Here is a 72,089-nt window from a genome sequence, read left to right as displayed (position 1 = left end):
GGCGGCCCCAAACCCAGAGCAGCCAGCACTCAGAGGATGGGATGAGACACTGCAACACCTAGAGAGCTGCTGGTCCCGCTTGGACCATTGCCTCATTCCAGACTGTGGCCACCTGTGTCTGCTCAGAGTTTATCTCAAAATCAGCCTGTTCTTAATCTCAGTGTGGTCTCTGGTTTCTCCTTTCTAGATGTGGAGAGGCATTAGCCTATTACCTTGTCTTCTTGACTATAGGTAGAAAGACAATTATTTCCCAGTAAAAGGATTTCCCAAGGAAACGACAGACCTGCTTTTCTATGTTTGGCTTTTGGGTTTTTTTCCGTTCCCCTTTTACAACTCTTCCCCTCTCTCAGTCCATTCTCTATTTCAGCAGATGAAATCTGTTCCCATGTAAACCCTAAGGTTGTCTAGGTCTCAGAAAAAATACTCAAAACATATAATTTCTTCTGTGTCCTGTATAGTTTACAAGGGTCAGAGTTAGAAATTTTCAGACTTCGTACCCTATATTCAAAGACACATGAGTAGCTTGAGTCATTTCAGAGTTAACAAGATTCCTGTTAACATTTACTGAAATATGAACAAGTGTAGCTAAGGAGTAATTTCTTTCTACATTTCCCTATAACTCTGCTTCAATACTTTCTTAAAAATGAGGATTATGGTCCTTTGAGTTTAGTTTCCAGAAAATGGTGTTGAATGGTATTTCCCCCTTTACTCTTTTTAGTCAAACTTGTTTTTTTTCACTCTTTCTCTGTCTGCTTTGAGGTCCCTGCTCTCTCTCTGATACAGTCTCAATACATACATACATATATATATATATACACATATATATATGTATACATATATATGTATATAAACTGTTCTCCTCTAGATATGAGGAAGCACAGGCTGAGCAGCTGTTCATCAGTGTTTACAGCTATAAATTGACTGAAGATCCTTCTTACTCTCCTGTTTTGGAGAAGCAGTTCGGTGTCTTGGATCCTTCACCACAGGGTGACTCGATTCAAATCCCAGTTTAGCCACTTACGAAATTGGGGGAACTTGGGCATGTTATTTCACTTCTCTGCACCTCAGTTTCCTCAGATGTAAAACAGGGATAATAAAAGTGTCAACCCCATTGGAGAAAATATTTGCGAATGATGCCACTGACAAGGGCTGAATATTCAAAATATACAAACAGCTCATACAAGTCAGTAACAAAAACAACAAACAACCTTATCAAAAAATGGGCAGAAGACATTTCTCCAAAGAAGACATACAGATGGCCAAGAAGCACATGAAAAGATGCTCAACATCACTAATTCTTAGAGAAATGCAAATCAAAAGGACAATGAGGTCTCACCTCCCACCAGTTAGAATGGGCATCATCAGACAATCTACAAAGAACAAAGGCTGAAGAGGGTGTGGAGAAAAGGGAACACTCCTACACTGTTGGTGGGAATGTACATTGATGCAGCCACTGTGGAGAACAGTCTGGAGGTTTCTTAAACAACGAAAAATAGAGCTACAGCATGATCCAGCAATCCCACTCCTGGGCATATATCTGTACAAAACTATAATTCATAAAGAGACATGCACCTCAGTGTTCATAGCAGCACTATTTACAACAGCCAAGACACGGAAGCAACCTAAGTGGCCATCGGCAGATCAGTGGATAAAGAAGATGTGGTGTATATATATATACTACGGACTATTACTCAGCCATAAAAAAGAATGAAATAATGCCATTTGCAGCAACACGGATGGACCTAGAGATTATCATACTAAGTGAAGTTAAGTCAGACAGAGAAAGACAAATGTCATATGATATCACTTATATATGGAACCTAAAGTATGATACAAATGAACTTATTTACAAAACAAAAACAGACTCACAGACATAGAAAACAAACTTATGGTTACCAAAGGTGAAGGGGGGAGGCAGTATAAATTAGGAGTTTGGGATTAGCAGATTCAAGCTACTCTATACAATACAGATAAACAACAACGTCCTCCTGTATAGCACAGGGAACTATATCCCATATCTTGGAATAAACAATAAGAAAAACGGATATATATGTATAACTGAATCACTCTGCTGTACACCAGAAACATATTGTAAATCAACTAAAATTTTTAAAAAGCATCAACCCCATTGGGTTGCTGAGATTAAATGAGTTAATATTTTCTAAATACTTACAACAGTGCCTGGCACATATAGTACATATATTTGTAAGCCACCATTTATCATCATTACCATCATTATCACTCACTTACTTCTAAGTTCATTTGTGGTGTTTATGATTTGTTGATGAAAGGATTTCACATTTATACTTTGCCACTAGGGGGCTCTCTTGCATCTCGACCAACTGTGTCACTCTGCATATCAAGAAGGAGAAATCCTTCCTAGCTGCTTGGCTGCCAGTTGCTGCCAGGCTTCAGGGAGGGCAGATTGCTGTTTTCAGTGCCCCAAACTCAGGCCCAAGCCTGGAGGTGAGTTTTGCTGTGACAACCCTCTGTGGTAATTCCCCATTTGTCTCAATCAGCCTCCCCTTTAAGTCGGCCCCTAGAACAACTGTTTTGCTTATTCTTCCCTGACCCAGGTTGCCTGAGCCTCCCTCCTCTTCACATCCTGAACTACAGTCCACTCCTCAGAGGTGGGAAAGACTGAAAGGATGAAAAGCTAATCCTGATCCCACCCATCTTCTGGATGTTGGGACCTGAAAAGGAGAGGAATGGGTGGATTGGAAGGGGAGAACGGGCAACAGGGCTACTGATAACATAATAACGAAAATGTATGTCACCACGCACTTGATTTAGCAAAGACGTTCTCAAGCTTTGCTGCACCTTAGAGCCACCTGGGAGTTTTTAGAGCTCTCAATGCCCAGGCCACCTCCAGGACCAATTACATCAGTCTCAGGGGCAGGACCACGACATCCCAGGTATTGAAAGCCAGTGCAAGCACACCTTGCTACTCAAAATGTGGTCCCTGGACGGGCAGGTCAGTGTCATCTGACAGCTTGTTAGAAATGCACAATCCCAAGCTCTACCACAGACCTCCCGAATCAGAATCTGCATTTTAACAAGACCCCAGGTGACGAATAATATGCACATTGAATTTTGCGCAGCATTCTTCAGCATCCTATTTGTTACACGTGGCTGCACCTTGGAATCGCCTGGGACGCTGGAAAATAACACTGATGCCTCGATTTAACCAACTCACTCAGCCATACCCTCATGTAAGTACGGGACCAAGCACAACAAAAACATACCAAGCACAATAAAAACCCGAACAACAATGATTGAACCAACAACTATCGATCACACACACATATTTACATACCGGCTTTTGCGCAATGTGCTGTTTTGTCACAAACTGGTGTTTTTAGAGTACGGCTTGGCAAACTACAGACTGCAAGCCACGTCTGGCCCCCAAGGGTTTTGATAAACAAAGTTTTACTGGAACACTGCCGCACCCAATCAATTACCCATTGTCTGTGGCTACATACGCACTAGCACTACAACTGCAGAGTCAGCCATTGCAACAAAGACCGTGTGGCCTGCAAAGCCTAACACGTTACAGGAAATCTTTGCCAAGCCATGTTTTACAGTAATTTGCCGCAAGCCCTGAAGTCATCTCAAGCCATCAAATATTTTAAACTTTTCACCTGTCTTTATGCAGCTCTTTGTCTTTTCCCGTTTCCTTCCATTTTTGGGTCGCTTTCAATGAATATTCTAGAATGGCTTGGATGTTTATAATATTTTATACACATCCCTAACCCTCACACTCCCCAGAATTGTAGTTGTCACCTTCCAGACTGACATCTTTGCGAATTTCAGCACGTCAACCTGTCAACTTTCTTTGTGTCTTCAGTTTCCTGGGCTCCACATGTGGCTTTGTTAATTAAGGGCCAGCAGTCATCTCTCTTCTGGGAGCATCAGAGTGGGACTAGCCATTTTGATTCTCCATAATCACATATTCGTCACAGAAGCTGTTTAAAGTGTACTCATTTTTAAGTTACTGCAATCCATTCCAATCATTTTTCTTACTGTGAGGCATTTAAGGTTCATTAATATGCAAAGCGACTGCCTTGCCTGAGGAGGAATAGACTCCTTCCCTTTCATCTGTATTTTAACGTTTATTTTTTGGTAACATTACTTTTGGTTTACAACATGTTATATCTGATATTAACTATGCCACATGCAACGAGGAGATTTATTCTCTTTTTCTTTTCTGTGCGCTAATTCCCTGGGCATGATTGTTTTTTCTCCCCAAAGTTTAATTCTTCTATAAAGTTGATGGAGAAGTAAAAGTTCCACCTTAAAATATGTTTTAGAACCGTAATTCAAGAAACAAACCTAAAAGAAAACATTCTAGGAGGGAGCATTCATGCAGCTTTTGACATTTTTAGCCAAATGGCCCAATTAAAATAGCCAAGAATTTTTAGCCAAATTCTTTCAACAAATTATCCTGGATTCTTGGAAGTTTTCTGCGCTATGCTTGGCACTAGGAATATAATATGACTAGGGCACAGTTCCTGCTCACAAGCGTGGTGGAAAAGATGCACACACAGAGAGATACCACCCATCTATCTGAGTAAGAGCTAAAAGAGGAGGCTTACAAGGTGCCGTGTGAGTGCAGGAGAGGAAAGGGTAGAGTCTGGATCTTACCTGGGTCGAAGGCAACATCCGCTGTGGAGGTAACATGGAGTCTTCAGAGAGGAACTGGAGTTCTACAAGTGGAGAAGAGTGGAAAGGGTATTTTAGCTATGTTCATTTACTGCAGGGGAGCCAACAGAGTGGGAAAGGTTACAAATTCAGGAGTGGACTGGGATACAGTTAATGAGAGAAGACCCAGAGGAGACAGGGGAGAGGCAGTGGATTTACGTGACACAGGAGGAGGGAGAGAGTTTTCCCCTTTAAGGAACTCTCCCAAAACTCCTCTCTCAAAAGTAATCACTGGCTTACTAATATATATTTCCCCTCCAATTCAGCCACATCCATGGGCCAATCTTATTCTCTCTCTCTCTCTCTCTCTATATCTATCTATCTCCCCCCCTCCCAGACGCTTCCCTTGACTATGACACTTGCACAGCCATCTGTGAAACATCTCCTTCTGGATGTCGCCAGAAAACTCAGATTCCCCAAGTCCCCAGATGAACTCACTGCCCCTTCACTAAACTCCCCCTAGATTTGACACACCTTCTGGGAGTGTCACAAGTAAAACATTTCAGAGTCGACCCTAGACTTCTGGTCTTGCTCAGTCTGAACATCTCTTTCCTCTCCATTAGCTCTTCTCTTACCTGACACCCCCATCTTTTTCAGGCTCTAATCATCTATGATCTAACAATTTCCATAATCTCTGTACTTGTCAGGGTTCTTGGTGGCAAACCACAAAATGGGACCCTGGCTAATCAAAACAGAAAAGGCATTTTAGAAGGATGTCTGGTAGCCGATGGGGAAGCCCTAGAACTTTGCTCAGAAAATGGGAAGCATCATATGGAGCAGAGCCTTGTTTTCTTTTTTCTTTTTTTTAACATCTGTATTGGACTATAATTGCTTTACGTTGTTGTGTTAATTGCTGCTGCATAACAAAGTGAACCAGCTATATGTATACATATATCCCCATATCCCCTCCCTCTTTTTTTCTTTTTTAACATCTTTATTGGAGTATAATTGCTTTACAGTGGTGTGTTAGTTTCTCCTTTATAACAAAGTGAATCAGTTATACATATACATATATCCCCATATCTCTTCCCTCTTGCGTCTCCCTCACTCCCACCCTCCCTATCCCACCTCTCTAGGTGGACACAAAGCACCAAGGTGATCTCTCTGTGCTATGCGGCTGCTTCCCACTAGCTACCTATTTTACATTTGGTAGTGTATATATGTCCATGCCACTCTCTCACTTCGTCCCAGCTTGCCCTTCCCCCTCCCCGTGCCCTCAAGTCCATTCTCTACATCTGCGTCTTTATTGCTCTCCAGCCCCTAGGTTCTTCAGAACCATTTTTCTTTTTAAGATTCCATATATATGTGTTAGCATACAGTATTTGTTTTTCTCTTTCTGACTTATTTCACTCTGTATGACAGACTCTAGGTCCAACCACCTCACTACAAATAACTCAATTTCATTTCTTTTTATGGCTGAGTAATATTCCATTGTATACATGTGCCACATCTTCTTTATCCATTCATCTGTCGATGGACACTTAGGTTGCTTCCATGTCCTGGCTATTGTAAATAGAGCTGCAATGACTATTGTGGTACATGACTCTTTTGTTTTTTTTTTTTGCGGTACACAGGCCTCTCACTGTTGTGGCCTCTCCTGTTGCGGAGCACAGGCTCCGGACGCACAGCCCCAGCAGCCATGGCTCACGGGCCCAGCTGCTCAGCGGCATGTGGGATCCTCTGGACCAGGACACGAACCCGTGTCCCCTGCATCGGCAGGCGGACTCTCAACCACTGCGCCACCAGGGAAGCCCATGACTCTTTCTGAATTATGGTTTTCTCAGGGTATATGCCCAGTAGTGGGATTGCCGGTTATATGGTAGTTCTATTTTTAGTTTTTTAAGGAACCTCCATACTGTTCTCCATAGTGGCTGTACCAATTTACATTCCCACCAACAGAGTAGGAGGGTTCCCTTTTCTCCACACCCTCTCCAGCATTTATAATTGTTGATTTTTGATGATGGCCATTCTGACCCGTGTGAGGTGATACCTCGTTGTAGTTTTGATTTGCATTTCTCTAATGATTAGTGATGTTGAGCATCCTTTCATGTGTTTGTTGCCAATCTGGATATCTTCCTTGGAGAAATATCTAGTTAGGTCTTCTGCCCATTTTTGGATTGGGTTGTTTTTTTGATATTGAGCTGCATGAGCTGCTTGTATACTTTAGAGATTAACCCATTGTCAGTTGCTTCGTTTGCAAATATTTTCTCCCATTATGAGGGTTGTCTTTTCGCCTTGTTTTGGTTTCTTTTGCTGTGCAAAAGCTTTTAAGTTTCATTAGGTCCCATTTGTTTAGTTTTGTTTTTATTTCCATTTCTCTAGGAGGTGGGTCAAAAAGGATCCTGCTGTGATTTATATCATAGACGGTTCTGCCTATGTTTTCCTCTAGGAGTTTTAGAGTGTCTGGCCTTACATTTAGGTCTTTAATCCATTTGGACTTTATTTTTGTGTATGGTGTTAGGGAGTGTTCTGATTTCATTCTTTTACATGTAGCTGTCCAGTTTTCCCAGCACCACTTATTGAAGAGGCTGTCTTTCCTCCATTTTATATTCTTGCCTCCTTTGTCACAGATTAGTTGACCATAGGTGCATGGGTTTATCTCTGGGCTTTCTATCCTGTTCCACTGATCTATATTTCTGTTTCTGTGCCAGTGCCATATTGTCTTGATTACTGTAGCTTTGTAGTATAGTCTGAAGTCAGGGAGTCTGATTCCTCCAGCTCCGTTTTTTTCCCTCAAGACTGCTTTGGCTCTTCGGGGTCTTTTATGTCTCCATACAGATTTTAAGATTATTTGGTCTAGCTCTGTAAAAAAATGCCACTGGTAATTTGATAGGGATTGCACTGAATCTGTAGATTGCTTTGGGTAATACAGTCATTTTCACAATATTGATTCTTCCGATCCAAGAACATGGTATATCTCTCCATCTGTTTGTGTCATCTTTGATTTCTTTCATCAGTGTCTTATAGTTTTCTGAGTACAGGTCTTTTACCTCCTCTAGGTAGGTTCATTCCTAGGTTCATTCCTAGGTGTATTCTTTTTGTTGCAATGGTAAATGGGAGTGTTTCCAGTCTTGACATTTTTCACCAAACAGGAAGGGTGCACAGATGTTGAGCTGTCCAAAGGGATAAACATATCATCTAGTTTTTTCTAACCCTCCTTTTGTAGATGCTATTGGTGCTCTGCCCAGATCAATTTGACCAGCCAGGACAGCCAAACCCCCAGCTGCTTGTGCGTGCTGCAGCTGACAGCTTACATCTGTGACGTTCTCAGGAGTGCCCTTGGCTAACTGGGACGGCCAATGATAGAGGCAAAAGAGCCTGAACACTTTGCCCTGTCTCTGCAGTGAGATTTGTGCTCCAGAATCTGTCTTGTGTCAAGCCAAGGTTAGATTTTGCCTAAGATCACATCCTTGCTTGATTCCTTCTCCTGCCCTATTCGGCTTCCCTTACTTGTATACAGTTTTCCCCTGAGTATACTCCTTCAATAAACCCGTCTCGGGCTCTGTTTCCAGAACACTCAACCTAAAATCCACCCTTAAACACAGGCAATACAACTCCTACTTCATTTCTTTCAATCACACTTACCACTCTGTATGACAATTTTTTTATACACATGCACATTATACACATTCCTTAATAGGCTATAGAATCCTTGACGGCAGGGAGTATGTGGGGTCTTTTCCCCTCTCCTTAAGCACTAGCATACATGTAATAGGAACTTTAAAAAAAATGGTAAGCTGAACCTAACTGAACATAAAGCCCAGATCACAGTGGTTTAAAAAATGCATAGAAGTGAGAGAGACGAGACAATAAATGTAGTGCTAGGCTATTCTTTCCAATGTCGTTTCTAAATGTCTTTCTAAAGGTCGTGATTGGCGTACCTATTTTATCGCCCTACTAGATTGTGGATGATAGAGCAAAAACAAGTTTTTAGTAATTAGTCTCTGGCCAAAAGGATCTCATAACAAGACATAAAGTTTATGCAATCTGGTTAATTTCCCAAAGGGGTCAGAGATTTATTCTTTCTTTTCTAGTTTCATTATTACCTACTCAGGAAGGGCTCAGGTTTAAAATTTTGTGACTTAGCAATTTGTTCCATTCGAATGTCTGAACATAAGCCTGGATGGCCAGGACGAAGGATTTCACCCACTGTGTTCGCATATTTCCAACCTATATTCCTTATCGCTCACCCGTTATGCACAATTACTTCATATTTGGCATATGATTCCAGTTTTATTACCATGTTGGCTCAAGGGTAGGAGTCTGTGTGTGATGGACATGAGACAAAGTTTACTGAGCATTTATTATATATAGAATACTGTTTGATCAATTGTTGGGGGTTAGACGGTTGACAAGAAAGAACAGAAAGTGTCTCTATGCAGAAGGAGCTCAAGCTAGCTAGAATCAGGGCATCCACAGCGTAGGATCACATACAGAGGACCTCCATTAACCAGTTTCAAATTGGTTAATAATTAATGCTGAGCCTCTGAGATCCAAGAGGGTATAGCACAATGGGATGATAAGCAAGCACCATGTCAATCAAGAAAGAACGTTTTTTGGAGAGAAATTTTCAAGTGTGCGGATGAACCACATTTGAAAAGACACTTTCTATATTTGCAAATGAAGCAACTGACAAAAGATTAATCTCCAAAATACACAAGCAGCTCAATATCAAAAACACAAACAACCCAATCCAAAAATGGGTGGAAAACCTAAACAGACATTTCTCCAAAGAAGGCATAGAGATTGTCAGCAAACACATGAAAAGATGCTCAACATCACTAATCATTAGAGAAATGCAAATCAAAACCACAATGAGGTATCACCTCACACCAGTCCGAATGGCCATCACCAAAAAATCTACGAAACAATAAATGCTGGAGAGGGTGTGGAGAAAGGGGAACCCTCCTGCACTGTTGGTGGGAATGAAAATTGATACAGCCACTATGGAGAACAGTATGGAGGTTCCTTAAAAAACTAAAAATAGAACTACCGTATGACCCAGCAATGCCACTACTGGGCATATACCCTGAGAAAACCATAATTCAAAAAGAGATATGGACCACAATGTTCACTGCAGCACTATTTACAATGGCCAGGACATGGAAGCAACCTAAATGTCCATCGACAGATGAATGGATAAAGAAGATGTGGCACATGTATACAATGGAATATTACTCAGCCATAAAAAGAAACGAAATTGAGTTAATTTGTAGTGAGGTGGACGGATCTAGAGTCTGTCATACAGAGTGAAGTCAGTCAAAAAGAGAAAAACAAATACCATACGCTAAAGCATATATATGGAATCTAAAACAACGGTACTGATGAACGTAGTGGCAGGGCAGGAATAAAGATGCAGACGTAGAGAATGGACTTGAGGACACAGCAGAGGAAGGGGAAGCTGGGACGAAGTGAGAGAATAGCATGGACATATATACACTACCAAATGTAAAATGGATGGCTAGTGGGAAGCTGCTGCATAGCACAGGGAGATCAGTTCGGTGCTTTGTGACCACCTAGAGGGGTGGGATAGGGAGGGTGGGAGGGAGGCTCAAGAAGGAGGGGATATGGGGATACATGTATACATATAGCTGATTCACTCTGTTGTACAGCAGAAACTAACACAACATTGTAAAGCAATTATACTCCAATAAAGATGTGAAAAAATACATAACATAAAAATGGTTTTATCTTTGTACAAAACAAAAAAGTAAAATAAAATCAAAGACACTTTCTCAATACTCCTTTCTAGCCCATGCCCTCCTGCTCATTTTTACTCTAGAATTCTCAAGACATGATTCTGGACATGCTATAACCAAACACTGGGACAAACTGAGAGGGTGGTGATCAGTCTGGATTTCAGGCTGAGCTGCTGCCATTTGGTGAGAAGCCACTGGTCCAAGTTCTGACCCTCGTCTTTACAAATACATGGCTTGCTTTTTCTCAGTGAACCCAAATGTGAACAGTTCTACATGAGGGATCAGCAGGCTTTCTCTCTAAGGCGTAAATATTTTAGAATTTACAGACCTATGGTCTTAGTCACAGCTATCCAACTCTGTTACTGTAGTGTGAAAGCCACAAAGAATATGTAAATGAATGGGTGTCGCTGCAGTCCCAATAAAACTTTACTTATAGAACTAGCTGGCTGGTCAGATTTGACACACAGGTTGTAGTTTGCCAATCCCTGTTCTAGAAGATTGACTTACACCAACAGTATTTCCAAGAGTCACTCATCAGCCAGGTAAGACTCACATATGACCAGGACAGATTACCTCCCAAGAACGTCCTACCAGGAATTAGCCATTAATGTAACTCTACTACACATCAAAAGGCTGCTTAGTAAGCAGTGGGTCAGGCAAATTTTCTTGGTTTTTGTTCTTCCAGAAGTGACGCTGAGAAAACGGTTTAAATGCCAAGTATTTACTTGGCAGAAAATCCCTGGAAATACCAGTAACAAGTAGAAGTGTAAAAAGCAGGGAAGGGAAGGAAGCCAGTAAAATTTGCATCGATGACAAGGATCACTAAGGGCAACTTCCTGATAGAACAGGCCTCAGATTTATTCTACTCCTGAGGCAAGGGAGTGGGGATGTTTACCCAGTAACTCCATCGGCCATTGGGTGAGGGTTGCTTCTGGGAGGGCAGAGGGCAGACAGGGCTCCAGTGTCCAGACAGAGGATTCAGGCAAAGAGTGGCAGGTGCTGGCAGCTGGAAGTTGGGCAGCATGGATGGACATGGGAGATGTCAAGGCGATATGAGTGGGGCATCAACAGCATCTGCTACTCCTTTTTTCTCCCAAGTGATAGTCACAATAAGGTAATATGAATTAATGAGTAAATTTTCTACTATAGGAATTTTTCTGAATAAGTGGAACTGGCCCTGTAGAAACCAACCAACCTTCCTCTCCATGGTGTTGGATGCGTACTAATACATATTTTAAACAGCTAACCTCTTTTCTGAAGTACGCCTCATGAGGCAACCATACTTCATGGAATCCTAACATGGAACATGTTAGAATTGTCATGATGATAGCTTACTTTTGTTGGCTTATATTTTGTTCAATGGTTTCCTTTTTGAGAATTAAGGAAACATGGAGCTTCATACAGCTCAACAACAACAAAACAAACAACCCAATCCAAAAATGGGCAGAAGACCTAAGTAGACATTTCTCCAAAGAAGACATACAGATGGCCGAGAGCCTCATGAAAAGATGCTCAACATCACTAATTGTAAGAGAAATGCAAATCAAAACTACAGTGAGGTACCACCTCACACCAGTCAGAATGGCCATCATTAAAAAGTCTACAAATAACAAATGCTGAAGAGGGTGTGGAGAAAAGGGCACCCTCCTACACTGTTGGTGGGAATGTAAGTTGGTGCAGCCACTATGGAGAACAGTATGGAGGTTCCTCAGAAAACCAAAAATAGAATTACCACGTGATCCAGCAATCCCACTCCTGGGCATATATAATCAAAACTATAATGGAAAAAGATACATGCACCCCTATGTTCATAGCAACACTATTTACAATAGCCAAGACATGGAAACAACCTAAATTTCCATCGGCAGATGAATGGATAAAGAAGAGGTGGTACATATATACAATAGAATACTACTCAGCCATAAAAAAGAATGAAATAATGCCATTTGCAGCGTCATGGATGCAACTAGAGATTATCATACTAAGGGAAGTAAGTCAGGAAGAGAAAGACAAATACCATATGATATCACTTATATGTGGAATCTAAAGTAGGACACAAAGGAACCTATGTATGAAACAGAAACAGAATCTCGGATGTAGAAAACAGACTCGTGGTTGCCAAGGGGGAGGGGGTGGGGAAGGGATGGAGTGGGAGGCTGGGATTAGCAGATGTAAGCTTTTATATATAGGATGGATAAACAACGAGGTCCTACTGCATAGCACAGAGAACTATATTCAATATCCTATAATAAACCATAATGGAAAAGAATGTAAAGAAAAAGAATATATATGTATATATATATGTGTGTGTATATATATATATATATATAATGTAGAGCTGAATCACTTGGCTATACAGCAGAAATTAACACAACACTGTAAATCAACTATACTTCAATTTTAAAATATATATATATATATATATGTATATATATAAAGTAAAAAGGAAACATGGGGCTTGCTCACCAGAGGTGAGCTCAATACTTGTCCTGTTCTTGTTTGGCCTCTGTCTGTGGCAGTTCAGTACACTACGTGCTCTGTGCTGCCATGTTTATTGTAAGAGGAGACCAAAGGCTGGCCTATGGAAGAGGAGAAAGTGGACTAGCGGCGGAAGAAGAAAAGTGGGCAATGAGGCCAGGGGATGAAGACCGGAGAGAATCAGAAGCAGCGGGGTTTGGACAGAAGCAGGGCGAGCAATACTCACTGCAGCCTAGGGGAAAAGGAAGAGATAGAAACAGACCTTTTCTGACTCCTCCAACTGATCTGTTATTAGTCATAACAATAGTGGCAGTGATGGGAGGATTGGAGGGTATTCATTTTCTATATCCAGGATCTGTGCTTTTAGCTTCTCTCCGTTGCTCTTCACCAGAGACTGCATCTTCTTTCCTTTGCTTTGGCTGTTTGGCCTTGTAGTTCCGCCCAGAGGGACTGCTTCTGATCACCTGTAACCTGTTCCAGGGGGGACCCAGGAGAAACTCCACGGTAACGGCTGAATGCAACGATAGGAAGGATCACGGCTATCTTCTTTGGCAAGTCACGTCAACCCTTGGGGGTTGACTAACCAGGCAGAGTTACTCTGGAGCAACTATGGAAAACGAAGAGTGTGTCTCTACTCTCTGGGTCCACACCCCGGGTTTTGGAACACAAGCCCATTAGAGAAGGAACTCCACAATTCTGGCATATTCAGGGCAAAAGAATGTTTAAGCTGTTCCGCTGACTTTGTGAACCACTGCCACCCTCCTTGGAAGCCAACCAACAGCAGTATAAGCTGAGCAGTTGAGAGCATAGGTTTGGGCATCACGCAGACCTAAGGTAGACTGTGTCTCAGCTACTCAGTTCTGTTGCGTGGTCTATTCCTCCAGGCATACATGTCAATACCTCATCGAGGATCCTGTGAAGAATCCACTCGCACAAGGGCAGCTGAGGGCAATGTAGCCTTTCTTAAGATTCCACAGTGGAGATCAAGAAGGAATTGATATCATGCTACCCAAAGTAATCAACTTTAATATCTCTGACATTTATCTTCTCCCAAATCCCTTCTTAGCCTTCTTTGATACAATGGTTTTCTCTCTGTCCTTCCTCCATACAGTGCCCAGCGTCATTGGCTCCATTCTTGTCATCCTCACCCCTACTTATTTTCTCTTTCCTCTTGCTACGCAGAGTCCCCTCCAGATCTCTAGCTCGGCAACATAAAAAGTTCTCCAGTTAACAGGACCTTTTGAGAAGGCAAGTGGGATGACATGGTATTGGTTGCAAGAAGCAGAGGGAATTATTTCTTATGTCTCACGTTTGTGTAAAGGACCTTTCCTTAACTGGTATTTCTTTCTGTGTTTCCACTTCATCCCTTGAGAAAGAAACACATGGGAGCAACATAGCTAGCTTCTCTCTGCTCCCTTGTCCATTCCTCTTCAGGGATGAAGGAGTAACTTTTCTAATCAGAGACAGTAGGAAAAGGAACACAGTAGGTCTGTGTGGCAGCCCTGGAGGGATGCCACTCAGATCCCCCTTCAAGAAAGAACTTGACAGTGAGTTGCAACGAGTGAAGTTAGTTGACAGCCTCCAGATTTTGAAAGCCATGTTCTTCTTGGGCAGCCCAAACCAATGACTGAACATAGGAGAAGTTCCAAGGCCTGGCATTTCAGCCCAAGGTGGTACCCCTTTAATAGACAGTGCTTGCTGTGGAGCTCCCCAATGGGTTGGCAGACGTTCTGTCAAATGTGCATTGAGATCCCAGGCTCTCCTGCCCAATTGTGCTTTCTCCTTCTTTTATCTTTCAAAACTTTACCTCTCAATAAAAGTTTTGCACTCCTGTGTCTCAGAGTTGCCCTCTCAGAAGACCCAACTAACACAGTGTGGCTCTGTAGCTTTACCCCTTCTCTGTCCATCTGTCTGTCTGTCTCTCTCTCTCTCCTCCGCCACCCCAAAGATTCACCCTCTCTCACAAACTCCCTGTGGTAAGTTCCCCGGGAATGATTTCCCCCTGCAAGTGGGAGGCTGCATTCTCAGACATGCTGTCAGGAAGGGAGGCTCTGGGGGACTCATTATGGCCATATGTTCCATTTCATTGTACAATTCAATCTTAGAGTGACAAAGCTGATATTTTTCTCGCTTATCTGTTTGATTCTTGTGTCTTATGTCTCAACTGGTTTTTGGCTCAAGAGGGAAACAAAGAGCTTATTTATTTATTCCCTTGACTCCAGCATGAATAGAAAAAAAAATTCTTACCTGTAATTTGGAATACTTGCCATTAACACAACATTGTAAATCAACTGTACTTCAATTAAAAAATAATAATAATAGAAAAAAATGGCAGTGGGTAATTGTGGGCCACATTTGAAGTGCTGGTTTAGTTAATCCAAGTAACTAGTAGTTAATCTACTAAACAATTATTTGAGACCTATTATGTGTTCCAAACTGTTGAGACGGGAGGGGGGGATAAAATACTGTGCAGCCCTCACAAAGTACACTCTCGTTGGAAATAAGCATATAGAAATAGTAATGCCTATTAGTTGAATTGACCAAGGAAAACTAGGTTGGGAGAAGGGGATCAAACACCTTTCCCTAAAACTAGTTTTAGTCCAACAAGGAAAGGCAATCCAAATCTCTTCTTTACCTTGACAATATGCTATTGATCTTTCCCATTGAAAAAGGATGGAAAACCACCTCCATATATATACAGAAATGTCATCTGTAAGTCAGAAGTACAGTATTGAAATCAAGGGTAACATAAAAGGCCATAAACAAAGCGAAAAGACAACTCACAGATAGGGAGAAAATATTTGCAAATGAAACAAATGACATGGGATTCATCTCCAAAATTTACAAACAGCCCATGCAGCTCAATATCAAAAAAAACAAACAACCTAATCAAAAAATGGGCAGAAGACCTAAATAGACATTTCTTCAAAGAAACATACAGATGGCCAAAAAGCACATGAAAAGATGCTCAACATCTCTAATTATTAGAGAAATGCAAATCAAAACTACAAGGAGGTATCACCTCACACCAGTCAGAATGGCCATCATCAAAAAGTGTACAAACAATAAATGCTGGAGAGAGTATGGAGAAAAGGGAACCCTCCTACACTGTTGGTGGGAATGTAAATTGGTACAACCACTATGGAGAACAGTATGGAGGTTCCTTAAAAAACTAAATAGAGAACTACCATATGATCCAGCAATCCCACTCTGGGCATACATCCAGAGAAAACCATAATTTGAAAAGATACATGCATCCCAATGTTGACTGTAGCATTATTTACAATAGCCAAGACATGGAAGAAAGCTAAATGTCCACTGACAGAGGAATGGATAAAGAAGATGTGGTACATATGTACAATGGAATATTACTCAGCCATAAGAAAGAATGAAATAATGCCATTTGCAGCAACATGGATGGACCTAGAGACTGTCATACTGAGTGAAGTAAGTCAGACAGAGAAAGACAAATATTATATGATACCGCTTATATGTGGAACCTAAAAAAAAAATGGTACAAATAACTTATTTACAAAAGAGAAATAGAGTCACAGATGTAGAAGACAAACCTATGGTTACCAGCAGGGAGGGATAAATTGAGAGATTGGGATTGACATATACACACTACTATATATAGAACAGATAACTAATAAGCGTCTACTGTATAGCACAGGGAACTCTATTCAATACTCTATAATGACCTATACAGGAAAATAATCTTTAAAAAAAAAGGATAGGGCTTCCCTGGTGGCGCAAGTGGTTGAGAGTCCGCCTGCCGATGCAGGGGACACGTGTTCATGCCCCGGTCCGGGAAGATCCCACATGCCGCAGAGCGGCTGGGGCCGTGAGCCATGGCCGCTGAGCCTGCGCGTCCGGAGCCTGTGCTCCGCAACGGGAGAGGCCACAACAGTGAGGCCCGCGTACCACAAAAAAAAAAAAAAAAAAGGATATATGTGCAACTGATTCACTTTGCTGTACACCTGAAACTAACACAACATTGTGAATCAAATCAAATCAAGGAACATGTTCCATGGGAAAAAACCAAAAAAACCAACATACATTTCTCTTATAGTTCTGTAGGTCAGAAGTCTAACACAGGTCTCACTGGGCTAAAATTAAGGTGTAATCAGGACTTAATTCCTTCCGGAAGCTCCAGGGTAAAATCTGTTTCTTTGTCTTTTCCAGCTTCTAGAGACTTCCAACATTCCTTGGCTTGTATCCGTCTTCCTCACTCTTCAAAGTTAGCAATGCCCATCTCTATCACTATTCTTCCGTAGTTACATCTTCCTCTGACTATTGACTGGGAAAATCTCTCCTCTTTTACGAACCCATGTGAATAGATTTTGCCCACCCACGTAATTCATGACAATCTCCCCATTTCAAAGCTCTTAATTTAATCACACAGACTAATTCCCTTTTGGCATGTAAAGTAATATATTCACAAATTCCAGGGATTAGGGTGTAAATATCTTTGGGGGGACATTATTCTGCCTACCACATGCTACTTTTTTTTTCCTGTTTTAATTGAAATATAGTTGATATACAATATTACCTAAGTTGCAGGTGTACAATGTAGTGATTCCCAGTTTTTAAAGGTTATGCTCCATTTATAGTTGTTATAGAATATTGGTTATATTCCCTGTGTTTTACAATATATCCCTGTAGCTTATTTTATATATAATAAGTTGTGCCTCTTTTTTTTTTTTTTTTTTGCGGTACGCGGGCCTCTCACTGTTGTGGCCTCTTCCTTTGCGGAGCACAGGCTCCGGACGCGCAGGCTCAGCGGCCATGGCTCACGGGTCCAGCCACTGTGCGGCATGTGGGATCTTCCCAGACCAGGGCACAAACCCGTGTCCCCCGCATCGGCAGGCAGACTCTCAACCACGTGCGCCACCAGGGAAGCCCAGGTTGTGCCTGTTAATCCCCTACCCCTATATTGCCCCTCCTCCCTGCTCTCTCCCCAGTGGTAACCACTAATTTGTTCTCTATATGCATGAGTCTGTTTCTTTTTTTGTTATGTTCACTAGTTTGCTCTATTTTTTAGATTCCACATATAAGTGATACCATACAGTATTTGTCTTTCTCTGTCTGACTTATTTCACTTAGCATAATGCCCTCCAAGTCCATCCATGTTGTTGCAAATGGCAAAATTTCATTCTTTTTATGGCTGAGTAGTATTCCATTGTATATACATATACATATATATGTATGTGTGTATATATATATATACATATATACATTACATCTTCTTTATCCACTCATCTGTTGATGGGCACTTGGGTTGCTTCCACATCCTGGCTAATGTAAATAATGTTGCTATGAACATTGGGGTGCATGTATCTTTTCGAAGTAGTGTTTTTGTTTCTTTCCTATGTATACTCATAAGTGGAAGTGCGAGGTCATATGGTAGCTCCATTTTTAGTGTTTTGAGGAACCTCCATACTGTTTTCCATAGTGGTTGCACCAATTTACATTGCCACCAGCAGTGCACGAGGGTTCCCTTTTCTCCACACCCTCTCCAACATTTGTTACTTCTGTGCTTTTTGACGACAGCCATTCTGACAGATGTGAGGTGACAGCTCATTGTGGTTTTGATTTGCATTTCCCTGATGATTAGTGATGTTGAGCATCTTTTCATGTGCCTGTCTACCATCTCCACCGCAAGTTACTTTATAAAAGAAACAGACTGTACATGTTCTATAAAAAAAAAAAAAGAAATAAAGCCAAATAACTTGCACCTAGGAGGTACTTTTTTCTTTGTGTGTATAATACAGTGCCATGTTGCTCCTTGAAGTTTACTGGTTTTCATGGTAACTGAGTCTTAGAAACTACATAAAGGTAAAGTTCCTCTTTGACAAATTTTTATTAAACCATTTGCTAAGGTGAATTAGAACATGAAAATTGACTTTACCAGGCACCAATCTGCAATGGCTAATAGCCACTGTATGCATAACTGAGAGTAACAAAATTCTGGCTGCTGTTAGTATAACAGGTATGAAACTTGCATTTTGGGGGAGCTGCCTTAGGCAATTTTGCTGCAGTAAAGCTGTCTAGCAAGCAACCTCAAAATCTCATTCACAGGTCTACAGAATGACTTTTGCTGGAGTCAGCTGGTACCTGCTAGGTTTGGCTATGTATGGGTTGAGTTTAGTTGGGCTGGATTCATGTCTGTTCTACATGTCCCATTATTCTGCAATGTGCCCAGGACATGTTCTTCAAATGGTGGATGCAAGATACATAAGAGGCCAAGCCCAACCATGCAGGGACATTTACATCTTTTGGTCAAATTTGGCAAACCTTATGTCTTCTCACATACTACTGTCCAAAAAAGTTGACTTGGGACACCCAAAATCAGGGAGCAAGGAAGTATTTACCACCACCAGTGAAGTCATGATTAGGACGGGGAGGGAAGAAAGAATTGTGAGTAAATAATACAACCTACCACAAGGAAAGAGAGTACAACAGAGTTCCTGGAGTGGCATGGAGAAGGTGAATGGTAAGAGCCCAAGCTCACTCTATCTTGGGTCTCCAAACAGGTGGCAGACCGAGACTGACTTATGGTTTGGATGACTGCAATGAGTGACAGCAACAATAAAGTACTCACACTGGGCAATTATGCAATAAACACAGATGACAATTCAGACTTTAAAAGCCAACGACAGCTTAAAAAAAAAAAAAGCCAATGACAGCTTTTGCTCATGCCTCAAATCTAGTTTGAACAAATCAAGTGATTACAAAAAAAAAAAAAAAAAAAAGCATTTGAAAATGTGGGGTGTTGTTAGGCTTCCATCTAGTGGCCACCAAGAGCCACTGTTCAAGACGGATGAATAAAGCATGTTACAGGAAAAACAAAAGCGAAAACAAACAGTACATCTACTATGACTATGGCCGAAAAGTCAAATTTAACCTATGTTAAGGACAAAATATTTATAGGCTAGGAATTTGTTTCTCAAGGATTTCTTTCTTCTATGGTATACCTAGAACAGAGCCTCACATACAGAAATTAACAAGTAACTATTGATGAATTCAATTTTACCAGGTTCCTTTTCCCTTAAGGAGTATTAAGCCCCTTTTTCTGAATGCTTTCTTCATCTTATTATACTGCTGGGTGGTAGAAAAGAAGCCATCATTAACATGAAAATTTGCTTCCTTCAGTATTGCCAAATCATGAAAGTAATATTATTTCATGACAAATGAGCTGCGTAGTCACTACTCTGAATTTCATCTCCATTGCACAGCCTGATCTTTGGCTGACACACTGTTCCTTTGATTAAAAAAATAACCTTACTGAGATATAATTACATATCATATGATTCCAAGAAAAAGTATAATTTTACTTCTTTCTTTCCTATTTGAATGCCTTTTCTTTCTTTTTCTTGCCTAATATACCTGGCTAGAACCTCCACTACAATGTTGAATAGATGTGCTGAGAACAGACATTTTTGGCTTGTTCCAGACATTAGGGGAAATACTTAGTTTTTTACCTTTAAGTATGATGTTAATTGTGGGGGATTAGGAAGTTTCCTTTTCTTCTTAGTTGGTTTTGGTTTTGGTTTTGTTTTGTTTATAAAAGCGTGGTGGATTTTGTTAAATTCTTTTCCCCCATCTATTGAGATGTTGTTTTTGTCCTTTATACTATTAATATGATGCACTGCATTGACTGATTTTCATATGGTGAAACGGCCTTGCATTCCTATGGTAACGCCCACTTGATCATGGTATGTAATCATTTTTATATGTTGCTAAATTCAGTTTGCTAGTGTTCCGTTCAGAATTTTTGCAGCAATGTTTATTAATGTTATTTGTCTGTGATTTTCTTTTCTTGTGATGGCTTTGTCTGGTTCGGGTTCTGACACTATGCCACTTTAATTCTTCCACTTTCCTTAGGTTGTTCTGTTGCTAAATAAATATGATTTTTTCATCTTTCCCCAAATCACTTCACTTTCTGGATCTCTAGTTACTCACTGAAGGAAAGAGGAAGAGTAAAACTGAGAATAAAGGAAAGAGAGAGTGAAACTAAAGGAATAAAAGGTGAACATAATCTCAGCTCTGATGGGCATATATGATAATATCTAAGCAATCTTGACTTGTTAACTTAAATTCTGTGTCCTTATCACAGATCTTAAGACTGTCAACTTGAACTCTCCAGAACTCCCTGGACTGTGACTTTAGCCTATATACACTCAGACACACAAACACACTCTCTCTCTCTGACATGCACCAAACCACCATTATGACCACCACCATCACTACCACTCCTCTTTTAAATTTACATTCTATGTCGAATTTGGCCTGGGGAGAAACCATTACATCACCTCTAGAAAGCAGCAGCACATGTCTATTCTTCTTCATTTTTTATATGAATATGTAGATCCTCCCCAGTGAGAGGGCCAGGGCAGAGCCTAAGTAAAATTATGCTGTTAGCTCTCTTCTTACTCTGAACACTTTGACACAGGTAAAATAACATTAAAAGAAACATCAAGGAAAATCTAGAAAGGAGAAGTATCATTATTCAAGGGCAATCTTAGCATGAAGGTTGGATTTCCATTTTTTTCCCTAGGGGCAGGAAGTTAGAAAGATAACTGACAAGAAGGATATATGATTTTGAATTGGCTCTTTTTGTCCAGTCACTTGCTTCCAGGCATACAGGTACATGTCATTCAAAGGACCAAGCCTTGGGTAGTCACCTCAATTTACCTTGGCCCAAAGCCTAAAAGGAACCCTCAGTCTGTCCTAGGTCTTTGATTCAGTATCTTTTGTCACCATACGGTAGAAAGAGTTCTCACTGAGACTTCTATTTGAAATGACCAGCTCAACCACAGACCCTAAATATGGCCCACTGGCCTCTCCCTGGGGCCAATCCCCAATAACAGTAGACATGCTTCACCGTTGCTTTATTCAGAGTCCTCAACATCTTAGCTTTGTCCCAGGTTATAAAACACTTCCTGGCTTGCAACAAACTCTTCCTTCCCTCTGTTTGATTTAGATTTATTTTGTTCCTCATTCTTTCAGTTTCTTAAGGTTGGAAGTTAGATAATTTATTTGAGACTCCTTTTTTTTTTAAAATATAGGCATTTAGGGCTATACGTTTCCATCTAAGCACTGATTTAGCTCCATCTCACAAATGTTGTATGTTGTATTTTGCTTACATTCCATTCAAAATAATTTTAATGCCCCTTAATCTCTTCTTTGACCTTTGGATTGTTTAGAAGTGTACTTTACTATTAGTTTTCAAATATTTGGGGATTTATCAGACATCTTTCTGTTAATGATTTCTAGTTTAATTCCATCGTGGTCAGAGAACATATCTCACATGATTTGAATCTGTTAAAATTTATTGAGACCTGTTGTGTGGCCCAGAATACAGTCTGTCTTGGTAAATGCTCCACATGTACTCAAAAATAATATGCTTCTGAAGAATATGTTTCTAAAGATTCCTCTCTTATGTGTCTATGATTTTCTTAACATGAGTATTATTTCTTCTTTTTCTTCCTCTTTCTTCTCCTGATTATAACAAGTAATAACGCCATTGATTGACTAGAGAGAGAAAACTATGTGGGTTTTAAGCCATACAGATGCATTAACTTTTCAAAAAATAAGTATTTGTATTTTCAAAAAGTAAAAAGTGATAACTTACTCATAGTGGTGGACTAGACACAAAAACTACTATCTACACGTACACAAATGACAAAGGATATAGTTAGCAAACCAGAGATTGTGAGGAATGCTTGGAAGATAAAAACAGGAGATGCTTTCACAATGATAAAACCAGAGAATTTTAAATACCTGCAGTAGGCTACTGGGAGATCAAGATGGCAGAGTAGGAGGAGGCTGAGCTCACCTCCCCCCATGAACAGATGAAAAATACATCTACACGTGGAGTAATTCTCACTCAAAACAAACTGGAGACTGGCAGAAAGGCTCTTCTACAATGAAGGCTGGAAGAAAGATACACACAGTCAGGAAGGAAGGGAAGAGAAGCAATAGGATTGGGACCTGTGCCCTTAGTAGGGAACACAGAAGGGGGAGGATTACACGTGCTTGGAGGTCCTCCCTGGGGAGTGAGTGGTTCAAACCACATATTGGGCACCCCAGACCTAGGGTATGACACCAGGAAGATGAGTCCCCTTGGCTGGTTTGAGGACCAATAGTACTGGCAAGGGTGCTGTGAGAAACTTAGATTTCACTCATGTACACGTTTGCTTGCTGTCAAAACAAGGTGGAGGAAGCAGATTGAGACTGACTGGGACCGTGGCCAGTTCCCTGCAACCACCCCAGTGCATGCCCCAGTCCACACAAAGTGCCTGCTCTGGCCCATCTTGCTCCATGGTGCAGCACCCCACTAGGGCAAAGGCTGCCATTGCTGAAGAGAGTGCATAGTTGGGGGGTATGGAGCTGGCTCAGAACCAGCACTACATCTCAGTGGGGAAAGGGCAGCCACTGCTGGCATACAGGAGGCAGCAGATCAGGAACATCTGGAACTCAGACTGGTGTGCTGGGACCACCCTAGCAGAAGCCCAGCCCACACCAGGAACCCACTCTGGCCCCTCTTGATCCAGCACTGCTCCCTTCCAGGGCAAAACTGCCGATGCTGGGAGAAAGGATAGCATACACTTAGAGGGAACATAACTAGCTCAGAGCCGACTTTCTAGTCTTCTGCTCCAGCACCTTGGGACACAACCCCACCCCTAATAGGGTGGTGTTGGCCACTGAGCACGGCAGAAGCCCCACCTCATATCTGGCTCTGACTCGAGCTCCTCCATCTCCAGCCCCATTGCCCACCAAGGTGATAGTTGCCAGGAAACCCTGGGGGAAGATGTGACTTGTGCTCATTTCAGATTCAGCTATGCCACCAAAGCTACTGGGCACACACAAACTGCACAGGGATGCTCCCACACAACAACACTCCTTAAAGAATGGGATAGGTAACTGTTTCACTTAATTTCATAGAGACAAAATTAAACAAAATGAGAAGACAAAGGAATTTGTTTCACACAAAAGAACAAGGAAAAAAACTCTGAAAAAAATATTGAAACAGAAAAATAATTTACCATATAAAGAGTTCAAAGAATTAGTAATGAAAATGCTAACTGAACTACAGAAAAGAATATATGAAAAAAAAAGAATATATGAACACAGTGAGAATTTTAACAAGGAACTAGAAAATATAAAAAGAACCAGTCAGAGCCAAAGCATACAATAAGTGAAATGAAAAAAAACAAAAACAAAAAAAACAAAACTAGAAGGGATTAGCAGCAGACAAGGTGATATAGAAGAATGCATAAGTAATCTGAAAGATGAAATAATGGAAACCACTTAATCAGAACAAAAAAAAAATCAGGTTTAAAAAATGAGAACAATTGAAGGGACCTCTAGGACTACATCAAGTGTACTAACATTCTCATTATAGAGGTCCCAAAAGGAGAAGAGTAAAAAAAAGGGGGGGGGGTCAAAAATGAATTTGATAGAATTATGGATGAAAACTTCCCAGAACTGAAGAAGGAAACAGTTATCTAGGCATAGGAAGCACAGAGGGTCCCAAACAAGATGAAAGCAAAAAGACCTATACCAGGACACATCATAATTAAAATGGCAAAAGTTACACAGAAAGAATTCTAAAGTCAGCAAGAGAAAAACAGAGTCATATACAAAGGAACACCTATAATGCTATCAGCTGATCTTTCTGCAGAAACTTTGCAATCCAGACGGGAGAGACATGATATATTTAAAGTGATGAAAGGGAAAAACCTACAACGTAACATACTCTACCCAGCAAGATTATCATTCAGAATTGAAAGAGAGATAAAGAACTTCCCAGAGAAGCAAAAACTAAAAGAATTAATCAATACTAAACCTACCCTAAAAGAAATGTTAAAGAGTCTCCACTAGGTAGATAATCAAAGGCTACAACAAGAAGTAAGAATCTATAGAAAAGGAAAAAATCCCACTAGTAAAGGCAAATATATAGTAAAGGCTGCGGATCAACCACTTAAATATGCTAGTACAAATGTTAAAGGACAAAAAATTGAAAAATCAAATATAAATACAATAACCATTAAGGTATAAATACGAAGATGTAAAATATGACATCAAAAACACAAAATGTAGGGGAGGGGAGTTAACATACTGTCGATCTTTTAGAATGTGTTTGAATTTAAATAACTACGAGTTTAAAACAAGTAGATATAGTTACAGGTCAACATATCTGAACCCCAGGGTGACCACAAATCAAAAACCTACAACATATACACAAAAACTAGAGCGAAAGGTACACAAGCATGTCACTAAAGAAAACCATCCAACCACAAGGGAATAAACTAAAAGAAGAAAAGAACTGAGGATAACTATAAAAACAACCAGAAAACAAATAACAAAAGGGCAATAAGTACATACCTATCAAAAATCACTTTAAATATCAATGGACTTAAGGTTCCAATCAAAAGAAAAAGGGTGGATGACTGTATTAAAAAAAAAAAAAAACAAGACCATCTATATGCTGCCTACAAGAGACTCATTGCAGAGCTAAAGACAAACACAGGCTTAAAGTGAAGGCATGGAAAAAGATTTTTCATGCAAATGGAAATGACAAGAAAGTGGAGGTAGCAATACTCACATCAGACAAAAGAGACTTTAAAACAAAGTCTATAACAAAAGACAAAGAAGGGCACTATATAATGATAAAACGTCAATACTAGAAGAGGATATAACATTTGTTAATATATATGCACCTATTATAGGAGCGCCTAAATATATAAAGCAAGTATTATCAGACATAAAGGGAGAAATTGACAATAATACGATAATAGTAGGGAACATTAACACCCCACTTATATCAACGGACAGATCATCCAGACAGAAAATCAATACGGAAACAGTAGTCTTAAATGACATATTAGAAGAGTTGGGCTTAGATATCTATAAGACATTCTACTCAAAAGCCACAGAATATACATTCTTTTCAAGTATACATGGAACATTCTCCAGGATAGATCACATGCTAGGCCATAAAAAAAGCCTCAACAAATTTAAGGGAACAGAAATTATATCAAGCATTTTTCAGACCACAGTAGTATAAAACTAGAAATCAATTACAGGAAGAAAAATGGGAAAATACTAAAACAATGGGTTAATGAAGAAATCAAAGAGGACATCAGAAAATACCTCAAGACAAATGACAATGGAAACACAACTTTCCAAAATCTATGGGATGAGGGGACTTCTTTGGCAGTCCAGTGGTTAAGACTCCATGCTTCCAATGCAGGGCGTGTGGGTTAGATCCCTGGTTGGGGAACTAAGATCTCACATGCTGCGCAGTGCATGCCCCCCCAAAATAACAACAACAAAAATCTATGGGATGCAACGAAAACAGTTCTACAAGAGAAGTTTATAGTGATAGAGGCGTACCTCAAGAAACAAGAAAAATCTCAAAGAAACAACCTAACCTACCATCTATAGGAATTATAAAAATAAGAACAAAGCCCACAGTCCGTAGAAGGAAGGAAATAATAAATATCAGAGAGGAAATAGAGACTCAATACACAATAGACAAGATCAATAAAACCTCGAGCTGTTTTTTTTTAAAGATAAACAAAACTGATAAGTCTTTAGCCGTGTTCCTCAAGAAAAAAAAAGAGAGGACCCAAGTAAACAAAACAAAAAATGAAAGAGGAGAAATTATGACCGATACCACAAAGATACAAAAATCATAATACTATGAACAGTTATGTGCCAACAAATTGGGCAACCTAGAATAAATGGATAAACTTGTATAAATACACAATTTTCCAAGACTGAATCAGAAAGAAATAAACAATGTGAACAGACTGGTCACTAGTAGTAAACTTGAATTAGTAATCAGTGAACTATCAGAAAGGGAAAGCGAGAAAACAATCCCATTTAAAGTCACATCAAAAAATACACAGGAATAAACTTACCCAAGGAGGTGACAGACTTACACTCTGAAAACTATAAAAACACTGCTGAAGGAAACTGAAGATGATACAGAGAAATGGAAAAATATCCCATGTTCATGGATGGGAAGAATTAATAGTTAAAATGTCCATATCACCCAAAGCGATCTACAGATTTAATGCAATCCCTATCAAAATACCCATGACATTTTTCACAAAACTAGAACAAATAATCCTAAAATTCATATGGAACCACAAAGACACTGAATAGCGAAAGCAATCTTGAGAAAAAAAGAACAAAGCTGGAGCTGTCATGCTCCCTGACTTCAGACTATACTACAAAGCTACAGTATCAAAGCAGTAGCTAAAATAGGCACAAAAACAGACACATAGATCAATGGAACAGAATAGAGAGCCCAGAAATAAAGCTATGCACATTATGGTCAATTAATCTAGAACAAAGGCGGCAAGAATATACAGTGGAAAAAAGACAGTCTCTTCAATAAGTGGTACTGGGAAAACTAGACAGCTATGTGTAAAAGGATGAGATTAGAACATTTCCTCACTCCATATACAAAAACAAACTCAAAATGGATTAAAGACCTAAATGCAGGACCAGAAACCACAGAACTCATAGAAGAGAAAACATTACCTGACATAAATGGTAGCAGTATTTTGGACCTGTCTGCTAAGGCAAAGGAAACAAAAGAAAAAATAAACAAATGGGACCTAACTAAACTTAAAACTTTTGCACAGCAAAGGAAGCCATCAACAAAACAAAAAGACAACCAAATGAATGGGAGAAAATATTTTCAAATGATATGAGTGATAAGGGGTTAATATGCAAAATATGTAAACAGCTCATACAAGTCAATATCCAAAAAAAAACAAAGAAAAACACCCAAACAACCCAATTGAAAAGTGGGCAGAAGAAGTGAGTAGACATTTTCCCAGAAAGGACATACAGATGGCCACCAGGCACATGAAAAGATGCTCAACATAGCTAATCATTAAAGAAATGAAAATCAAAAACCCTTGAGAAATCACCTCATACCTGTCAGAATGGCAACCATCAAGAAGACCACAAATAGGAAGTGTTGGCAAGGATGTGAAGAAAAGGAAACCCTATACACTGTTGGTGGGAATGTAAATTGGTGCAGCCACCATGGAGAACAGTATGGAGGTTTCTCAAAAAACTAAAAATAGACCTAGCATATGACCCAGCAATTCTACTCCTGGGCATATATCTGAAGAAAACAAAAACACTAATTTGAAAAGATACATGTACCCCAATGTTTACAGCAGTATTATTTACAATAGCCAAGACATGGAAGCAACCTAAGTGTCCATCAACAGATGAATGGATAAAGATGTGTGTACGTAATACTACAATGTAATACCACTCTGCTATAAAAACATGAAATTTGCCATTTGCAACAACATGGATGGACCTGAAGCGTATTCTGCTTCATGAAATAAGTCAGACAGAGAAAGACAAATAATGTATGTTATCACTTATATTTCGAACCTAAAAGATAAAACAAATGATTGAATGTAACAAACAGAAACAGACTCACAGATATAAAGAAGAAACTAGTGGTTAATAGGCTCCACTAGTAGGAAAGGGGAGATGGAAAGGAAGAGGGAAGAAGGAGAAAGAAAAGAGTAGGGGCAGAGAGGGGAAAGATGGCGGAAGAGTGAGATGCGAACATCACATGCCTCCCCACAGATACATCAGAAATACATCTACACATGGAATAACTCCTACAGAACACTTACTGAACGCTGGAAGAAGACCTCAAACCTCCCCAAAGGGAAGAAGCTCCTTACGTACGTACCGGGGTAGGGCAAAAGAAAAAAGAATAAACAGAGACAAAAGGATACGGACGGGACCTGCACCAGTGGGAGGGAGCTGTGAAGGAGGAAAGGTTTCCACACACTAGGAAGCCCCTTCGTGGGCGGAGACAGGGGTGGCGGAGGGGGGAAGCTTCGGAGCCGCGGAGGAGAGCGCAGCAACAGGGGTGCAGAGGGCAAAGTGGAGAGATTCCCGCACAGAGGATCAGTGCCGACCAGCACTCACCAGCCCGAGAGGCTTGTCTGCTCACCCGCCGGGGTGGGCGGGGGCTGGGAGCTGAGGCTTGGGCTTCAGTAGGATCGCAGGGAGAAGACTGGGGTTGGCAGTGTGAACACAACCTGAAGGGGGCTAGTGCCCCACAGCTAGCCGGGAGGGAGTCTGGGAAAAAGTCTGGAGCTGCCAAAGAGGCAAGAGACTTTTTCTTGCCTCGTTGTTTCCTAGTGCACGAGGAGAGGGGATTAACAGCGCTGCTTAAAGGGGCTCCAGAGACAGGCGTGAGTCGCGGCTAACAGAGCGGAGCCCAGAGACGTGCATGAGACGCTAAGGCTGCTGCTGCTGCTGCCACCAAGAAACCTGCGTGCGAGCACAGGTCACTATCCACACATCCCCTCCCGGGAGCCTTTGCAGCCCGCCACTGCCAGGATCCCATCATCCAGAGACAACTTCCCCAAGAGAAGGCACAGCGCGCCTCAGGCTGGTGCAACCTTCTGCTGGTCTCTGACGCCGCAGGCTCGCCCCGTATCCATGCCCCTCCCTCCCCCCGGCCTGAGTGAGCCAAAGCCCCCGAATCAGCGGCTCCTTTAACCCCGTCCTGCCTGAGCAAAGAACAGACGCCCTCCGGCGACCTACACGCAGAGGTGGGGCCAAATCCAAAGCTGAGCCCCGGGAGCTATGAGAACAAAGAAGAGAAAGGGAAATCTCTCCCAGTAGCCTCAGGAGCAGCGGATTAAATCCCCACAATCAACTTGATGTACCCTGCATCTGTGGAATACCTGAATAGACAACGAATCATCCCAAATGGAGGAGGTGGAGTTTGAGAGCAAGATTTATTATTTTTTCCACTTTTCCTCTTTGTGTGAGTGTGTATGTGTATGGTTCTGTGTCAGATTTTGTCTGTATAGCTTTGCTTTCACCATTTGTCACAGGGTTCTGTCCATCCGTTTTTTGTTTTACTTTTCAAAAAAAAAATTTTTCTTAAGAATTATTTTTTATTTTAATAACTTTATTTTAGTTTATCTTACTTTATTTTATTTTCTTTTATTCTCTTTCTTTCTTTCTTTCTACTTCTTCTACCTTTTATTCTGAGCTGTGTGGATGTAAGACTCTTGGCGCTCCAGCACTCCAGGTGGGAGTCAGTGCTGTGTCTCTGAGGTGGGAGAGCCAACTTCAGAACACTGGTCCACAAGAGACCTCCCAGCTCCACGCAATATCAAACGGCAAAAATCTCCCAGAGATCTCCATCTCAACACAAACACCCAACTTCACTCAACGACCAGCAAGCTACAGTGCTGGACACCCTATGCCAAACAACTAGCAACACAGGAACACAACCCCACCTATTAGCAGAGAGGCCGCCAAAAATCACAATAAGGCCACAGACACCGCAAAACACACCACCAGACGTGGACCTGCCCACCAGAAAGACAAGATCCAGCCTCATCCACCAGAACACAGGCACTAGTCCCCTCCAGCAGGAAGCCTACACAACCCACTGAACCAACCTTAGCCACTGGGGACAGACACCAAAAACAACGGGAACTATGAAACTGCAGCCTGCAAAAAGGAGACCCTGAACACAGTAAGGTAAGCAAAATGAGAAGACAGAAAAACACACAGCAGATGAAGGAGCAAGATAAAAACCCACCAGACCTAACAAATGAAGAGGAAATAGGCAGTCTACCTGAAAAAGAATTCAGAATAATGATAGTAAAGATGATCCAAAATCTTGGAAACAGAATAGAGAAATTGCAAGAAATATTTAACAAGGACCTAGACGAACTAAACAGGAAACAAGCAATGATGAACAACACAATAAATGAAATTAAAAATACTCTAGAATGGATCAATAGCAGAAAAACTGAGGCAGAAGAACGGATAACTGACCTGGAAGATAAAACAGTGGAAATAACTACTGCAGAGCAGAATAAAGAAAAAAGAATGAAAAGAACTGAGGACAATCTCAGAGACCTCTGGGACAACATTAAATGCACCAACATTCGAATTATAGGGGTCCCAGAAGAAGAAGAGAAAAAGAAAGGGACTGAGAAAATATCTGAAGAGATTATAGTTGAAAACTTCCCTAATATGGGAAAGGAAATAGTTAATCAAGTCCAGGAAGCACAGGGAGTCCCATACAGGATAAATCCAAGGAGAAACACGCCAAGACACATATTAATCAAACTGTCAAAAATTAAATACAAAGAAAACATATTAAAAGCAGCAAGGGAAAAACAACAAATAACACACAAGGGAATCCCCATAAGGTTAACAGCTGATCTTTCAGCAGAAACTCTGCAAGCCAGAAGGGAGTGGCAGGACATATTTAAAGTGATGAAGGAGAAAAACTTACAACGAAGATTACTCTACCCAGCAAGGATCTCATTCAGATTTGATGGAGAAATTAAAACTGTTACAGACAAGCAAAAGCTGAGAGAGCTCAGCACCACCAAACCAGCTTTACAACAAATGCTAAAGGAACTTCTCTAGGCAAGAAACACAGGAGAAGGAAAAGACCTACAAAAACAAACCCAAAACAATTAAGAAAATGGGAATAGGAACATACATATCAATAATTACCTTAAATGTAAATGGATTAAATGCTCCCACCAAAAGACACACACTGGCTGAATGGATACAAAAACAAGACCCATATATATGCTGTTTACAAGAGACCCACTTCAGAACTAGGGACACATATAGACTGAAAGTGAGGGGATGGAAAAAGATGCAAATGGAAACCAAAAGAACACTGGAGTAGCAATTCCCATATCAGACAAAATAGATATTAAAATAAAGACTATTAGAAGAGACAAAGAAGGACACTACATAATGATTAAGGGATCAATCCAAGAAGAAGATATAACAATTGTAAATACTTATGCACCTGACATAGGAGCACCCCAATACATAAGGCAAATACTAACAGCCATAAAAGGGGAAATCGACAGTAATACGTTCATAGTAGGGGACTTTAACACCCCACTTTCACCAATGGACAGATCATCCAAAATGAAAATAAATAAGGAAATACAAGTTTTAAATGATACATTAAACAAGATGGACTTAATTGATATTAATAGGACATTCCATCCAAAAACAACAGAATACATATTTTTCTCAAGTGCACATGTAACTTTCTCCAGGATAGATCATATCTTGGGTCACAAATCAAGCCTTGGTAAATTTAAGAAAATTGAAATTGTATTAAGTATCTTTTCCGAACAGAACGCTATGAGACTAGATATCAATTACAGGAAAAGATCTGTAAAACATACAAAAACACATGGAGGCTAAACAATACACTACTTAATAACGAAGTCATCACTGAAGAAATCAAAGAGGAAATCAAAAAATACCTAGAAACAAATGACAATGGACACACGATGACCCAAAACCTATGGGATGCAGCAAAAGCAGTTCTAAGAGGGAAGTTTATAGCAATACAATCCTACCTTAAGAAACAGGAAACATCTCAAATAAACAACCTAAACTTGTACCTAAAGCAATTAGAGAAAGAAGAAGAAAAAAACCCAAAGTTAGCAGAAGGAAAGAAATCATAAAGATCAGATCAGAAATCAAAGAAAAAGAAATTAAGGGAACGATAGCAAAGATCAATAAAAGTAAAAGCTGGTTCTTGGAGAAAATGAACAAAATTGATAAACCATTAGCCAGACTCATCAAGAAAATAAGAAGACTCAAATCAATAGAATTAGAAATGAAAAAGGAGAAGTAACGACTGACACTGCAGAAGTACAAAAGATCATGAGAGATTACTACAAGCAACTCTATGCCAATAAAATGGACACCCTGGAAGAAATGGACAAATTCTTGGAAATGCACAACTCACCGAGACTGAATCAGGAAGAAATAGAAAATATGGACAAACCAATCACAATCACAAGCACTGACATTGAAACTGTGATTAAAAATCTTCCAACAAACAAAAGCCCAGGACCAGATGGCTTCAAAGGTGAATTCTATCAAACATTTAGAGAAGAGCTAACACCTATCCTTCTCAAACTCTTCCAAATACAGCAGAGGAAGGAACACTCCCAAACACATTCTACGAGGCCACTGTCATCCTGACACCAAAACCAGACAAGGAAGTCACAAAGAAAGAAAACTACAGGCCAATATCACTGATGAACCTAGATGCAAAAATCCTCAACAAAATACTAGCAAACAGAATCCAACAGCACACTATAAGGATCATACACCATGATCAAGTGGGGTTTTATTCCAGGAATGCAAGGATTCTTCAATATATGCAAATCAATCAACGTGATACACCATATTAACAAATTGAAGGAGAACAACCATATGATCATCTCAATAGATGCAGAGAAAGCTTTTGACAAAATTCAACACCCATTTATGATAAAAACCCTGCAGAAAGTAGGCATAGAGGGAACTTTCCTCAACATAATAAAGGCCATATATGACAAACCCACAGCCAACATCATCCTCAATGGTGAAAAACTGAAAGCATCTCCACTAAGATCAGGAACAAGACAAGGTTGCCCACTCTCACCCCTATTATTCAACATAGTTTTGGAAGTTTAAGCCACAGCAATCAGAGAAGAAAAGGAAATAAAAGGAATCCAAATGGGGAAAGAAGAAGCAAAGCTGTCAGTGTTTGCAGATGACATGATACTATACATAGAGAATCCTAAAGATGCTACCAGAAGACTACTCGAGCTAATCAATTAATTTGGTAAAGTAGCAGGATACAAAATTAATGCACAGAAATCTCCGGCATTCCTATACACTAATGATGAAGAATCTGAAAGTGAAATCAAGATAACACCCCCATTTACCACTGCAACAAAAAGAATAAAATATCTAGGAAAAAACCTACCTAAGGAGACAAAAGACCTGTATGCAGAAAATTATAAGACACTGATGACAGAAATTAAAGATGATACAAATAGATGGAGAGATAAACCATGTTTTTGGATTGGAAGAATAAACATTGTGAAAATGACTCTACTACCCAAAGCAATCTACAGATTCAATGCAATCCCTATCAAACTACCACTGGCATTTTTCACAGAACTAGAACAAAAAATTTCACAATTTGTATGGAAACACAAAAGACCCATAATAGCCAAAGCAATCTTGAGAACAAAAAACGCAGCTGGAGGAATCAGGCTCCCTGACTTCAGACTATACTACAAAGCTACGGTAATCAAGGCAGTATGGTACTGGCACAAAAACAGAAAGATAGATCAATGGAACAGGATAGAAAGCCCAGAGATAAACCCATGCACATATGGTCACCTTATCTTTGATAAAGGATGCAGGAATGTACAGTGGAGAAAGGACAGCCTCTTCAATAAGTGGTGCTGGGAACTGGACAGGTACATGTAAAAGTATGAGATTAGAACACTCCCTGACACCATACACAAAAATAAGTTCAAAATAGATTAAAGACCTAAATGTAAGGCCAGAAACTATCAAACTCTTAGAGGAAAACAGAGGCAGAACACTCTATGACATACAACACAGCAAGATCCTTTTTGACCCACCTCCTAGAGAAATGGAAATAAAAACAAAAATAAACAAATGGGACCTAATGAAACTTCAAAGCTTTTGCACAGCAAAGGAAACCATAAACAAGACCAAAAGACAACCCTCAGTATGGGAGAAAATATTTACAAATGAAGCAACTGACAAAGGATTAATCTCCAAAATTTACAAGCAGCTCATGCAGCTCAATAACAAAAAAACAAACAACCCAATCCAAAAATGGGTCGAAGACCTAAATAGACATTTCTCCAAAGAGATATACAGACTGCCAACAAACACATAAAAGAATGCTCGACATCATTAGTCATTAGAGAAATGCAAACCAAAAGTAGAATGACATATCATCTCACACCAGTCAGAATGGCCATCATCAAAAAGTCCAGAAACAATAAATGCTGGAGAGGGTGTGAAGAAAAGGGAACCTTCTTGCACTGCTGGTGGGAATGTGAATTGGTACAGCCACTATGGAGAACAGTATGGAGCTTCCTTAAAAAACTACAAATAGAACTACCATATGACCCAGCAATCCCACTACTGGGCATATACCCTGAGAAAACCATAATTCAAAAAGAGTCATGTACCAAAATGTTCATTGCAGCTCTATTTACAATAGCCAGGAGATGGAAGCAACCTAAGTGTCCATCGACAGATGAATGGATAAAGAAGATGTGGCACATATATACAATGGAATATTACTCAGCCATAAAAAGAAACGAAATTGAATTATTTGCAGTGAGGTGGATGGACCTAGAGTCTGTCATACAGAGTGAAGTAAGTCAGAAAGAGAAAGACATATACCGTATGCTAACACATATATATGGAATCTAAGAAAAAAAATGTCATGAAGAACCTAGGGGTAAGATGGGAATAAAGACACAGACCTACTAGAGAATGGACTTGAGGATATGGGGAGGGGGAAGGGTAAGCTGTGACAAAGTGAGAGAGTGGCATGGACATATATACACTACCAAACGTAAAATAGATAGCTAGTGGGAAGCAGCCACATAGCACAGGGAGATCAGCTCGGTGCTTTGTGACCACCTAGAGGGGTGGGATAGGGAGGGTGGGAGGGAGGGAGACGCAAGAGGGAAGAGATATGGGCACATATGTATATGTATAACTGATTCACTTTGTTATAAAGCAGAAACTAACACACCATTGTAAAGCAATCATACTCCAATAAAGATGTAAAAAAAAAAAAAGAGTAGAGGCAAGATAGGGGTAGGGGATTAAGAGGTACAAACTACTATGTATAAAATAAATAAGCTACAAGGATATATTGTATAGCACAGGGAAGAGAGCCAATATTTTATAACAACTTTGAATGGAGTATAATCTATAAAAATATTAAATCACTATGTTGTACACCGGAAACTGATATAGTACTGTAAATCAACTATACTTCAAGTTTTAAAAATAAAGGAAAATAAAACAATATACCTGTAGTAGAAAGCCGAGCACATTCAAAGAAAGTTCAAGAACAGAGTCAATGAAATCAAAGCAGTGCAGAAGGTACTGAGTGGACTGTTAGATTAAAGAACTACTCTCAGAACAACAGTTCTGTTTGCCGCTACCATGCTCTGACCCTACGCCAATCTTTCTTACGTTGGACAAAGTTAAAGTGGCATTTGATCTGTGTTAATCTCCCAAAACTATACTCCAAAGACAGTGAATTACTTGTCCAGGAAGTGAACCCAAATTAGAGCAGATTTGAGACAACTGCAGACCCGCACAACAGCAGGGAAACAAAACAGAAGTACACATCTATCTGAAGAGAGATCCACTTAAGTCTTCCGATGTCAGAGAAATGCCATGCTTTGGGCATTTGGAAGGGTCCCTATACTACCTGAAAGTTTTATGCCACGTACTCGCAAAGGAGAAGACTGCTCCCTAATTGACATGCTCCACTCTCCCATACAGAGGAGATGCCTAGTAATGAAATGGACGTCCCAACTGTAGATCAGATCCATGCTAGTTACCTAGGCTAATCACATGAGTCCTTTACTCCCAAATATGAATGGACAAATGTTTGCCAGATATTTGAGGAAAGTGAAAGAGAGGATCACGATGAACAAACAGAACTATTTCTGGAGAAAAAATAAATATAATACAGGAAACGGAAAAGAATTTACCAAAAAAATCCAAATTCATATTCTCAGAATTTTAAGGAAGACAGTCAGTTTATAAAATGAGAACAGGGTGCTGTAAAAGGGAGCAATTAGAGAACAAGAGAAAGTCCTGGGAAAATAGAAATATTACTGCAAAATTTAAAGATTAATAGATGCCAGGTGCTCAGCGCAGTCAGCCTGCCTCACCCAGGCCTGGATGGAACCTGGGACACAGCTTTCACGCCCCGCCCTCCATGCACATCCACCCTCCCAATCCCCCGCCCCCTGACCCCACCCCCCCGTAACGGAACCGGAAACTCCTTTCCCCCCTCCCAAACCCGGGTAATGGACGCGCCTTCCAGTCCATCGCAGAGCGGCCGCCGTCTTCGACCACATGGGAGCGCTCTGAGGCACCTACCGCGGGCCCAGCGGCTTCGCCTTCACCTTGGCCTTCAGGCCCGCCACGCTGCCCGCGCCGCCCTCGCAGGTGCGCCAGAGCTACCACCCCGACTGCGAGGCCGCCATCAACAGCCATTTCACCCTGGAGCTCCACGCCTCCTTCGTGTGCCTGGCCGCGGCCTTTTACCTTGACCGCGACGACGTGGCCTTGAAGCACTTCACCCGGTTTCTCCTGCGCCGCTCGCACGAGCACAGCGGGCGGGCCCAGGGCCTGATGCGCCCGCAGAACCAGCGCGGGGGCCGCCTCAACTTCCAACACATCAGGAAGCCAGTCAGGGACAAGTGGAAGAGCGGCCTCAAGGCCATGAAGTGCGCCTTATTTCTGGAGAAGCTCGTGAACGCCTGCTCCACCTGTACCAGCTGGTCACCGACAAGAGCAACCCCCACCTGCACCACTTCCTGGAAACTCACTTCCTCCGCCAGCAGGTGGCGTTCATCCGAGAGCTGGAGGGTCGTGTCACCACCCTGAGCATGATGGGGGCCCCGGACGTCGACCTGGCAGGGTCCCTCTTTGACAAGCTCACCCTGGGCGACAGCGACAAGAACTGAGCCTGGACTGGACTTCCCCAGAGCCATGGGGTGACCAGCGCCCTGGTCACCGTGCCTGCCATGCAGACGGCAATAGTGCCCTTGCAATAGAAGTTCACTTAAGTTTTTTTCTTCCAGTTTTTCCGTTTCTTCCAATAAAGTTATTGGTTCATAAATAAATAAAGGTCTCTGGTTGATTCATGTGGGCAAATCTCTCACCTTTTAAATTTTAAAGCAGGCATCCAGGAGTCTCTGAACACATCCCGGCTTGGTCCACATGCAGCTCAGGATCACCACAGAGGGAGGGGGATGGTCTTCCTTGGGACCCTGGAAAACACAAAATCGATCTTCCCCTTATAAACAAAATCAGTGTAGAGGGGTGGGGTGGGGTGGGTCTTCTAAGCCCTAGTCTATGTGGGTACCTGTGCATGGTAAAATTATATATCAATATATAAAAAACCTTAGTATGGAATACAAAATACTGGTTGCCTCTTAGGAAGAAGTGAAGAATGGGATTGGACAGGAAATAAAATAAAGGGTGTCTTCAACTTTTCCTGAAAACTTTTAGTTCATTAAATTATGTGAATGTGAACATTTATCACTTCTGGGTAGCAGCCTGGGGTCCTGAACAGGTATGGCAGGGTCCCTCTATGACAATGTCACCCAGGACAACAGTGATAATGGTAACTGAGCCAGAGGCTGACTTTCCCATAGGCATGGGAGTGACTTCCTAGGTCACATGCTAGTCATGCAAATTGCCCTTAAAAAACATCCATATGTATATATACATACATATATATATATATTTTCCCCCCTTCCATTGTATCCTTTCTTCCATTAAACTAACACAGTACCAAAAAAAGCTCAAATTACCTCATGAGGAGGGCTGAAAAATATGTGCTCACTGTGAAGGTCAAATTTTTGATACTGAATATAAAATAGAATAAAACTCCCTGAATGTTAAGCCAGTGATTCTGACTGCTTTGAGGAATGTAGGGGAGTGAGGGTGAGTTGAGGCTGGGAGACAAGTTAGGAGACATTGTAGCAGGTCCAGAGAGAGAGTGGTGGCTTGAAATACAGTGGTCACTGAGGAAATGAAGAGACCTGCACACATTCCAGATGGATTTTGGACAAGGACACAAGATTTGCTATAGGCAAGAGGTGAGGAATGGGAAATGAGGGAAAATAATCTACGTTCCAGTGTTTGGACTTGAACACGTGGGTTGAAGGTGTTGCTATAAATTCATCTGGGAACATTAGCAGCGATACAAAAACGATGGGGGAAAGCCTGTCATGTAAGTCTGAGATGCCTATTAGATATGCAAGTGGAAATGTCTTGCACGTAGCCAGAAAACTGAATGTGAATCTCAGGTTGAAATCAAGCACTACTCTGCGGGTCATTTCTGGGGATAGGACCCCGTAGGCCCCCCTCCCACCTCTTGTTTGTAGAAAAGCTTAGAGCAAATTGCATCAGAGAAGCGAGAATGTGCAGAAACAAATGAAAACAGTCAACTAAGACAAAATAAGAGCTCAGCCATAAAACAAAGTCAAGGACCTTCAGTTTCTTCTCCAGGGCTTTAGATAATATCCTGAGCCATATCCCTGAGTTGTTTTGCAGATACTAAAACCCAACCAGGTAGAAAAAGTTAACTACATGCTGACCACAAGAATGTATAACCCAGACCTGCTGAAACCATAAGGCTGATGATTGAGATTCCTGAAAACATCACCCTGTTACCTCACCATCAACCGATCAGAGACTTGAGCACAAGCTGATCATACACCCCGAGACCCTCTCCCTCACACTGTTGTTAAAAACCCTCCCCGTAAAGTAGCTGGAGAGTTCGGGTCTTTTCAGCATGAGTGGCTGGTTCTCCTTGCTTGGTCTGTAATAAAAAATGTACTTTCTTTCACCAAACCAATGCCAGTACACTGGCTTCACTGTGCTTTGGGGGAGTGGGCCAGAGTTTGGTTGAGTAACAAGGTGGAATATCAGGTTTGAAAATAAACAAGGGGAGACATCATCCTTTTGATGGTGCTGGGGTCATAAGAGTGGATAAACTCACTAGCAAAAGCGTGGAGAGAGACTATGGCACAGGCAGCCCCACACCCAGGGCGGGCAGCTAACACTCAGAGGATGGGATGAGGTGTTGGAACATCCGGAGGGCTGCTGGCCCCACCTGGACCATTACCTCCTTCCAGACTGTGGCCACCTGTGTCTGCTCAGAGCTTGTCTCAGAATAAGCCTGTTCCTAACTTCAGTGTGGCCGCTGGTTTCTCCTTTCTACATGTGGAGAGGCGTTAGCCTATTACCTTGTCTTGGCTATGGGTAGAAAGAAATTATTCCCCAGTAAAAAGATTTCCCAAGGAAACAACAGACCTGCTTCTCTGCTGTAGGGTTTCTTAACCTCAGTTTGCTTGGGTTCACATGCCAGTTTAGCCACTCATCTTAACTGTGGTTAAGGCATTTAATTTCTCTGTGCCTCAGTTTCCTCACATTTAAAACAAGGATAATAAAAGTGTCGACTCCACTGGGTTCCTGTGAAGATTAAACGAGTTAATGTTTGTGAATCTCTTGGAACATCACCTGGCACAGTAGAAGTACTTTATGTGTTAGCCGTCTATCTGGTCGTCATCATTACCATAAACATCACCATCTTTATCATCAGTCTCCAGTCACTTTTAAGTTCCATGTTGTACTTTATGTTTTGGGGGAAAAGACCGCATGTCTAGACTTTGCCATTGGAATTCTCTCTTGCATTTTGGCCAACCGTGTCACCTTGTGTATTGAGAAGGAAAAAAAATCCTTTGCCACTTCTCTGGTTGTCAGGTTCAGCCAGGACTCAGGAAGGAAGATTTTTGTCTATGTTGCCCCAAGCCAAGCCCGGAAATGAGTTTTACTGTGACAAATTTCCGTGGTAATCCGCCCATTTTGTCTCAACCAAGCTTCCTTGTAAAGAGCCCCCTAGACACGATTAGCTTATTCTTCAATCCGGCTTACCTGATCCTTCTATTTCCATCTTGAACTACTTCTCATTCGTCAGAGATGGACAAGAGCAGGATAAAGGGCTCACTCTGATTCCCACCATATATATGGATGTTTGTCATGAAGAGTGTACAATAGGGCAAGAAACAGGCAAAAGGGACCATATTAGGGCTCCCAATAATACAAAAATTAAAATTTATAAAACATCATGCACTTTAGCACAAAGGTTCTTAGCTTTTTCTGCCGTTAAAGTCGCCTGTGGAGCTTTTAAAATTCTTGATGCACAGGCCACTTCCCAGACCAAGTACATCAGAGTCCCCTGGGGCAGGACCCTGATATCCCAGGCAGTGGAAGCCAGTGTGAGCACCTTGCTACCCAAAGTATAGTCTATGGATCAGAAGCCACTTGGCCACTTGTTAGAAAAGCAAAATCTGAAGCCCCACTCTCGACCTACTGAATCAGAATCTATATTTCAACAACATCTCAGGTGATGAATATGCACTCTGAAGTGTTAAAAACATGGATTAACAACCTGGTACTCAAACATGGCTGCACTGTGGAATCACCTGGAGAGCTGGAAAATAATGATGATGCCTCGATTTACACAACTCACTCAGTCAGACCATCATGCAAGTCCTGGACCAATCACACTAAAAATTTACTTTAACTTCAACAATTATTGAATCAACAGTTGCTGATTACACACACACACAGACACACACACACACACACACACACACAGACACACACACACACAGGATTTTGTCCATTCCGCTATTTTATCACAAACTGGTTTGTTTTATAACATGAGTTGTCAAACTACAGCCCACGACCCAAATCCAGATTTTTGTATCTATATTCATAAGGGATATTGGTCGGTAGTATTGTTGGGATGCCTTTTTCTGAATGTGCTGTAAGTATTACCTCAGGGAAATTGTTAGAAAATGTTCCCTGTCGTATTTTTCAGAAAAGTGTGCAAAGAATAGGTATTAATTCTTCTTTAAATACGTCATAGAGTTCACCTGTGACATCATTTGGGCCTGGGCTTTTGATTGTGGGAAGTTTTAAAATTACTATTTTAATCACTTCACCTAGTATAGGTCTATTCAGATATTCTAGTTCTTCTGAGTCAGTTTCTGTAGTTTGTGTCTTCCTAGCAGTTTCTCCATTTCATCTAGGTGGCGTACCTAGCTCTGGGTCATAGTATTCCCTTATATGTAATTATCTAATGCAGATAAACTCCTGATTTTAATAATGTGTCTTCTCTTATTTCTTATTGTACAGTCTACCCAGAGGCTGCTGTTTGAGTTTATAAAGAACCTCCTTTGATTTTGATTATTTCTATTGCTTTTCTGTCCTACATTGCTTCTACTTCTGCTCTAATCTTTAATATTTCCTTACTTCTGCTTCCTTTGAGTGTAGTTGGCTGTCATCTTTTTTTTTTTTAATTTGGAAAATGATGTAATGTGACATCTTCTTTCTTTTAAATAAGTATTTACAGCTATACATTTTTCTTTAACCACTGCATTTACTACATCCCATACGTTTTGGTATACTGTGTTTCTTTTCCATCCATCTCAAAGTATTTTGTAATTTCCCATGTAATCTCTTCCTTGACCCATTGGTTATTTACAAGTTTGCGGTTTAACTTCCACATATTTGTGAATTTCCTTATTGATGCACATTTCATATGATTTCATTTCCTTATTGATACACATATTTGTGTATTCTCTTATTGATTTCTAATTTTGTTCCATTTTGCTCAAAAAATATTATTTGCAAGAGTGTAATCTTCTTAAACTTATTGAGGCTTGTCCTAATATATTGTATCAACTGTATCTTGGAGCGTATCTCATAGGTGCTTGGGTAGAATGAGTATTCATCTGTTGTTGGGTGCAGTGTTCAATACATATTCGTTAGGTCTAGTTGGTTTATAGTTTTAGTAAAGTCTTCTACTTCTTTGTTGCTTTTCTTCCTAGTTATTCTACCAGGGAAAGTGGGAATCAAAGACTCCAACCATTATTTCTGACTTAGCTATGTCATCCTTCTACTGTGTCAGTTTTTGTTTCATGCATCTGAGACTCTTTAGTTATGTGTATATTTGTTTATAATGTTATCTCTTCCTGATGATTTGGGCCTTTTATCACTATAAATTGTTTCCTTTTGCACATAGTAATAGTTTTTGTCTTAAAATATATATATTTTTTTTCCTGAAATGAGTATAGCTACTCCCACTCTTTTGTTCAGTCTTTGCATGATATATCTTCCTTATTCTTTATATTTTCAGTTTGTATCTTTCAATATAATGTGTATCTCATGTCGACAGTATGTAATTGGCTCTCCTTTTTTATCCCTTGTGACAATATCTGTCTTTCGACTAGAGTGTTTATTTACTTTTAATATTATTATTGATACGGTTGATTTATGTCTGCCATATTGCTATAGGTTTTCTGTACATCTCATGTCTTTTTTGTTTCCCTGATCTTCCTCTACTCTATGTTTGTATGAAATAGATATTTCCCTATTTTACTTTTTTTTTTTTTTTTTTTTTATGCGGTACGCGGGCCTCTCACTGTTGTGGCCTCTCCTGTTGCGGAGCACAGGCTCCGGACGCACAAGCTCAGTGGCCATGGCTCACGGGCCCAGCCGCTCCACGACATGTGGGCTCTTCCCGGACCGGGGCACGAACCCGTGTCCCCTGCATCGGCAGGAGGACTCTCAACCACTGCACCACCAGAGAAGCTCCCTATTTTACCTTTTTAATTCATTTGTTGGTTTGCTTTCTTATGTTTTAGTTATTGTTTAGTGAGTGCTCTAGGGATTACAATGTGTATCTTACCACAACCTATGTTTCACCTTAATACTAATACCTTCCAGTAAAACCCGGAAACTTTCTTCCAGCTTCCTTCCACTCCTTACACCTTCTTTGTGCTGCTACTCTCATAGACATCTATATATGGTACAAATCCAACAACAAAATGCTTTAATTATTTTAATTATGAATTCTCTTTAAAAACAACTAAAAAAAGGAGAAAAATATTTCTACAGTGTTTTATATTTAATTAACTTTATCTGTGGTCTTTCTTTCTTTGTGTGTATTCTACTTACTGCCCAGTGTTATTTCCTTTCAAATGGGGTAACTTTTGTGAACTTTTTTAAAAGACAAGGTCCTGGACTTCCCTGGTGGCGCAGTGGTTAAGAATCCGCCTGACAATGCAGGGGACAGGGGTTCGAGCCCTGCTCCGGGAAGATCCCACATGCCGCGGAGCAACTAAGCCCTAGCACCACAACTACTGAAGCTCGCGTGCCTAGAGCCCATGCTCCACAACAAGAGAAGCCACTACAATGAGAAGCCCGCGCACCAAAACGAAGAGCAGCCCCCACTTGCCACAACTAGAGAAAGCCCATGCACAGCAACTAAGACCCAATGCAGCCAAAAATACATAAATAAATAAATTTATATAAAAAAAGAGACAAGGTTCTTAGCAATGATTTCTGTCCGTCTTCATTCATCTGGAATTGTTTTTATTTTGCCTTCAGTTTTAAATGATAATTTTGCTTACTAAAGTATTCTGGGTGGACAGGTTTTTCTTTCTTTTTTCCTTTCTGTCATTTGAATATCTCACAGCCTTCTGGCCTCCACTGTTTCTGTTGAGAAGACAGCTTAGGGTATATTGTGGCTCTCTTCTACGTCTCAAGTAATTTTTCCTTGCCGTTTTCAATATTTTCTCCTTGTCTCTGTGTTGGAAATTAAACTATGATGTATCCAGAGATGGATCTCTGCGTTTTTCCTAACTGGATTTGGTTGATCAGCTTGGATGAGTGATGTTTATCAGCAGATTTGGGAAAATTTCATCCATTATTTCTTCACATACTTTTTCTGCCCCTTTCTCCTCTTATTCTGGGACTCCAATTATGCATATGTTCACGTGTTTGAGGATGTTCTACTGGTCTCTGAATCTATGTTCATTTTTCATTCTTTATTTCTTTTTCTGTTCCTAAGATTATATGATCTCTAGTGATTTAACTTCAACTTCACTGATTTTTTTTCTTTGCCGGCTCAAATCTGCTGTGAGGACTCTGGTGAATGTTTTCATTTCAATTATTGTACTCGTGGAGCCCAAAATCTCAAGTTCGTTTCTTTTAAAATTACTGTATGACAATTTTTATCCTCTACTTGACAAATCATTTTATTCATACTGTCATTTTAATCTTTTTTTTGTGTGTGTGGTACGCGGGCCTCTCACTGTTGTGGCCTCTCCCGTTGCGGAGCACAGGCTCCGGACGCGCAGGCTCAGCGGCCATGGCTCACGGGCCCAGCCACTCCGCTGCATGTGGGATCTTCCCGGACCGGGGCACGAACCCGTGTCCCCTGCATCGGCAGGCGGACTCTCAACCACTGCACCACCAGGGAAGCCCCATTTTAATCTTTAAATACGTTTCCATTTAATTTTTTGGCATGTATTAATAAAAGCTGCTTTGACATCTTTGTCTTCTAGGTCTACTATCTAAGCCCTTTCAGGGAGTTTCTATTTACTGCTTTATTTCCTGTGTGTTTGTCAAAATGTCTTATCTATTTGCATATCTCACAATTTTTTCTAAAAAGTGAACATTTTAGATCCTGTACTGTAGCATCTACAACTTCTGCCTGGATTTCTTCTGTAGAGGCTGTCTCCCTTGTAGTGTGTGAATGCTGATGTATGCTCATTTCTTTATTCCTATCTTTATTTTCAAACCTGCTACCTAGACGTCACCCAAGTGTCAGTATACCTTAGTGGTCGGCTTTGATTGGTCAGATTTTGTGCTGAAACACCCTTAGTCAGCTGGTGCTGCCATAAGAAAACACCGTCGATCAGGCGGCTAAACAAAGCCACCGTTCTGGGGTTCTCACAGTTCTGGAGGTTGGTAGTTCCAAGATCAAGGTGCTGGCAAGGTAGGCCATTCTGAGGCTTTTCTCTTGGCTTGCAGATGGTGGCCTTCCTGCTATGTCCTCACATGGGGGAGAGGGAAAGTAAGGCTCTGGTGTTTATTCTTCTAAGGTCACTAAACCTATAGGATCAGGGCCCCACACCTATGATCTCATTTAACCTAACTGCCTCCATAAAGATCTTATCTCCAAATACAGTTACATTGTGAATTCCAGCTTCAACAAATGAATTTTGAGGGGACACAGACTTCTTGTCCATAATACAACCTGAGCCAAGAAGTTCAGCCTTTCCTGATGGATGTATCTCATGAATTGGGGAAGGCACTCAAAGTTCAGGAAGTTTACCAGTCTGCCTTGGCTTTTACTTCCTGGGTATGCAAGGCCTCATGTTCAGCCAACGACGGGTAGTTACCTGTGGCCTTGTCTGGTCCTTCCTGAGTGCACACAGCCTTCCAGAATGGCTGTGATATGTGGGAGCTTCTTAAGTGTAGGATAGTTGCCCTGTTGCCAGAAGTCTCTGTTAAATTTATGGCTGATTTTCCCATTTTTAGTTCACACCAACCCAGACTGCACCCCCAGGGTAGCTGTGATGTAGCTCTTCCCAAAGGGTTTGGCACAGAGATATGTACTGTTCTCAGTAACAGCCCTCAGCATAGATTTTTCCACATGTACATGAAATCAACCCTCTCGATCATCCAGGCCATTGTGCCTCATGCCTCCTATACCTTAGTGGAACTACTATACCAGTCCTGGGGCGGGGAGGCAGAATAGGAGCAGCTTAGGCTACGAACGCCACAAATTCTCACTGTTATTCTTGCATAAACATTCTTCGTTTGTTGTATGCTTTTTATCAACTTCCAGAGTACTGAAATGGTTATCTCCAGTTTGTCGTTACTTTTTTGGAAGAGAACTGGCCGACTACCACACTCGTTCATTTGAGCTCATTCAGCCACTCTCAAAGTCTGTGTTCTAGATGGCTACCATGATAAGGTTGGAAGGCTGGAAACAGTCACTGTGGGTTGACCATTGTTACCACATGCAAGTGCATCTAGGTGATTCCAGTTTGGATACTTCCACTTTCTGTTCTCCATTTATGTATTTCAACATGTCCTTTGGAAAACAAATACTTTAACAAAATTCGTTGGAAAGTACAGACTAAAAAATGATCAGGAAATGTCTGTAATGTGCCTTTCTCAGTCTTAGAGTTTATAAGGTTAAGAAATCTTCTAAACCCTTTACATTAGCAGGGATTAAATGCTGGTGGCATTATATTTATGTCTGCACACTAGAAATATTTGTTAGAGTTATGTAATTTAATTATAGCTTATATTTACTTGTATAGAAAAATAAAAAGAATTCCCCGTAAGTGTGTGTGTGTATGGCCTTTTAATTGCATAGGCTATCTTGGGTGTTCATCTTGATTGTGTGCAATATCTCTATAGATCACACAGAAGAACTTCCTTTTGCTGAAGGCGAATGGAATGGGGTTAGATATGCTAAAGCATCACACTCTATACTACTCAAGTACTTTTAGAAAAAAATAATTAGTTCTTCCTTGATATAGATATGGCCACATTTATCTTAAGTCCTCAATGCTGTTTTGTTACCTCTTCTTTTCATACAGCTAAGGGTCTCGGGGTTTATATTAGGTCAACTGGAGTTTTATTTATTTTTAGTTAGGGGGACAAAGACTGATAGTCCACAGACTGGATTTTGATCTCATTGCTGCTGTCCAACAGCAGAACGCCTGGGGGCTTCCTCTTACAGTAATGAGCACAAGTACTGGTATCATTATTGCTCTATTTAAACACCCATGGTTGGCAGGAATGTGCTAAAGTCTGGATATAACATCGTTAATCATGTCGTTGTCCCTGCCCAGGGCAACTGCTACTGAAAGGACACACTCACATGAGGAGGAAGACAGCAGACTGGTGGTTGAGAGCTGAATGTCACTTTGCCGACCTAGAGAAAGAGGTTTAGGGTGTTGGCTATGTTTTCTAAAGAGCATTTAGCAGATTTCATCTTATAGGTTAACTTTCCACATGGTTCTTTATTATATTTTTTATGCTTATAATAAAAGCTCTTTTTAGTTTTCTTCACAGGAGAAAAAAACAACTCAGTATTAAAAGGCAACTCAAGAGCTAATGAACTTCTTGAAGACATAAGACAGGGAATTATTGAGTGTGAATGCAAAGAAGACTGCACATTCGAAGAATCAAGACAAGTTTGAAAATAATGAACAAAACATAAGTAAATTTTCAATTTCTTTAAAATGTTCACAGATTTGCCTACCTTCATGGTGTATATTTGAAATCTGCATTCCCAAATTGTGTGCATTGCTATCAGTTAAAAACTATCCTCTCAGAGGACTCTGAATGTGGCACCTAAGAATACTGTGTGGGTGACAGACCTAGGTTCACTTCCCCTGTGTGCTGGTCTGTCTTTGAGAGCTCCATTTCCATAGGACCCTGCTGAGCTGAGATGGATCATCTCAGCAAGGTGGAAGCATGTTTTACACAAGGCTTTGTTAGGTAAAGTTACAGATACCGTCATGACCATACCATGCTTGACCACAGACAAAGTGCAGAGGAAGCTAATAGATAGTGACACTGTATTAAAACATTTTACTTCTCCTACAAAGGAAAAGGCATATCAGAACGCCCCTCCCCACTCTGAGAAGACACCTCTCCACCTCTCTTTACTCTAGACCAATTGCTGTTCAAGGTGAACAGGGATGGGAAAGCAGAAGGCACTGGTGCAAATTCTATGGAACTGCTCCACACTTGCAAATGACTACCAGAGGCACCTTTATAGAAAGATCCATTCCTGTGCACCAACCATGAGAATAACACTATATACGAAACAAGTGATGTCAGATGTGCTAAAGATATTCAAATACATCTTGATTCTCACTCTCACACTGCTTCAGATGATTGTGTGTGTATGTGTAGGTCAATGTGTGTGTGTGTGTGTGTGTGTGTGTGTGTATTTTAACATAACTGGCTTTGTCTTAAAGTAGCCATATTCCTAGACCAATCACGAGCTATGAAATCCTCTAAATAGAATAAAGTGCTGATCTTAGTCGTGACCTACATGCTATTTAGAACCTTTACTACCTATACCAAATATCACAGAATGTTTGGAGTACAATTTTCCTCATGTTTTTAAAACATAAACAAAATCTGGTTGTTCATATTGTGTTTTTTTCAAGGAAAATACATTGCAGATATTCTAGAGTTTTCACAAAGCTAATGACTTTTCATCCTACTTTATCATTTTTGTTTAAAGGAAAGGAAATCCTCCTTTGAAATGCACTGGGCTGAAAGTACTTGATACCAGTGAACAATATTATTTTTAAGTTAAAAATTTTAAATGGATGTGTAAGAATACTACAAACAATGCCATTTACCAGTACCTGCCAATTGCATTTTGTCACATTGGCTTTATTTTCTCTCCCCTGTAGGCGCGTGCGTGCGCGCGCGCACACACACACACACACTGTTTCTATCATTTCAGAGAAAGTTGGATATACTGTGCCTCTCTACTCCTGAACACTTCACTGTGTATTTCCTAAAAAGATAAAAAATAAAAAATAGTTTACTCACGCACTATTAATGATCAAAATCAGGAAATTTAACATTGATTAATATTATCTAATATCCCTATTTGAACTCAAGAATCATTCCAATAATGTCCTTTGGAGCATTTTTATTTCACTCCAAGATCTAATTCTGACATCAACTGACGAGCTCTCACAGTGAAGATCCATTTGCAGCTTCCAGTGCTCGCTGAATAAGCTGCAACTTTTCAGGCTTCTGTGAGTAGCTCCTGGAGAAGAAAAAGAAAGTTCTGGAGGACAGAGGAGGCACTGGAGTGGGAGAGAAGGAGGGGCACCTTGCAACCAAGGACAGTGTCACCAAACAAGGAAAGGAAATTAAGCCTGTTCCTTACCCCACTCGCTACATCCCTCAGAAACTTAAGGATGTGAAATCCAAGCTTTAACTCACTGGGGAAAACTCTGGATAAAGTGGAGTAGAACAGGCAGAAATGGGGCCACTAGGAGGTAAACTCAGGCAAACTCTTTCTCGAGAAAGGAGGGAGAAGTGAGTGGGGAAGGCAGAGAGAACCCACAGCATCCTGGTGGAGGTGGAACGCTTTTGCTTGTGTCTTTTTTAACGCGGGTGTGGAAGGCGTTGCATTTTCAACACAGCCACATGGTTCTCGCCTTAAATGATAACAATTACCCAAAATAGCATACGTGTTACTCCAGAGCCCGAGGAATGGCCACGGGAGGAGAGGGCGTGAGACATTGCACTGGGTTTGGCGACCGGGATTGGGGAGAGGTGAGGGGTGGAGATCAGGGAGTTGGCTGGAGCCCGAGGATCCGCGAAGGGCCAGGATGGAGGGGGCAGACTAGGGTGGGGGACACAGGAGAGGCGGGTAGAGGCAGTAGCTGTCCAGACAGCGGGGCGCGGGGCGGTCCGGGGCGGGAGGCAGGGGTCGCGGCGCGCCGGGCCCTCACCGCTGCTGAGTGTGGACTCGCAGTGCCAGATGTCCAAGCTGGCGGGTTTCCGGCAGGACTCCCACAGGGACAGGTAGTACTGGTGGTCGGCCGTGACCCAGGCCGGGCTCAGCACGGCCCCCAGGTCCAGACACAGTGCCAGGAAGATGCACACCAGCCCGACCAGCTTCAGCGGGGTCAGCACCGACACGCGCACCTCCTCCATGTCCCTGCCCGCCGAAGCCATGTCCCGGGCGCCGCAGCCGGCCCGCCCCGCCGGAGACTAGGATGCCAGGCGGGTCCGGAGAGCCGGGAGCCCGACCTCCCACGGAGGGAAGCAGCCGAGCCGCCACGCGCGGGGACTCACTCCCTCGGGGATCCGCGCGCTTTCCGCCGCGCCACGAAGGTGTATCTGCGGGGCGGCCGGCCGGGGACCGGGTCGTTCCCGCCGGGGACCGGGTCGTTCCCGCCGTGAACCTTCCCCGCCGACCCCGCGCAGCGTTCTGCCCGCGCTCGCTCCGCCCCGGCCCCACCCCGGCTGCTGGAGGCGTTGCCCACCGGGGAGGGTCTGCAGTTCTGCATCCTGACGGCTCAGGGTCCAGCTCTGGCTCCTGACTGGAGAGGCTCAAGCCTGCCCCGCCCCTACCCCTTGCTCCTGGAAGTGGTCCCCCTCTCGTGTATCTCAAATGAGTGGATTTGTAAAACTACTTTGGCTTAGTTCACTTGGCATAATGTTTTCAAGGCTCATCCAATTTGTAGCATGCATCACAATTTAATTTCTTTTTAAGGCTGAGAAATATTCCATTGAGTGTGTGATACACATATGTCACGTTTTGTTAAACCATTCACCTGTCAGTGGACATTTGAGTTGTTTCCACCTTTCGGCTCTTGTGAATCTTGCTGCTTCGAACACTGGTTTACAAGTATCTGATCAAATCCTGATTTTTACCTGCTTTGGGTATATACTCAGAAGTGTAAAGTTTCCATCATATGGAAATTCCGTTTCTACTGTTTTGAGATATTATACTGTTTTCCATAGCGATTACACCATTTTACTTTCACTCCAGCAAGGGTTCCTATTTCTCCACATCCTCACCTACACTTATTATCTTTTTTTTCCTCCCTCCCTCCCTCCCTCCCTCCCTAATGCATGGGAAGTGGTATCTGGTAGTTTAACATCCATTTCCCTTATGATTAGTGCTGTTGAACATTTTTTCATGTGCTCATTGGCCCTTTGTTTACCTTCTTTGGTGAAACGTCTATTCACCTTCTTTCCCCGTTTTTAAATTGGGTATTTTTGTTGATTTCGTTATTGTTGTTGTCGAGTTTTAGGTGTTCTGTATATATTCTGGATATGCATCACTTATTAGATATATGATTTGAAAATATTTTCTCCCATTCTATGGGTTGCCTTTTCACTCTCTTAATACTGTCCTTTGATGACGACAGCTTTAAATTTTGATGAAAAGCAATTTATCTACTTTTTCATTTGTTCCCAGAGCTTTCGGCATCTTATCCAAGAAATCGTTGTCAAAGCCGCTTTCATGAAGCTTCCCCCTATATATTCTTCTGAGTTTTATAGTTTTAGCTCTTACATTTAGGTCTTTGAATCGTTTTGAGTTATTTTTTTATATGACGTAAGGTATAGGTCCAGCTTCATTCTTTTGCACGTGAGTATCCAGTTTTCTGAGCATTGTTTGTCGAAAAGATTGCTTTTCCCCAGAAAAATATAGTTTTGAATTACTAATCTTGACGACTTGCGAAGTCATGAGGAAGGGGTTCTACATAATAAAGAGGAAAGTCTTCACACCTTGCTTGTCTCTTCAGAATCCACATCTGTCCTCTCTTCTCTGTCAGTGCCATCCCTTCCTCCACTCTCCATCTGCTCATTCAGTGGATTCCATCCCTAAGGCTCTAAATCCTTGCTACTCAAAGTAAGGTCCACAGACACCAGGAGTACTGGCATCCTTGGGGAGTTTGCTAGAAATGCGGAATCCCTGGCCGGACCCCAGACCAACTGAATCAGAATCTGTACTTTAATGGGATACGTAGTGATTCATGCACAAGGTAAAGTTTGAGAAGGACTGATCTACAGAATCTTCTCAGGTCTCTCCAGCTTCAACTTGTACTAAAAGAAGTCAATTCAAAGCAGTTGCTAACAATAAAAATTCACCATTTTGTACCCTACTCTTCAACACATTACCTGGTGACCAGGAGAAAGGTGTTTATTTCATGTCAACTTATCAGCACGCTCTATTGCCACTGACTTGGTCCAGTTGGAAATGGTGAGTCAGCTTTGTTTGTTTTATCTGGCATCAGTGTATTCTAGACTCAGTGGTTCTCAGCCACCTTGCTTTATTATGTTCCCACTTCTCAGAGCTGTTATTCTCATTGCAGCTCATGCATCTGGTGATGGGTAACTGACGGGTAAAGATAAATAATGATGCCCTTCCAAGGGCACTTCAAATACCCACCCTTAAGGTTCTGAGCGAGGTTGGACTTCCAGAATGGTGGTGTACGGAATTTGGGGAAATCTTCTCCTTGGAGATATGTCTGTTGAGCTGGTGAAATTGGCATAGACACGCATTTAAAGTCTTTCATGGATAAACATGCATCAAAGGGCATACAACAAAGAGAAAAGCATTTATTTAACAAAACCTATGAAAACTACGTAAGAATAGTGGGACGCCATGGCATTCAAACTAGAGATGGTACCCAGGCCCCAGCAGTTCTGCCTTGCATAAGAGCTGTTCCGGTAGACTCAGCACCTGAGGGCAGCTCCCATCTCCCCAATTTATTGGGTGGAAGAGCTATTCTGAATGGAATCTAGAGAACTGGACAAGGGAGAGAGAATTAGGATGAAAGACAGTTTGTTTTTGAAAAAATTTATAAAGGTTCAATTTATATGAATAGTTGGTAGGTCATGTAAAAAATAAAAGAGGAATAAGCATTATTGATCATTAGAGTTGATAGTTAAGACTGCAAGACAAGAGGATTACCCTGTAGGGAGCAGTTTTTCGTGCCTGGCATAGAATCACAGTGATGAAGAGCAGAGTCTTTTTTTTAACTATTGCCTTGGAGTACAAAAAGGGAAGCTGGAGTTTCTTATACCTCAGTATCTTTACTTGACAAGCTGTCACAAATTTTAATAAAGTAAGAAGGATAAAGTGAATCATGATCACATTCAGATATTTTCTCCCCTCAATATATTCTTTTTGGTACCTACTGAAATAAATTTTTTAATGTTTTGAATGTTTTTACCAATTCACTGCCACTTTTGTTTCAGTCTTGGAACACTCATTTGGTCATATGTTTTAAGATTTAGTATGTGCCTCCTGGGGGCCACATCGTCTTCCATAAACTGAATTGATGGGCACGCCTACCACTCATGATTGTCCTGGAATATGTTTTTTTTATTTTTTATATCAGAGACAGGCTTCATCTGAAGAGAAAGAAGCAAAATGTGCACACAGAAAAACCAAGTTTGGTTTCATTTACTGTTCCAGTTTCTGAGTTCACTGTAAAATACTGTATGAGAAAATAAATAGATAAAAGTTTTCCTTTAAAATACTTTACAAAATACTTTAAGTTATTCCATGCTTCTTAATTCTACATTCATTTATGATGTATTTTAAATTCTTAGTCTTTTCTAATTTCATTTATTTAATATTTATTCCTAAGCCCCTCTATGAAACGGAGAGGGAGGGAGGGAGGAGGGAGGGAGAGGAAGAGGTAGACGAAGAAAACAACAGAAATTTTAAAAAGGCACTTTAAAATAAAGTATACATGATTACTTTTTCTTATTTAAAACTTGCTCTTTTTCTTGCTTTTTGTTTGTTTGTTTCTCTCATATATAGTCTCTCATCTGATCCACTTACAAACTGTTTTGGGATAAGAAAGCAGTGACTCACATTTTCTGAAAACACACACACACACACACACACACACACACACCTCATTCAACCCATTTTTTCCCTGACTTCAGGAATTTCTTTCTCTCCACCATGAGACTTAACCTTTCAGACTCCACCATCTTTACCAAAAAAACACATACTAGGTTCACATTTTGTAGAGCACGATCTCAATAATAAAACAAACAAACCTGTGTAATATGAGTACTATATTAACCAGGGTTGAGTGAAGACATCTGGCATGCAGGATTTTTTTAAACTTTAATTTGTTATAATCAGTTGTAAAATGTCATTTGTCTTGGCCAACTGCTGTGTGGTAAAAGTAATCTTGTTTTACAGAAGGAGCCTTTTAATTTGCATTGATTAAAATGACCTTAGACTTGTGTGGTCTAGAGAGAACCCTGTGTTCCGTAATATATGCAGAGGTCGTGAAATGCACTAGAAAAGTGCATTTCCTCTCCCTTTTCCTCTACCACCCCACAAGGAATCCCAAGAGATTCCCTCATCTAGGATAGCCCTTCCATGGGTAACTCCGCTCTCACTATTGTACAAGGAATTAACCGAAGTCCTGGGAGACTGAGAGATCATAAGTGTCAGGCCACCCGTGCTTTCTAGTTCAGATTTCTTTTGTATGGAATATCGTATTTAATGTATCATGAGCTCATTTAACAAACCTATGTCTATTCACCCAGTTCACCTAATGAACAAGTGCTCTCCACTGTCTCTGTACAGCAAGCCAGCTGATGCGATGGGCATACTCAAGACTCAGCACTAGTAGGCTGCTCTGTTGTAGGCCCTCTCCCACAGGGACATGAAAGTTTTCCAAGAATAACCTGTGTTTTTTATGAGATTCCTTATACTACTTGACATGTTCTGATAACTGGATAATTTAATTAATAGTTAAAAGCAATACAAACTATATAAGAGAGAGTAGCTAGTATGAAAACTAGATTGTGTACTTTGGTGTGATTCCATAAAGGTGAGAAGAAACATCGTCAAAATAAATGTGGGAAGAGCAATGTTAAAACTTATAAATAATCTGAAAAAAATCTAGGTGGAGTCTAAATCCAGGTTGACTTCTTAGTATCTTGAGATTGTTTTCTAATTAAAACTCATCAAACAGACAATCTGAACAGGCCTACATCTATTAAGGAAATAGAATCAATCATTAATCACCTTCCAAGACAGAATGCCCCAGGTCCAAATGGGTTCACTGATGAATTCTACCAATTTATTTGAGGACCAAATTATATCAATTCTACCACAATCTCTCCCGGAAGGTAGAAGCTGAGGGGATACTTCCTAACTCATTCTATGAGGCCGGCATTATCCTAATGCCAGAATCAGACAAGGACATTACAAGAAAACAACAGATCGGGCTTCCCTGGTGGCACAGTGGTTGAGAATCCGGCTGACAATGCAGGGGACACGGATTCGAGCCCTGGTCTGGGAAGATCCCACATGCTGCGGAGCAACTATGCCCGTGCACCACAACTACTGAGCCTGCGCTCTAGAGCCCGCGAGCCACAACTACTGAAGCCTGCGCACCTAGAGCCGGTGCTTTGCAACAAGAGAAGCCTCCGCAATAAGTCCACACACCACAACGAAGAGTAGCCCCCGCTCGTCGCAACTAGAGAAAGCCCGTGTGCAGCAATGAAGACCCAACGTAGCCAAAAAGAAATTAAAAAAAGAACAAACGAGAAAACAACAGAGTAACATCTCTCATAAGCATACATGCAAAAATCCTCAACAAATATTAGCAGATTGAATTCCACAGTATATTAAAAAATTACACATCAAGACCAATTTGTTGTAGGCAGGCCCTTAAAGGGAGTTGTGTCCAAATCACTGTAAATATTGTAAATAATGTCCACTACTCTAGGGAAACAGCTCCGCAGCAAAGTCCGCCTCTTAAGCAAACTGCCAACCCTAAAATAAATTTATTTCACAATCACATTTTTTATTATGAAAAACTGCACACTTATAAAAAGGCATATACCAGTTGAAACAATGACAATTAAAGGAGTGCTCATGTACCCGGCACCAAATTCAGAAGAGAATATTATCAGTATCTCAGAGTCCCCTGTCCGCTCCTCCCTGGCCTCCCCTTCCTCTCTTCAGTCTAGAAGTACTCACGGTCCAAATGCGTATTATTTATTCTCTTGCTTTTACCTTATATGTTGAACACATAAACAATTCGTTTTTCAATTTTGCCTCATTTAGTGGTACATGAATATAATCCTAGAGCATGTCTTTTTCTGTCACTCTTCTTTGAACTGCATAGTGACGCATGCAGTTGCTGTGCATTAATTTTTTCCTGTTGTATAATACCCCAGTGCATATTCCTCCAATGAATAAATTAGTCCATTCTCCCACATAAGGCCATTTAGGCTGATTACACTTTTTTGCCTTTAGGAGCGATGCTGCTCAGGACATTCTGTAAGCATTGCTTAGTGCATGTGTATAAGCCTTACTTACTAAACAATGAACTGTGGGTCATCAACTATGCTCTTGTTTGTTTCAGCGGACATACCAAACTGTTCTCCAATATAGACTTCTGCCGGCGCTATGTGCAATAGAGTTTGGGTTGCTTCATCCCTTCACTTGGTATTTTCCAAATGTTTAATTTTTACAGTTTTTTGAATATTTAGCCTCTATCCTGGCATATTGGGACTAGCAGACTGTCAGAACAGTGATGTTGTAACATCATCCTATTTCTATTTACTAAGCAGAGCTGTTATTTTGGCCTTATTCCACTTTTAGAGCATTACTTTCAACCTAGAAAGTGACAGCGAGTGATTCTGTGTGGAAATACCAAATTATTTGATGCTAGTACAGCCTGTTAAATTGAACAATCCTAGCTAAAGGGACCACTGCCAGAAGATAGCATAAATATACTACACAGGAGTGAGAATAACTAGTTAGAGACACTTTCCTGGTTAAGGATTATAGAGAGCAGAGCGCTTTAAAATTATAGTGCACAATCCAGTTTTAAAGTTTCTCTACCTCACTTATATTCTCACAGAGCACTTTTGTATTCTAAAGGCTGGATGTCTTATATAACATTCAAATATGTTATTTTCATCTATATTAATACCTATAAGTAGAATTTTTAAAAGGTGAAAATGTGTTTCACTCTGGTCTGGAAAAAATAACATCTTTATTTCAGTTGATTTTTTTCCATACGAAATAACTATTTTATTGCCACTTTAATGTAAAGAAACATTCATAAATATGCTACTAACATTTAAGGGCTTTTCTAGAATAATTTATTACAAAAAGTGTTTTTATCACATTGAAGAGCCATGCAAATAATCTTTGCAGTGCCTTTTTATACATGCTTTATAACAGGTCCACAGCACAGTATTAGAACCTGCTTCAAGCATGGAGAAGGTAAAAAAAATAAAAAATTAAATTAAGACTCCTATGACTGACTTAGAATCCGTATTCTCATTATTCAAGTTTCTTCAATCATTTAGAAATGTCACCTCAGTTTAAAATGCAACGTCCATTTCTTATTCAGATTTGCCCTTGAGTAGGGAGAGAACAAATCTACAGCAGTCAACCTGGAGTGAGTGGCAGGCAGAGAATCGTTAGCTGCAGTGGTAAGAAAGTGCTAGCGCGTTGCCTGTCACTGAAACCCAGAATGTTCTGGTACTAATTTTAGACAGATTTTTAATTAAGAGATGTACTACGATCGAGTTTATGACAGATTTTTTTTCTGGTCAACGTTTCAATTTAATTTACTGATACTAAACCTTGCTTAGAAATGAATGTCACTTTTCATCAGAAAACTCGAAAATGCCAACCACATGTGGCAATTTCCTCCTCTTTAGATGGAAATTTAATCTCAGTTCTGCCATTGCAGATCCATGGACCCTAAGGACCACTTCCAGAAACTGTGATGAGGAGAGAACTGCCCCCTGGCCTCTCCTGGAGATAAGGAGTCAGGCAATCGTGGCTCACTTGGGTGGGGTGGGGGGATTCCTTAGAGGTTCGATCCTCCTTAGCCACTGGTCACAAATTAGATTTAAGGATTTTAAGAATGTATTTTTATTGTAGATCCTCTTCTGCCTCCTGCCCTTCATCCGCATTTTTTTAGGGATAGTGGCTAAATTCGTGAACATGTACCACATTCAAATAAAACAGGAAAATACACTGGATACACAGATCTTCCTCGATTTATTATGGGGTTCCATCCCGGTAAACCCGTGATGAGTTGAATATATTGTAAGTAAAAATATATGGAATACACCTAACTACCAAAATGAACATCACAGCTTACTGTAGCCCTCCTTAAACACACCAGAACACCCACATGAGCCTACGGGTGGGGAAAGTCTTCTAACACAAAGCCCGTTTATAAGAAAGTGTTAAATATCTCATGATATTTACTGAACACTGAACTGAAGGTGAAAAACAGAATGGTTGTGTGGGTACAGCATGATTTAAGTGTATCGGTTGTTTGCCCTCGTGATGCCACGGCTGACTGGGAGCTGCTGGGGCCCAGCGTCACAAGAGAGGACCAGAGGGCAGATCTCTAGCATGGGACAAGATCAAAATTCAAAATTTGAAGTCCGGTTGGTTTCTACTGAATGTGTGTTGCTTTAGCACCATTTTAAAGTCAAAAAATCCTAAGTCAAACCATCATAAGTTGGGCACCACCTATATGTTCAGGGAAAACAAACCAAAAAGTAAGGAAACTCCTACAGTGTTACAGTGAACACTGGTCCAAAATTTGACAAAAGCCATTTCGCATGTAAAAGACGTTTTGAACTCTGTAGTTGTGTTGTAAATAGGAGAGAGCTGTCTAGCCAATGTCTCCAGCCCTCGTGCCTTCTCCCTTGGTTTTCTCCTTAACCTTCGTCTTTCTCTCTTCACCACACTCCTCCCTGCCTGTATCTCTTCTCTCCCCTTTATCCTACTTGCTGCTGCAGGATCCTTTTCCTCAACTTAAGTCTGTCTTTCCTTACATTAGCAAGTCTCATCCAGAACTCTCAGTACACATATGTCTGTGGACATGCTACATGGTGTTGGACGAAAAGAGGAATCTATGATCAAATACACCTGAAAAATACAGAGATGAACCCAGTGAAGTGTTTCTCCACTTCCTATAACCTTTCGTATCCCCCAAACTCAGTGTGAATTTGCAAATTAGAAGTGCTTCCCAACTTATTTGTCCCATGACATTTTCTCAAGAGTTGCTTTCCTGTGTTTTGCATATGAGTTACTTTTCTTCGGGTGTGCAGCAATGTGATGGAACTACTGGCCATCCTTTACTCTTGATTTCCCTTGCAGAAGATTGACTAGCACAGTCAGTCACTGGAAAGCAATTGTTATCACCAAAAAACAGCCGCATTTTTCTCTTGATTAGCAGCCCTGCTACAAGTTTATCAGCAGAAATAGATCATCCATAAGCACGCAAATATTGTCTCTTCTGTGTTACTCTATTAGAACATAGATAACATATGTCACAGATCATCAACGTTGTGCTAGACAAACATTCTGACATCCCAGGTGGATAAATGATGAGTGAAGCTGTTCGTGCTGTCTCTTGTTTCTGGGATTTTCCTCTTTTCAGAACTGGACCTTCAGTTTTCCTCATTTCTGCATGAATCTTTGTGTCTTAGAGGATACACATTTGCCTGTGATCTGTGCAAAGAACGGCATCATGCCTATTATGTATCAGTATCACAAACAGATGACTCCTAATTTCTATATGTGTTCTGTGACCCACACAAAAAGCCATGTCTATCTGAAAAAATAAGTCAAAGGACATTCAATTGAACCAGATAATTGTCTGTTTGCTGCTTTAAATTATGTACTTTTATGTGATAAAAACTGGTAGTCCAGTTTTGATTTTTTTCCCAGCTTCACTGAGATATAGCTGACATCTAACATTGTACATGTTACCAAACGTCACCTGTTGCAGATGCGAAACCAGTCTATTGACATTGGGTTGTGCTGAAGGATAGTACAGGGTTTATTTGCAAGGCAGCAAACAAGCAGAATAGGCACCTAAATCTCAAAAGACCTGAACTCCCCGATGGCTTTTAGGTAAGAGTTTTTAAAGGCAACTTAAGGGGTTAAGAGTTGCCAGGGTACCTGATCAGCTCATGGACGTTCTTCTGATTGGTTGGTGGGAAGGTGATATTTCAGGATTCTCAATCATCAGCCTTCTGGTTCCAACCATTCTGGGGTCTGTGTGCTTGTGGTCAGCTTGTAGTCAACAACCTTTACCTGGTGGGGATCTTAGTTTCTGCAAAACTCAGGGATATGTATCAGCTTGTTATCTATATCACTTGAGGAGGAACTAGGAGTCCTGTGACTCTCTCTTATGGTGGAAATGTTGTTTAAGCTATCATTACTTTTCTTGCTAGACTGCTTTTCCTTTTTTTTTTTTTTTTTTTTGGCATTCCCTCATTTCTCTAATTAGTAACTGTTTGAGTCTGCTCTTTGGAACCTGGGGAAGGCCTAGGAGACTAAAGCTTTTTCTACAAACAAGAAGCTGGAGACACAGAGGGGTTTCTACCCAGAAAGGCCCCACAGGGTCCTACTTGGTTTCATAAAGTTAAGGGGTACAACATGTTAATTTGATACACTTATATTTTGTAAGATGATTAATACCAAAGCATTAGCTAATGGCTCCATCCTGTCACATAATTGCCTTTTTTTGTGTGTGGTGAGAATATTTAAGATCTATTTTCCTAACTACTTTAAAGTATATAATACAACATTTCTAAGTATAATCACCATGTCATGAATTAGATCACCATGTTACCAAACCAGGCTTGTTTGTCCGACACACAGCAAGCCAAATGCTGAGATGCCAAGGTTTGTAGCCCAGAAAGAATTTATTCCCAAGGCAGGCAAGCAAGGAGACAGGAGAATAAATCTCAGATCAACCTTCCTGAATTGAGGGGCTTCAACTATTTATGGGATAAAAACAGGTGGTCTTAGGCATGGAAAAGGGGATTGGAGGTAGGGAAAAGGTGAGGTAATCGGTATTCTGTGCAGGCATATCTGGATTACATACTTCTTCATGAGATACGTGTTCAAAAATGCACTTAGCATGATCTGAGGGTAGAGTCTTCAGCCCTCAGATGTCACAAGTTTGTTCATCGGACACCTGCACAGGCCCAGTTTTGGGGTCAATGGTCCCAACCAGTCTTGGCCATCTTAAACTGGACAGGAGCTGACTCCAAGTTCCTGGAAAACAACTCGAGCCTCCATATTATTTTAGTGACCTGTAAGTCAGAGGCATCATCTCAGTGTCTATTAAGGTAATCAGAGAACACATCTGCATTTTTTGTAGAGCGGCCTGGATGTTGATGAGCCTCAAATTCGTTTGGGTTGTCTCTACCTGTGTAGCTTCAATGACGACAGCTCTCCTTGCCCCCTGGTTGAGGTCCAAAGAAGAGATACTTCGGCGATCCTGGACATGAAATCGTACAAGTCTGATAACAGTTCCCCTTGTTTGGAGTTTGTCATAAGTACCTAACTGTTTAGTCAGAGGAGCCTGATGCCTGACAGCACTCAACAAGATGGGGAAGTGTCTGAAGTTTGGGTTCATTTCTTCCCTGTGCTGTCCTGCCCACCTTCTGGCACTTGGAGGATGCTGTAGACTCGGGGTTCGTTTCCTCTTTCAGTTTCCAAGCCCTACAGGTACTGTCAGTCTGGCAAGTGAGGCTAGTTTTCTGCTTCCTAAGCTGGGTGATCTTGTTGGAACAGAACTGTACGCTCCAACCAAAAAGAAAAGAAATCTGGTCAAGAAATCTGGTGATATATATTGCCTAGGCTATGGGAAGCTTGGAGGGTATACAATTAAAGAAAGGAAAAAACACCTAAAGCAGGCTTAACTAGTAAAGGGAGGGTTAAAGTAAAGTAAAGGGTTCCAAACAGAAGGGTTTTTAACAAACTGTTCCCTTATCTGCTGTTCTGTAAGACACAATCACTTAAGGCGCCAGCTTCTGTTAACCCTATGGAGTATGTTATCATTCACAGCTTGTTCATCTTATAACTGGAAGCTTGTACCCTTTGACCAATATCATCCCAGTTCCCCCACCCTCCAATTTCAATTTAAAACAAGTTTAGGGAGCATATATATTCATGTTGAGAGCAGAATGATACAAAATTACTACAGTTCTTCCTCCTAAAGCTTAATGTACTTTGTTTGCTCAGAGGAAGAATGCATGGGGAAGCAGCATGATAGATGGAATGGTAACAGATTTGCGGTTCATACATATCAGGTGAAACTCTCCAGCAGGCCCACTCAGTAGCTGTATGGCTTTGAACAAGACAGTTAACACTTCTGAACCTCAGTTCTCCATCTGTAAAATGGGCTCAATAGTAACACTTTGTCAGGGTTAGAGATATTGTATACAAAATGCCCAACACATAGTAGGTTCTCAATAACTGATAGCTATTTTATTACTGTGAAATAAATTTCATATTTTATGAGAAGACAAGAAAAACTGAAGCAAAATAAAAAATCTTCTTTGCCCTTTGGCCTCTTCTCTCACCCCACTGTGCATTGTGTATCTGCATTATGCATCAACCAGACCTCCCCCATAGGCAGAAATAACTGTGCCTTGACTTCTAATGGTTGGAACAATTCTCAGAGCTTTCTGAGAGGCTCTTCCCAGGTAATCTCAAATGTGGCTCAAATAAAATTTTCCATTTCTTTCTTAGATTGACTGATTAACTTTTCATAGATAGTACCTACATCTATGTCTATTTAGCTTCTTATCTATCTATTCATTTATATAGAAAGAAAGAAAGAAAGAAAGAAAGAAAGAAAGAAGGAAAGAAAGAAAGAAAGAAAGAAAGAAAGAAAGAAAGAAAGAAAGAAAGGAAGGAAGGAAGGAAGGAAGGAAGGAAGGAAGGAAGGAAGGAAGGAAGGAAGGAAGGAAGGAAGGAAGGAAGGAGGGAGGGAGGGAGGGAGGGAGGAAAGGAAGGAAGGAAGGATGGGAGGGAGGGAGAAAGGGAGGGAGGGAGAAAGGGAGGAAGGGAGGAAGGGAGGAAGGAAGGAAGGAAGGAAGGAAGGAAGGAAGGAAGGAAAAAAGGAGTGAAAGAAATAGAAGCCTAAGTTGTGTTGACTTTAAAAAGTGCACATCGGGGCTTCCCTGGTGGCGCAGTGGTTGAGAGTCCACCTGCCGATGCAGGGGACACGGGTTCGTGCCCTGGTCCGGGAAGATCCCACATGCCGCGGAGCAGCTGGGCCCGTGAGCCATGGCCGCTGAGCCTGCGCGTCCGGAGCCTGTGCTCCGCAACGGGAGAGGCCACAACAGTGAGAGGCCTCCGTACCGCAAAAAAAAAAAAGTGCACATTGTGAGACTTGGGAGTGAAGTTTTATTTGGGGCAAAATGAGCACTGTAGCTTGGGAGACAGCATTTCAAATAGAGAGTATCTGTATCAGAATTCCAGAACGGTGGCTTTGTTTAGCCACCTGGTTGATGGTATTTTCTTATGGCAGCGCCAGTTGACTAAGGGTGTTTCAGCACAAAATCTGACCAATCAAGGCTGACCACTAAGGTATACTGACACTTGGGTGACCTCTAGGTAGCCAGGTTTGAAAACAGGAATAAAGAAATGAGCATACATCAGCATTCACACACTACAAGGGAGACAGCCTCTACAGAAAAAATCCAGGCAGAAGTTACAGGATCTAAAATGTTCACATTTTAGAAAAAAATGTGAGATATGCAAATAGATAAGACATTTTGACAAAGACACAGGAAATAAAGCAGTAAATAGAAACTCCCTGAAAGGGCTTAGATAGTAGACCTAGAAGACAAAGATGTCAAAGCAGCTTTTATTAATACATGCCAAAAAATTAAAGGGAAACGTATTTAAAGATTAAAATGACAGTATGAATAAATGATTTGCCAAGTAGAGGATAAAAATTAAGTCATACAGTCATTTTAAAAGAAACAAACTTGAAATTTTGGGCTCCAAGAGTACAATAATTGAAATGAAAACATTCACCAATCTTCACAGCAGATTTGAGCTGTCAAAGAAAAAAAAAATCAATGAGGTTGAAGTTAAATCACTAGAGATCATATAATCCTAGGAAGAGAAAAAGAAATAAAGAATGAAAAATGAACATAGATTCAGAGACTAGTAGAACATCCTCAAGCATGTGAACATATGCATAACTGGAGTCCCAGAATAAGAGGAGAGAGAGAAAGGGGCAGAAAAAGTATGTGAAGAAATAATGGATGAAATTTTCCCAAATCTGCTGATAAACATCACTCATCCAAGCTGATCAACCAAATCCAGTTAGGAAAAACGCAGAGATCCACCTCTGGATACATCATAGTTTAATTTCCAACACAGAGACAAGGAGAAAATATTGAAAACGGCAAGGAAAAATTACTTGAGACGTAGAAGAGAGCCACAATATACCCTAAGCTGTCTTCTCAACAGAAACAGTGGAGGCCAGAAGGCTGTGAGATATTCAAATGGCAGAAAGGAAAAAAGAAAGAAAAACCTGTCCACCAAGAATACTTTAGTAAGCAAAATTATCATTTAAAACTGAAGGCAAAATAAAAACAATTCCAGATGAATGAAGACTGACAGAAATCATTGCTAAGAACCTTGTCTTTTTTTTTTCCATCAAAGCCTGGGCGAGGCAGGATGACTTTGGCCTGAGCAGCTGGTATCTATTAAGTTTTTAATTTTACATTAATAGTTTTAATTTGCAAGAACTTTATCTTGTTCTCTGCTTGTACATAGCAGCTTTTTCTTATTTCATAAATCCATTTTCTTCCCTTAAAATTTGAAGAATATGAATTTGAAAGTTTGATCACGTTCTCTTCTGTTTTCTGTATTATATCTGGGTGTTTTTTTCCCCCCAGAAATAGTTCACTTTGTTCATCATGATATTCTCTTTTACTTTCCTCAATATCTGGCAAGCCTTTGTTCATTTAAACTTAGGAATAAAGGACTCATTTGATTAGCCTCAGTAATTAGCATGGAATGGCTCTAGAGTTGTGATGTCCAATTCACTTACAGTCTCCTCCTCTGTATGGGAGGACAGAGTGTGTCAGTTATTCAGTGGTCTCCTTTGGGGGATACATGGCATAGAGCTTTCAGGTAGGCTAATGACCCTCACTGTTGCCAAAAGAAAGATGTAATTTCTCACATCAGAAGACAAATGTTTTTCCCTTCGAGGTAGCTGGGTCCTGATGTTTCCCTTCTGTGCAGGTCTACAGGTATCTTAAGCTCATTCACTGTCTTTGGAGTGCAGTTTTGGGAGATTAAAGGTGGTCAAATGGCACAGGTGCTTATGCCCAATGTAAGTAGGGGTGGGGGAGGCTCACAGCCGGGCAGGATGAAGCATGTGCTGTTCACGGATGAGCTCTTTCATCTCACAGCTGACCTAGGATCCTCCATGGTGTTGCAATTTCACTTACTCTGATACAGAGTGTTTCTGAATGTGATGGGGTTTTCTGTTGCAGATGTTTCAAGTCCTTTGAATTAACCAATCTGAAAGCCTCTGCTTTTCCTGTCTTTTAAGAATTTCTGGTCTCGGGACTTCCCTGGGGGTCCAGTGGGTGGGGGTCCAGTGGGTAAGGCTCCATGCTCCCAATGCAGGTGGCCCGGGTTTGATCCCTGATTGGGAGCTAGATTCCTACATGCATGCACAACTAAGAGTTCACATGCCCCAACTCGGAATCTGCGTGCCACAGCTAAGAAGCCTGCATGACACAACTAAAGATCCTGCGTGTTGCAAAGAAGACCTGCCACAGCCAAAAACTAAATAGTAAATTAATAAATAAAATATTAAAAAAAACACCAACCCATTAAAAAAAATGAATTTCTGGTCTCCTTACCGCCACCTTTTCTAATGTGTGTCTCTGTAAATAATTTTTATTCACTACCAGGATTCAGTTTGTTTTTGTTTTTTACTATTTATAAATGAAAATAAGTAGTCTGAATGTGCAATACTTTTATGCAGTTTAAAAACCATGGAGTTCTCTCTGTAGGGAACTGTTAGGCAGCAGTATTTTTTTTTAATTTTTAAAAAATATTTTCTTGGCCAAGCTGCATGGCATGTGGGATCCTAGTTCCCCTTCAAGGGATCGAACCCACGCCCCTTGCATTGGAAGCACAGAGTCTTAACCACTGGACTGCCAGGGAAGTCTGTAGGGAACTATTAGGTATTATTTGTTATAATTAGGTGGAGATAAAGGATAAAAAAGATGAAATCATACTAACCTTAAGAAAAATCATGACTTCAGAGTGTACTACAAAGCTATACTCATCAAAACAGCATGGTACTGGCACAAAAAAAGAAACAGAGGTCAATGGAACAGAATACAAAGTCCAGAGATAAACCCATGCACCAATGGTCACCTAATCTATGACAAAGGAGGAAAAAATATACAATGGAGAAAAGAGTCTCTTCAGTAAGTCATGCTGGGAAAACTGGACAGCTACATGGAAAAGAATGAAATTAGAACACTCCTTAACACCATACACAAAAATAAACTCTAAATGGATTAAAGATCTAAATGTAAGGCTGGATGCTCCAAAACTCTTCGAGGAAAACATAGGCAGAACACTCTGTGAAATAAATCACAGCTAAATCTTTTTTGATCCACCTCCTAGAGTAATGAAAATAAAAATAAACAAATGGGATCTAATGAAACTTAAAAGCTTTTGCACAGCAAAGGAAACCATAAACAAGACGAAAGGACAACCCTCAGAATGGGAGAAAATATTTGCAAATGAAGCAACCAACAAGGGATTAATCTCCAAAATATACAAACAGCTTGTGCAGGACCATATGGTCCAGCGATCCCACTCCTAGGTATATACCCAGAGAAAACTGTAATTCAAAAAGATACATGTACCCCAATGTTCATTGCAGCACTATTTACAATAGCCAGGACATGGAAACAACCTAAATGTCCATCAAAGGGAATGGATAAAGATGTGGCACATATATACAATGGAATACTACTCAGCCATAAAAAAGAACAAAACAATGTCATTTGCAGCAATGTGGATGGACCTAGAGATTGTCATACTGAGTTAAGTAAATCAGACAAAGAAAGACAAATATCATATGATATTGCTTATATGTGGAATCTAAAAAAATGGTACAAATGAACTTATTTACAAAACAGAAGTTGAGTCACAGATGTAGAAAACAAACTTACGGTTACCAGGCAAGGCGGGGAAGAATAAATTGGGAGATTGGGATTGACATATACACACTACTATATATAAAACAGATAACTAATAAGGACCTACTGTATAGTACAGGGAACTCTACTCAATACTCTGTAGTGTCATATATGGGAAAAATAATCTAAAAAAGAGTGGATATATGTATATGTATAACTGATTCACTTGGCTGTACACCTGAAACTAACGCAACAGTGTAAATAAACTATACTCTGATAAAAATTTTTTTTTAAATGACGTAAAAAAAAAAAGAAAAGAAAAACCATAGCGTCAATGTGATGGATTTTTAGTAACATATTCCTTAATACAACATTTTTTCAAGTGGACACAGAACATTGATCAAGACAGACCATATTCCAGACAACAACACATCTCCATAAATATAAAATTATTCATATCATGAAAGGTATTTTCTCTGATCACAATGAAACTGGATTAGAAATCATTAACATAAAAAATCTGAAAAACACTCAAATATTTGGAAGCTAATGATACATTACTAAACAACCATGGGTCAGAGAAGTGATCAAAGGGAAATTAGAATTTATTTGGAACTGAATGAAAACGAAAACATTATATCAACATTTGTAGGATATAGCTAAAGCAGTGCTTGCATGTTAATTTAAAGCATTAAATTTCTATATTAGAAAGGAAAAAAGTTTCAAATCCCTTATCTAACCTTCCACTTTAAAAAGTAGAAACAGACCAAAATACACCCAGTTAAGCGGAAGGAAGGATTTTTTAAACATATGATCAGAGAAGAGCATAAAAGAAAACATAACAACAAAAAAGAACCAATAGATGAAATCAATTAAATGAAAGTTGACTTTTTCAGAGAATTAAACAAACAAAAAGATAAATCTGTATGTAGACCAATCAGGAAAAAAAGAGAGAAGAACCAAATTACCAGTTTCAGGAATGGGAGAGAAAACATCATTACAGATCATATACTCAGTCAAAGGATAATGAGGCAAAGTAACTGTGATATTTTTACATAGTAAGAAATATATATTTTGAATTTCATCCCCAGCTCCTAGCTAGAGGTCCTGAACCTAGTAATTTTCTAAATGATAAGAGCCACAGAAGCATCTTTGTTATAATACTTGTCCCGTCTCCACCACCCACAACCTCCCTCCCTGTTCCTGAAACAGGTCTGGAGTGATAAAGGTGAAAGGAACATCTTTTGTTATTTATAACAACCCCCCTTAACTACACCTGAGTTTTGGGAAGCCCCAAGTCATGGAATGTTGGTTGCCAGGGGTACCAATCAAGTAATTATAAGGGTGGAACATTCAGCCCTTCCTCGTGACTGCCAGAGTGGGGAGGGGCTAGAGGTTGAGTTAATCACTAATGACCAATGATTTAATCAATCATAATTAGGCCTCTGTAAAAAATCTAATGGAAGGGGTTCAGGCATCTTCCTGGTTGGTGAACACATGGGGTGCTAGAAGCATGATGTAACTGTGAGCAGATAGGTTTGGGGGTCCCCGGAGAGAGAGAGAACCGGAAGGACTCTGACATAAGAGAAACTATTTTGGTCTAAGTCAGTTTGTGATCTAAGCCTGACCTCAGTGCTTGCCCTTGAACAGGTCTCAGTAATTAATGCGCTTAAGGGAACGAAGGAATACAGGAACAGAGAAAAGGCGGTCAAACAATAGTGCAGTGATAAAGCAGAGTCCTAGTTCCTCCTCAAGGGATATACATAGTAATATATCTTTGAGTTCTGCAGGAACTAAGGCCCCCACCCAGGTGGAGGATAGAATGATGATGTTGACCCTCCTGACTTCAATCAATTAAAGCTTCGACTCCGTTGACCTTTGTCCCAATTCTCTGCTGAATTCTCCTCTGCTCAAGCCCCTTCATGAACATGCATGTACCCTTAGCTTAAAACTTCCCCAGTTTTGCTGTTCAGGGGGACACTGCTTTGGGAAAGGTCCCTGGTGTTCTCCTTACTTGCTGCAAGTAATAATAAATCCTTCCTTCTTCCTAGCTTTGGCTTGGCTGTGTCTGTTGTTTCAACACCCACCAAGAGGCAAACTGGATTTTCGGGTAACACAGAGAGTGCATGGAAGCTCTCTGCCACTTCCCCCTATACCTTGCCCTATGCTACTCTTTCATCTGATTGATCCTGAGTTGTATCCTTCTATAACAAACGAATAATCTAGTAAACTATTTTCCTGAGTTCTCTATGCAATTAGACAAAATTATCAAACCTGAGGAGGAGGTCACAGGAACTCCAGTTCCTACTGATCAGAGCACAGGTGACAGCCTAGACTTGCAACTGGTCCTTGAAGTATGTGTGTGGGGAGTGGGGCAGGGTGGAGGTGCCCATCTTGTAGGATTGAAACCTTAATCTGTGGGATGTGTTCCAACTCCAGACAGTTTCGTGACTGAATTTTAGGACACCCAGGTGGTGTTTGGAAAGTTTGCAAATTAGTTGATGTGGGAAAAAAATCCCACACATTTGATGTTAGAAGTTATAATATGAACAACCTTTATGCCAATAAATTCAAAACCGTAGGTGAAAATTAAACTGCAGGCTAGTCTGATGTATAAACATAGATACAAATATCCTAAATAAATATTTTACAGAAACAAATCCACAGTACAAATGCTGTGTGTGTGTGTGTGTGTTGTGTGTGTATATATATGTATCTATGTTCACTCAAGAAGAAATATATACCCTGAATAGCCCTTATCTATTAAATAAATTGAATTTTTAGTTATAATCTTCCCACAAAGAAAATCCAAGCCCACATAGCTTTGCAGATGAATTCTGCTAAACATTTAAATAAGAAATATGCAAATTAAAAAAACTCTTCCAGGAAATTGAAGAGGAAAGAATATTTCCTGACATCTTATGAGGCAAGCATTAACTTGATACCAAAACCAGGCAAAAAATTGCAAGAAAACTACAGACCAGTATCCTTTATGAATGTAAGCACAAATATTCCTAACAAGTTGAAAATGGAATCCAATAATGTACAAAAGAATAGTATATCATGGCCAAGTGGAGTTCATCCTGGGAATGCTATACTAGTTCATCATTAGAAAACCGATTGGTGCAATTCATCATATTCACAGACTAAAAAAAGAAGAATCATAAAAGCACCTCACTAGATGCATAAAAAGCATCTGACAAATTTAGACAGCCATTCCTTATTTTTAAAAAATCTTAGCAAACTGGGAATTGGTGTGGGGAACTTTCTCAACCTTATATAGGGCTTCTATGGAAGATCTATACCTACCATCATACTTAGTGGTGGAAGATTCAATGATTTCCACCCAACAATCAGGAACAAGGCAAGGATATCCACTTTCACAAGTCGGAATCAACACTGAACTAGAGGTACTAGCTCATAAAATAAGAGAAGAAAAGAAAAGACACACAAATTGGAAATAAAGAAATAAAACTGTCTCTACTTGCAGAGAACATAATTGTCTACATAGAAAATCTTGAAGTGTGTACAAAGAAGCTACTGCAAGAAATAAATGAGTTTAGTAACATCTCAAGATATAAGGCCAATATACAAAAATCCATCTTATTTCTATATATTAGCAACATATAGTTGAAAAAGGAAAAAAATACCATTTAACATAGCACCCAAAAAAGCTCTATGAAATACTTAGGTATAAATCTTATAAAATGTGTGAAGACCTGTACACTGAAAACTACAAAACACTGATGAAAAAAATCAAAGACTACCTAAACAACAGGAGCGATAAAGCGTGTTCAGACTGTAATACTCAATATCATTATGTCAATTTCCCCCAAAACTGATCTATATATTCAACACAATTCCAACAAAAGTCCAAGCAGGACTTATTGTAGAACTAGACAAGCTGACTACTAAACTAATATACAATGTCAACAAAACTAGAATATCTGAAAGAAATTTTTTTAAAATATCAACATTTGAAGACTCACACTGTCTGATTTCAAGCCTTACTATAGAACAAGTGTATTCAAAACAGTATGGTACTGAAAAAACTTTTTACATAGATGAATGGAACAGAAATATAGATGAATAGTACAGAAATGAACCCATATCTTTATGATCAATTAAACTCTGACAAAGGCGAAAGGCCATTCAATAAGGAAAGACATTATTTTCAGCAAATAGTGTTGGAACAAGTCAACATTTATCTGCAAAAAATAAAAATAAAAAAAACTTAATTTCTTTCAGGACATAAAAAATAACTCAGTGTGGATCATACAACTGTATGTAAAAATGAAACTATAAAAGTTCTCAGGAAAATATAGGAGGCAATCTTTGAGACCTAGGGTGAGATAAAAATTTCTTAAGACACTGTACCAAAACATGATCCATAAAAGAAAAAAATGATAAATTGGATGTCATTAAAATTAATAACTTACGTTCTTAAAAAATCACCAGAGAATGAAAAGACAATGCACAGACTGGGAGAATATATTTACAAACCACATTATCTGATAATGAACTTGTATTTAGAACACATAAAAAACTCTCAATAATAAGGAAAAAAGGGAGAAAAACTCGGTGAAAGCTTTGAACACACATTTTACTGAAACAGGAGATATATTGATGACAAATAAGGATAAGAAAAGATGCTCAAAATCATTAGTCACCAGAGAATTTCACATTAAAATCACAATGAGCCATCACTATACAACTATAAGGATGTCTAAAATTGAGACACTGACAAGGATGCAGATCACCTGGAACCTTCACATAATGCCAAGGGGAGTGAAGAATGGGATGGCCACGTTGGCATATGGTTTGGCAGTTACTTATAAAGATCAACATACATTTACCACATGACTCAGCAGTTTTAGTCCTAGGTATTTATTCAAGCAGAATGAAAATGTACAGTCATACTAAAACCTCTATGTGGGTGTTTATACCAGCTTGTACTTGTAAAAAGCAAATATCCTTCAACTGATGAATGGAAAAACAAACTATTATGTTATACCCATATCATGGAATTCTACTCAACAATAAAAAGGAATGAATTACTGACTCATGCAATAATGTGGATGAATCTCTACTGCATTATGTTAATGAAAGAAGTCACATTCGAAAGGCTCCATTCTCTATCAT

At 40.4% G+C, this 72,089-nt stretch overlaps 1 protein-coding gene across 1 annotated transcript; it reads right to left on the bottom strand.

Annotated features, from left to right (window-relative positions):
- Positions 1–49,078: 49,078 nt before the first annotated feature.
- On the bottom strand, positions 49,079–50,381 carry LOC309840013 (transmembrane protein 47-like; the record flags this gene model as incomplete). Its single annotated transcript, XM_082682024.1, has 2 exons — positions 49,922–50,381; positions 49,079–49,227 (listed from the first exon to the last, which is right to left on the bottom strand). The coding sequence occupies exons 1-2, from the start codon at positions 50,145–50,147 to the stop codon at positions 49,079–49,081; spliced, it is 375 nt and encodes a 124-aa protein (XP_082538150.1). The 5' UTR covers positions 50,148–50,381.
- Between the last annotated feature and the right edge of the window lie 21,708 nt (positions 50,382–72,089).

The sequence above is a fragment of the Grampus griseus genome (genome assembly GCF_964374135.1).
Source record: "Grampus griseus genome assembly, chromosome: X".
In the NCBI taxonomy this organism is placed as follows: domain Eukaryota; kingdom Metazoa; phylum Chordata; class Mammalia; order Artiodactyla; family Delphinidae; genus Grampus; species Grampus griseus.
Note: the sequence above shows the minus strand (reverse complement) of the source record. Positions and strands in the feature narration are given on the sequence as shown.